The 67,691-nt window shown below is 46.3% G+C and overlaps 2 protein-coding genes across 3 annotated transcripts in view; both read right to left on the bottom strand.

Moving 5' to 3' along the window:
- LOC130295739 (zinc finger protein 850-like) overlaps positions 1–26,434 on the bottom strand; it is a 60,203-nt gene extending 33,769 nt beyond the window's left edge. Inside the window, exons 1-7 of the mRNA XM_056546837.1 lie at positions 26,303–26,434; positions 25,480–25,659; positions 24,127–24,253; positions 23,976–24,043; positions 23,126–23,432; positions 20,842–21,869; positions 8,332–8,505 (exon numbers count right to left, since the gene is read on the bottom strand). Of these exons, the coding sequence (XP_056402812.1) occupies positions 8,332–8,505; positions 20,842–21,869; positions 23,126–23,432; positions 23,976–24,043; positions 24,127–24,253; positions 25,480–25,659; positions 26,303–26,383 (1,965 nt within the window). The 5' untranslated portion in view covers positions 26,384–26,434. The remainder of the gene's footprint in view (positions 1–8,331; positions 8,506–20,841; positions 21,870–23,125; positions 23,433–23,975; positions 24,044–24,126; positions 24,254–25,479; positions 25,660–26,302) is intronic.
- A 12,324-nt stretch (positions 26,435–38,758) lies between these two features.
- LOC130297117 (oocyte zinc finger protein XlCOF7.1-like) lies at positions 38,759–61,157 on the bottom strand. 2 transcript variants are annotated; one of them, XM_056549394.1, is made up of 7 exons: positions 61,122–61,157; positions 60,375–60,514; positions 60,137–60,286; positions 58,622–58,748; positions 58,471–58,538; positions 57,875–57,983; positions 38,759–40,201 (listed from the first exon to the last, which is right to left on the bottom strand). In XM_056549394.1, exons 2-7 carry the CDS (start codon positions 60,450–60,452, stop codon positions 39,291–39,293), a joined length of 1,443 nt encoding a protein of 480 aa, XP_056405369.1. In that variant the 5' UTR covers positions 60,453–60,514; positions 61,122–61,157; the 3' UTR covers positions 38,759–39,290. The 2 variants fall into 2 exon arrangements, with proteins under 2 accessions (XP_056405369.1, XP_056405375.1); XM_056549400.1 differs by having other exon boundaries at positions 57,887–57,983.
- Positions 61,158–67,691: the final 6,534 nt, after the last annotated feature.

The following is a 67,691-nucleotide window of genomic DNA, read 5'->3' as shown; positions in this document are numbered from 1 at the left end:
AGACCCCTCCATTACTGTATAATGTCCCAGCATTCCCAGCAGGGTCACCTCTCCAGTCAGCACCAGACCCCTCCATTACTGTATAATGTCCAGCATTCCAGCAGTGTCACCTCTCCAGTCATCACCAGACCCCTCCATTACTGTATAATGTCCCAGCATTCCAGCAGTGTCACCTCTCCAGTCATCACCAGACCCCTCCATTACTGTATAATGTCCCAGCATTCCCAGCAGTGTCACCTCTCCAGTCATCACCAGACCCTCCATTACTGTATAATGTCCCAGCATTCCCAGCAGGGTCACCTCTCCAGTCAGCACCAGACCCCTCCATTACTGTATAATGTCCCAGCATTCCCAGCAGTGTCACCTCTCAGTCATCACCAGACCCCTCCATTACTGTATAATGTCCCAGCAGTGTCAACCTCTCAGTCATCACCAGACCCCTCCATTACTGTATAATGTCCCAGCAGTGTCACCTCTCCAGTTATCACCAGACCCCCTCCATTACTGTATAATGTCCCAGCATTCCCAGCAGTGTCACCTCTCCAGTCATCACCAGACCCCTCCATTACTGTATAATGTCCCAGCAGTGTCACCTCTCCAGTCATCACCAGACCCCTCCATTACTGTATAATGTCCCAGCATTCCCAGCAGGGTCACCTCTACAGTCATCACCAGACCCCTCCATTACTGTATAATGTCCCAGCAGTGTCACCTCTCCAGTCATCACCAGACCCCTCCATTACTGTATAATGTCCCAGCATTCCCAGCAGGGTCACCTCTCCAGTCATCACCAGACCCCTCCATTACTGTATAATGTCCCAGCATTCCAGCAGTGTCACCTCTCCAGTCATCACCAGACCCCTCCATTACTGTATAATGTCCCAGCATTCCCAGCAGTGTCTCCTCTCCAGTCATCACCAGACCCCTCCATTACTGTATAATGTCCAGCATTCCCAGCAGTGTCTCCTCTCCAGTCATCACCAGACCCCTCCATTACTGTATAATGTCCCAGCATTCCCAGCAGGGTCACCTCTCCAGTCATCACCAGACCCCTCCATTACTGTATAATGTCCCAGCATTCCCAGCAGTGTCTCCTCTCCAGTCATCACCAGACCCCTCCATTACTGTATAATGTCCCAGCATTCCCAGCAGTGTCACCTCTCCAGTCATCACCAGACCCCTCCATTACTGTATAATGTCCCAGCATTCCCAGCAGTGTCACCTCTCTAGTCATCACCAGACCCCTCCATTACTGTATAATGTCCCAGCAGTGTCACCTCTCCAGTCATCACCAGACCCCTCCATTACTGTATAATGTCCCAGCATTCCCAGCAGTGTCACCTCTCCAGTCATCACCAGACCCCTCCATTACTGTATAATATCCCAGCATTCCCAGCAGTGTCACCTCTCCAGTCATCACCAGATCCCTCCATTACTGTATAATGTCCCAGCATTCCCAGCAGTGTCACCTCTCCAGTCATCACCAGACCCCTCCATTACTGTATAATGTCCCAGCAGTGTCACCTCTCCAGTCATCACCAGACCCCTCCATTACTGTATAATGTCCCAGCAGTGTCACCTCTCCAGTCATCACCAGACCCCTCCATTACTGTATAATGTCCCAGCATTCCCAGCAGTGTCACCTCTCCAGTCATCACCAGATCCCTCCATTACTGTATAATGTCCCAGCATTCCAGCAGGGTCACCTCTCCAGTCATCATCAGACCCCTCCATTACTGTATAATGTCCCAGCATTCCCAGCAGTGTCTCCTCTCCAGTCATCACCAGACCCCTCCATTACTGTATAATGTCCCAGCATTCCCAGCAGGGTCACCTCTCCAGTCATCACCAGACCCCTCCATTACTGTATAATGTCCCAGCATTCCCAGCAGTGTCACCTCTCCAGTCATCACCAGACCCCTTCATTACTGTATAATGTCCCAGCAGTGTCACCTCTCCAGTCATCACCAGACCCCTCCATTACTGTATAATGTCCCAGCATTCCCAGCAGTGTCACCTCTCCAGTCATCACCAGACCCCTCCATTACTGTATAATGTCCCAGCATTCCCAGCAGTGTCACCTCTCTAGTCATCACCAGACCCCTCCATTACTGTATAATGTCCCAGCAGTGTCACCTCTCCAGTCATCACCAGACCCCTCCATTACTGTATAATGTCCCAGCATTCCCAGCAGTGTCACCTCTCCAGTCATCACCAGACCCCTCCATTACTGTATAATGTCCCCAGCATTCCCAGCAGGGTCACCTCTCCAGTCATCACCAGACCCCTCCATTACTGTATAATGTCCCAGCAGTGTCACCTCTCCAGTCATCACCAGACCCCTCCATTACTGTATAATGTCCCAGCATTCCCAGCAGTGTCACCTCTCCAGTCATCACCAGACCCCTCCATTACTGTATATCCCAGCATTCCCAGCAGTGTCACCTCTCCAGTCATCACCAGACCCCTCCATTACTGTATAATGTCCCAGCATTCCCAGCAGTGTCACCTCTCCAGTCATCACCAGACCCCTCCATTACTGTATAATGTCCCAGCATTCCCAGCAGTGTCACCTCTCCAGTCATCACCAGACCCCTCCATTACTGTATAATGTCCCAGCAGTGTCACCTCTCCAGTCAGCACCAGACCCCTCCATTACTGTATAATGTCCCAGCATTCCCAGCAGTGTCACCTCTCCAGTCATCACCAGACCCCTCCATTACTGTATAATGTCCCAGCATTCCCAGCAGTGTCACCTCTCCAGTCATCACCAGACGCCTCCATTACTGTATAATGTCCCAGCATTCCCAGCAGTGTCACCTCTCCAGTCATCACCAGACCCCTCCATTACTGTATAATGTCCCAGCAGTGTCACCTCTCCAGTCATCACCAGACCCCTCCATTACTGTATAATGTCCCAGCAGTGTCACCTCTCCAGTCATCACCAGACCCCTCCATTACTGTATAATGTCCCAGCATTCCCAGCAGTGTCACCTCTCCAGTCATCACCAGACCCCTCCATTACTGTATAATGTCCCAGCAGTGTCACCTCTCCAGTCATCACCAGACCCCTCCATTACTGTATAATGTCCCAGCATTCCCAGCAGTGTCACCTCTCCAGTCATCACCAGACCCCTCCATTACTGTATAATGTCACCAGCAGTGTCACCTCTCCAGTCATCACCAGACCCCTCCATTACTGTATAATGTCCCAGCATTCCCAGCAGTGTCTCCTCTCCAGTCATCACCAGACCCCTCCATTACTGTATAATGTCCCAGCATTCCAGCAGTGTCTCCTCTCCAGTCATCACCAGACCCCTCCATTACTGTATAATGTCCCAGCATTCCCAGCAGTGTCACCTCTCCAGTCATCACCAGACCCCTCCATTACTGTATAATGTCCCAGCATTCCCAGCAGTGTCACCTCTCCAGTCATCACCAGACCCCTCCATTACTGTATAATGTCCCAGCAGTGTCACCTCTCAGTCATCACCAGACCCCTCCATTACTGTATAATGTCCCAGAATTCCAGCAGGGTCACCTCTCCAGTCATCACCAGACCCCTCCATTACTGTATAATGTCCCAGCAGTGTCACCTCTCCAGTCATCACCAGACCCCTCCATTACTGTATAATGTCCCAGCATTCCCAGCAGTGTCACCTCTCCAGTCATCACCAGACCCCTCCATTACTGTATAATATCCCAGCATTCCCAGCCGTGTCACCTCTCCAGTCATCACCAGACCCCTCCATTACTGTATAATGTCCCAGCATTCCCAGCAGGGTCACCTCTCCAGTCAGCAGCAGACCCCTCCATTACTGTATAATGTCCCAGCAGTGTCTCCTCTCCAGTCAGCACCAGACCCCTCCATTACTGTATAATGTCCCAGCATTCCCAGCAGTGTCACCTCTCCAGTCATCACCAGACCCCTCCATTACTGTATAATGTCCCAGCATTCCCAGCAGTGTCACCTCTCCAGTCATCACCAGACCCCTCCATTACTGTATAATGTCCCAGCATTCCCAGCAGTGTCACCTCTCCAGTCATCACCAGACCCCTCCATTACTGTATAATGTCCCAGCATTCCCAGCAGTGTCACCTCTCCAGTCATCACCAGATCCCTCCATTACTGTATAATGTCCCAGCATTCCCAGCAGGGTCACCTCTCCAGTCATCACCAGACCCCTCCATTACTGTATAATGTCCCAGCATTCCCAGCAGTGTCTCCTCTCCAGTCATCACCAGACCCCTCCATTACTGTATAATGTCCCAGCAGTGTCACCTCTCCAGTCATCACCAGACCCCTCCATTACTGTATAATGTCCCAGCATTCCCAGCAGTGTCACCTCTCCAGTCATCACCAGACCCCTCCATTACTGTATAATGTCCCAGCATTCCCAGCAGTGTCACCTCTCCAGTCATCACCAGACCCCTCCATTACTGTATAATGTCCCAGCATTCCCAGCAGTGTCACCTCTCCAGTCATCACCAGACCCCTCCATTACTGTATAATGTCCCAGCAGTGTCACCTCTCCAGTCATCACCAGACCCCTCCATTACTGTATAATGTCCCAGCAGTGTCACCTCTCCAGTCATCACCAGACCCCTCCATTACTGTATAATGTCCCAGCATTCCCAGCAGTGTCACCTCTCCAGTCATCACCAGACCCCTCCATTACTGTATAATGTCCCAGCATTCCCAGCAGGGTCACCTCTCCAGTCATCACCAGACCCCTCCATTACTGTATAATGTCCCAGCATTCCCAGCAGGGTCACCTTTCCAGTCATCACCAGACCCCCCATTACTGTATAATGTCCCAGCATTCCCAGCAGGGTCACCTTTCCAGTCATCACCAGACCCCTCCATTACTGTATAATGTCCCAGCATTCCCAGCAGTGTCACCTCTCCAGTCATCACCAGACCCCTCCATTACTGTATAATGTCCCAGCATTCCCAGCAGTGTCACCTCTCCAGTCATCACCAGACCCCTCCATTACTGTATAATGTCCCAGCATTCCCAGCAGTGTCACCTCTCCAGTCATCACCAGACCCCTCCATTACTGTATAATGTCCCAGCAGTGTCACCTCTCCAGTCATCACCAGACCCCTCCATTACTGTATAATGTCCCAGCATTCCCAGCAGTGTCACCTCTCCAGTCATCACCAGACCCCTCCATTACTGTATAATGTCCCAGCAGTGTCACCTCTCCAGTCATCACCAGACCCCTCCATTACTGTATAATGTCCCAGCAGTGTCACCTCTCCAGTCATCACCAGACCCCTCCATTACTGTATAATGTCCCAGCATTCCCAGCAGTGTCACCTCTCCAGTCATCACCAGACCCCTCCATTACTGTATAATGTCCCAGCATTCCCAGCAGTGTCACCTCTCCAGTCATCACCACACCCCTCCATTACTGTATAATGTCCCAGCATTCCCAGCAGTGTCACCTCTCCAGTCATCACCAGACCCTCCATTACTGTATAATGTCCCAGCATTCCCAGCAGTGTCACCTCTCCAGTCATCACCAGACCCCTCCATTACTGTATAATGTCCCAGCATTCCCAGCAGTGTCACCTCTCCAGTCATCACCAGACCCCTCCATTACTGTATAATGTCCCAGCATTCCCAGCAGTGTCACCTCTCCAGTCATCACCAGACCCCTCCATTACTGTATAATGTCCCAGCATTCCCAGCAGTGTCACCTCTCCAGTCATCACCAGACCCCTCCATTACTGTATAATGTCCCAGCAGTGTCACCTCTCCAGTCATCACCAGACCCCTCCATTACTGTATAATGTCCCAGCATTCCCAGCAGTGTCACCTCTCCAGTCATCACCAGACCCCTCCATTACTGTATAATGTCCCAGCATTCCCAGCAGTGTCACCTCTCCAGTCATCACCAGACCCCTCCATTACTGTATAATGTCCCAGCATTCCCAGCAGTGTCACCTCTCCAGTCATCACCAGACCCCTCCATTACTGTATAATGTCCCAGCATTCCCAGCAGTGTCACCTCTCTAGTCATCACCAGACCCCTCCATTACTGTATAATGTCCCAGCAGTGTCACCTCTCCAGTCATCACCAGACCCCTCCATTACTGTATAATGTCCCAGCATTCCCAGCAGGGTCACCTCTCCAGTCAGCACCAGACCCCTCCATTACTGTATAATGTCCCAGCATTCCCAGCAGTGTCACCTCTCCAGTCATCACCAGACCCCTCCATTACTGTATAATGTCCCAGCATTCCCAGCAGTGTCACCTCTCCAGTCATCACCAGACCCCTCCATTACTGTATAATGTCCCAGCAGTGTCACCTCTCCAGTCATCACCAGACCCCTCCATTACTGTATAATGTCCCAGCATTCCCAGTAGTGTCACCTCTCCAGTCATCACCAGACCCTCCATTACTGTATAATGTCCCAGCATTCCCAGCAGTGTCACCTCTCCAGTCATCACCAGACCCCTCCATTACTGTATAATGTCCCAGCAGTGTCACCTCTCCAGTCATCACCAGACCCCTCCATTACTGTATAATGTCCCATCATTCCCAGCAGTGTCACCTCTCCAGTCATCACCAGACCCCTCCATTACTGTATAATGTCCCAGCATTCCCAGCAGTGTCACCTCTCCAGTCATCACCAGATCCCTCCATTACTGTATAATGTCCCAGCATTCCCAGCAGGGTCACCTCTCCAGTCATCACCAGACCCCTCCATTACTGTATAATGTCCCAGCATTCCCAGCAGTGTCTCCTCTCCAGTCATCACCAGACCCCTCCATTACTGTATAATGTCCCAGCAGTGTAACCTCTCCAGTCATCACCAGACCCCTCCATTACTGTATAATGTCCCAGCATTCCCAGCAGTGTCACCTCTCCAGTCATCACCAGACCCTCCATTACTGTATAATGTCCCAGCATTCCCAGCAGTGTCACCTCTCCAGTCATCACCAGACCCCTCCATTACTGTATAATGTCCCAGCATTCCCAGCAGTGTCACCTCTCCAGTCATCACCAGACCCCTCCATTACTGTATAATGTCCCAGCATTCCCAGCAGGGTCACCTCTCCAGTCATCACCAGACCCCTCCATTACTGTATAATGTCCCAGCATTCCCAGCAGTGTCACCTCTCCAGTCATCACCAGACCCCTCCATTACTGTATAATGTCCCAGCATTCCCAGCAGTGTCACCTCTCCAGTCATCACCAGACCCCTCCATTACTGTATAATGTCCCAGCATTCCCAGCAGTGTCACCTCTCCAGTCATCACCAGACCCCTCCATTACTGTATAATGTCCCAGCAGTGTCACCTCTCCAGTCATCACCAGACCCCTCCATTACTGTATAATGTCCCAGCAGTGTCACCTCTCCAGTCATCACCAGACCCCTCCATTACTGTATAATGTCCCAGCAGTGTCACCTCTCCAGTCATCACCAGACCCCTCCATTACTGTATAATGTCCCAGCATTCCCAGCAGTGTCACCTCTCCAGTCATCACCAGACCCCTCCATTACTGTATAATGTCCCAGCAGTGTCACCTCTCCAGTCATCACCAGACCCCTCCATTACTGTATAATGTCCCAGCATTCCCAGCAGTGTCACCTCTCCAGTCATCACCAGACCCCTCCATTACTGTATAATGTCCCAGCATTCCCAGCAGTGTCACCTCTCCAGTCATCACCAGACCCCTCCATTACTGTATAATGTCCCAGCAGTGTCACCTCTCCAGTCATCACCAGACCCCTCCATTACTGTATAATGTCCCAGCAGGGTCACCTCTACAGTCATCACCAGACCCCTCCATTACTGTATAATGTCCCAGCAGTGTCACCTCTCCAGTCATCACCAGACCCCTCCATTACTGTATAATGTCCCAGCATTCCCAGCAGTGTCACCTCTCCAGTCATCACCAGACCCCTCCATTACTGTATAATGTCCCAGCATTCCCAGCAGTGTCACCTCTCCAGTCATCACCAGACCCCTCCATTACTGTATAATGTCCCAGCATTCCCAGCAGGGTCACCTCTCCAGTCATCACCAGACCCCTCCATTACTGTATAATGTCCCAGCATTCCCAGCAGTGTCACCTCTCCAGTCATCACCAGACCCCTCCATTACTGTATAATGTCCCAGCATTCCCAGCAGTGTCACCTCTCCAGTCATCACCAGACCCCTCCATTACTGTATAATGTCCCAGCATTCCCAGCAGTGTCACCTCTCCAGTCATCACCAGACTCCTCCATTACTGTATAATGTCCCAGCAGTGTCACCTCTCCAGTCATCACCAGACCCCTCCATTACTGTATAATGTCCCAGCATTCCCACCTCTCCAGTCAGCAGCTCCATCATCTTGTTGATCAGTTCTAGGATCTTCTGTTCATCCATTTCCTCATGTATCAGGGGGTGAGGTGGGGGCCCCGGGATTGGGCTCAGGGTTCTTCCCCATCCTTCACACACAGGGGCCCGACAGCGCCCACTAGAGGACTTCTTCACTACTGTGTAATCCTGTGTATGGAGAGACACATTAATATCACTACATACATTCCCAGAATCCCTCACCTCTCCAGTCATATCCATCTGTTATTACATAGATAACAATGAGGTCATGTGACATCTCTCCCAGAATCCCTCACCTCTCCAGTCATATCCATCTGTTATTACATAGATAAGAATGAGGTCATGTGACATCACTCCCAGAATCCCTCACCTCTCCAGTCATATCCATCTGTTATTACATAGATAAGAATGAGGTCATGTGACATCACTCCCAGAATCCCTCACCTCTCCAGTCATATCCATCTGTTATTACATAGATAAGAATAAGGTCATGTGACATCACTCCCAGAATCCCTCACCTCTCCAGTCATATCCATCTGTTATTACATAGATAAGAATGAGGTCATGTGACATCACTCCCAGAATCCCTCACCTCTCCAGTCATATCCATCTGTAATTACATAGATAAGAATGAGGTCATGTGACATCACTCCCAGAATCCCTCACCTCTCCAGTCATATCCATCTATTACATAGATAAGAATGAGGTCATGTGACATCACTCCCAGAATCCCTCACCTCTCCAGTCATATCCATCTGTTATTACATAGATAAGAATGAGGTCATGTGACATCACTCCCAGAATCCCTCACCTCTCCAGTCATATCCATCTGTAATTACATAGATAAGAATGAGGTCATGTGACATCACTCCCAGAATCCCTCACCTCTCCAGTCATATCCATCTATTACATAGATAAGAATGAGGTCATGTGACATCACTCCCAGAATCCCTCACCTCTCCAGTCATATCCATCTATTACATAGATAAGAATGAGGTCATGTGACATCACTCCCAGAATCCCTCACCTCTCCAGTAAGCCGGAAGAGTATCTGTAGGGTGAGGTCTATTATCCTGTCGGCCATCTTGTTCCTGTCTCTCTCCATGGTTGATCAGGAAACTTCTCTTATATAGAAGATGTCAGCAGAGGATCCTGGGTTGGAGAAACCTGAAGGGAAGAAGAGGAGACAAAACAAAGAAGATAAAAGATATGAAAGAGTTCTGGGTCATGTGATGGTCAATGGAGAAATAAAGAGCAGGTCCTGAATGGGTTAATGGTGCTGTCCCCTCCCCCACCCCTCCTGATGACCACACACACATACCTCCACCTGCAGACTGTACAGAGCCGTGTACTTACCCTGTGCTTACACCACCTGCCATGATGTCACAGTCATGTGATCAGTCACATGGAGAAAGAGGAGGAGGAGTCACATGATCAGGGGCTGCTGCTCTAGGCTCATCTGCTCAGTGTATGCAGGACTCTGCTGTGCTGGTTGTGATCGCTGCTGGATGAGCTGAAGTTATGTGTATGCAGCAGAGCTGTGTGTGTGTGATGTGCGTGGTGCAGAGCTGTGTATGTGTGTGTTATATATGTCTGCAGCAGAGCTGTGTGTAATGTGCATGTAGCTGAGCTGTATGTGTACACAGTAGAGCTGTATATGTGTAATGTACATGTAGCTGAGCTGTATGTGTACACAGTAGAGCTGTATACGTGTAATGTGCATGTAGCTGAGCTGTGTGTACACAGTAGAGCTGTATATGTGTAATGTGCATGTAGCTGAGCTGTATGTGTACACAGTAGAGCTGTATATGTGTAATGTGCATGTAGCTGAGCTGTATGTGTACACAGTAGAGCTGTATATGTGTAATGTGCATGTAGCTGAGCTGTATGTGTACACAGTAGAGCTGTATACGTGTAATGTGCATGTAGCTGAGCTGTGTGTACACAGTAGAGCTGTATACGTGTAATGTGCATGTAGCTGAGCTGTGTGTACACAGTAGAGCTGTATACGTGTAATGTACATGTAGCTGAGCTGTATGTGTACACAGTAGAGCTGTATATGTGTAATGTACATGTAGCTGAGCTGTGTGTACACAGTAGAGCTGTATATGTGTAATGTACATGTAGCTGAGCTGTGTGTACACAGTAGAGCTGTATATGTGTAATGTACATGTAGCTGAGCTGTGTGTACACAGTAGAGCTGTATATGTGTAATGTACATGTAGCTGAGCTGTATATGTGTAATGTGCATGTAGCTGAGCTGTATGTGTACACAGTAGAGCTGTATATGTGTAATGTGCATGTAGCTGAGCTGTATGTGTACACAGTAGTGCTGTATATGTGTAATGTACATGTAGCTGAGCTGTATGTGTACACAGTAGAGCTGTATATGTGTAATGTACATGTAGCTGAGCTGTATGTGTACACAGTAGAGCTGTATATGTGTAATGTACATGTAGCTGAGCTGTATGTGTACACAGTAGAGCTGTATATGTGTAATGTACATGTAGCTGAGCTGTATGTGTACACAGTAGAGCTGTATATGTGTAATGTACATGTAGCTGAGCTGTATGTGTACACAGTAGAGCTGTATATGTGTAATGTACATGTAGCTGAGCTGTATGTGTACACAGTAGAGCTGTATATGTGTAATGTACATGTAGCTGAGCTGTATGTGTACACAGTAGAGCTGTATATGTGTAATGTACATGTAGCTGAGCTGTATGTGTACACAGTAGAGCTGTATATGTGTAATGTACATGTAGCTGAGCTGTATGTGTACACAGTAGAGCTGTATATGTGTAATGTACATGTAGCTGAGCTGTATGTGTACACAGTAGAGCTGTATATGTGTAATGTACATGTAGCTGAGCTGTATGTGTACACAGTAGAGCTGTATATGTGTAATGTACATGTAGCTGAGCTGTATGTGTACACAGTAGAGCTGTATATGTGTAATGTACATGTAGCTGAGCTGTATGTGTACACAGTAGAGCTGTATATGTGTAATGTACATGTAGCTGAGCTGTATGTGTACACAGTAGAGCTGTATATGTGTAATGTACATGTAGCTGAGCTGTATGTGTACACAGTAGAGCTGTATATGTGTAATGTACATGTAGCTGAGCTGTATGTGTACACAGTAGAGCTGTATATGTGTAATGTACATGTAGCTGAGCTGTATGTGTACACAGTAGAGCTGTATATGTGTAATGTACATGTAGCTGAGCTGTATGTGTACACAGTAGAGCTGTATATGTGTAATGTGCATGTAGCTGAGCTGTATGTGTACACAGTAGAGCTGTATATGTGTAATGTGCATGTAGCTGAGCTGTATGTGTACACAGTAGAGCTGTATATGTGTAATGTGCATGTAGCTGAGCTGTATGTGTACACAGTAGAGCTGTATATGTGTAATGTGCATGTAGCTGAGCTGTATGTGTACACAGTAGAGCTGTATATGTGTAATGTGCATGTAGCTGAGCTGTATGTGTACACAGTAGAGCTGTATATGTGTAATGTGCATGTAGCTGAGCTGTATGTGTACACAGTAGAGCTGTATGTGTAATGTACATGTAGCTGAGCTGTATGTGTACACAGTAGAGCTGTATATGTGTAATGTACATGTAGCTGAGCTGTATGTGTACACAGTAGAGCTGTATATGTGTAATGTACATGTAGCTGAGCTGTATGTGTACACAGTAGAGCTGTATATGTGTAATGTACATGTAGCTGAGCTGTATGTGTACACAGTAGAGCTGTATGTGTAATGTACATGTAGCTGAGCTGTATGTGTACACAGTAGAGCTGTATATGTGTAATGTACATGTAGCTGAGCTGTATGTGTACACAGTAGAGCTGTATATGTGTAATGTACATGTAGCTGAGCTGTATGTGTACACAGTAGAGCTGTATATGTGTAATGTGCATGTAGCTGAGCTGTATGTGTACACAGTAGAGCTGTATATGTGTAATGTGCATGTAGCTGAGCTGTATGTGTACACAGTAGAGCTGTATATGTGTAATGGACATGTAGCTGAGCTGTATGTGTACACAGTAGAGCTGTATATGTGTAATGGACATGTAGCTGAGCTGTATGGGTACACAGTAGAGCTGTATATGTGTAATGGACATGTAGCTGAGCTGTATGTGTACACAGTAGAGCTGTATATGTGTAATGTACATGTAGCTGAGCTGTATGTGTACACAGTAGAGCTGTATATGTGTAATGTACATGTAGCTGAGCTGTATGTGTACACAGTAGAGATGGTGAGGGGTGTGATGAGGGCAGATTGAATTACCCTAGGGGCAGATGGTATTAACCCCTTGTGTTCGTGATGCCAGGGCGTAGCTTTACCTCTACACCACTGGAAGGTATGCCGCTGAATCCCTGCTAGGCGCGGGGGCAAATAATAACTGACGCCAAGTTACGGAACAGCGGCTGCTTTACTGAGTCAGACAGATGTAACAGTCTATACAGCTTGTCTAGGCCCAAGGAGGTGACCAGTGACTTCAGAGACCACAAGGCTTGCTGGGACTTATGGTGGACTTTGACAATTTGATGCAGGGCTAAACTGACTGTGACAGACTTCACCCCGTTTGTAGCTTATCATGTTGTGATCTGTTCATACCTGCGTCTGGTATCCTGCACTGGTTTGCTGTTAGGTTTTACTATTACATTTATTGCTATATTTTTGCTCTGTAGCATAGCCAGTCCACTCTGTGTATAAACTATAGGGCAGTATTACTTTGCTTTGATGTAGGGATCGACCGATATAGATTTTTTTTTTAGGACCAATACCGATAATCTGTGAACTATGAGGCCGATAGCCGATAATTTATACCGATATTCCGGTATGTTATTGGCTAAACACCCCAAACCCCCCCGGCCCCACAGAAGCCGCTGTTGGTCAATGATTTAAAGTGGGTGGCTTTTGCAGGGCCAGAGACCACCGCTGCCTCCCGCTTCTCTCCCCCTTTCTGTCCTGGGGTCCTCCCTAGTCCAACCACCACTGATGCTGCCTATCCTCTGGCCAGAGACCGCCGCCAGCTTCTCTCCCCCTGCCGGTCCCGAGTCCAACCACCGCCGCTGCCCCATTGCCTCTCCCATCCCCATTATATAATTACCTGTTCCCGGGGTCCCAGCTACTTCTGGCTCCGGCGGCGTCCTGAGCTGTCACTGTGTGCACTGACGGTGAGGTCGCGTTGAGGACTTCACTCGTCATTGCGCTGCGCACAGCAATAGCGCAGGACGCCGCAGGAGCCAGAAGTAGCGCGGACCCCAAGAACGGGTAATTATAAAATCGGGGATGGGGGAGGCAATGGGGCAGCGGCGGTATCTGGCCGGGGGGGGGTGCATTATCGGCATATCGGCAAGGTAATTGCCGATACCGATAATGTCCAAAATCGTGAATATCGGCCAAACCGATAATCAGTTGATCCCTGCTTTGATGTTATATAGAGATGAGCGAACTTACAGTAAATTCGATTCGTCACGAACTTCTCGGCTCGGCAGTTGATGACTTTTCCTGCATAAATTAGTTCAGCTTTCAGGTGCTCCGGTGGGCTGGAAAAGGTGGATACAGTCCTAGGAGACTCTTTCCTAGTAATGTATCCACCCACCGGAGCACCTGAAGGCTGAACTAATTTACGCAGGAAAAGTCATCAACTGCCGAGCCGAGAAGTTCGTGACGAATCGAATTTACTGTAAGTTCGCTCATCTCTAATGTTATACTGTATCATTTGATTCTATACACTAGGTATTGTTTTTTTTACTGCCACATATATGGTTTACACGTGTTGGGGTTTTGGACTGCCTACTATTTATATACATGTGCCCCTCTTCAGGGTGGATCTATCCTTCCCTCATGTTTTTGTAGGTCGCTCTGGTTAGAGCAATTGTTATTGTTTTTAATCGCATAGGGGGAGATTCATCAAAACCTGTCCAGAGGAAAAGTTGCTGAGTTGCCCATAGCAACCAATCAGATCGCTGCTTTCATTTTCCAGAGGCCTTGTTAAAAATGAAAGCAGTGATCTGATTGGTTGCTATGGGCAACTGGGCAACTTTTCCTCTGGACAGGTTTTGATAAATCTCCCCCATTGTCTTTTTGTATATTTTTTTTTTGCTAATAAAGATTAATATTTTATACAGAATATTGTTGTGCACTGCATTTTAGTATATCAGCTTTTTTTCTCCTTTTGTTTTAAATACGCAGTGTTTTTATGCTATATGTGACCCCCCCCCCCCCCCCCTCACCCTTAAAGGGGTTGTACAAGAAGCAGAAGAGTTCAGACCTCAGTGGTCTCAAACTGTGGCCCTCCAGATGTTGCAAAACTTCAACTCCCAGCATGCCCGGACAGCCAACGGCTGTCCGGGCATGCTGGGAGTTGAAGTTTTGCAAAGTGGAGTACCGGGAAACGGAAGAGGTAGGTCCTTTTCTGCCCACTGGACAGCCTTTTAACCCCTTAATGACAATGGATGTAAATGGACGTCATGGTGACGTGGTACTTAACGCACCATGACGTACATTTACGCGCCGCCATGATTGTGAGTAGAGATGAGCGAATTTACAGTAAATTCGATTCGTCACGAACTTCTCGGCTCGGCAGTTGATGGCTTATCCTGCATAAATGAGTTCAGCTTTAAGGTGCTCCGGTGGGCTGGAAAAGGTGGATACAGTCCTAGGAAAGAGTCTCTTAGGACTGTATCCACCTTTTCCAGCCCACGGGAGCACCGGAAAGCTGAACTAATTTATGCAGGATAAGTCATCAACTGCCAAGCCGAGAAGTTCGTGAGCTGAGGCAGTGAAACATGTCGAGGGGGGCTATGTTAAATTGTTTTTAACTTTGAGTTCCTTGTCCTACATAGCGATGAATGTTGGTGTTCTGCAGGCACCTCGTCTTCGCTTCAGAGTGTATTCATTCCAATAGACCGGATGGTCAATCTATATACATATATATAAGTAGGACTATATGGTGCTCCAAATTTTAAAACACTATTGTTAAGTGCGGACCTAATATAATAAAGATTGCACTTTTAATTTCACACTTTTTTGATATATGGGAAGAAAGGGTCTTTTTGGGCTGCCTATTGGTAGCCTATGAGTTAGTGGTCAAATCCCACCCTCCATATATTGGTCTCAATTAGATATGTGAAATATTTTAGGCACCTGGATGCCTATATATATATATATATATATATATATATATATATATATATATATATATATAAAATATATTTTTTTAATTTAATATGGAAGTGACTGCAGCACACCAGAGTAGCAAAAATGTAGTTTTATTCCAGCTAAAAAATTTACAATGACTTGAAAATGGTGGTGTGAGACCACAGAAACAAAGGGCAAGTGATCCAAAGAAGTTTAAGTAGACAATAGTCATGTGATCAGATCATTAGCATATATAATATTCAATTAAAGTGACCAGTGCATAATAATATAAAAAAACACATAAATAAGGGAAACAATAGGGGACACGGTACAAGTATCCGACAGTGGTAAATAGTGAAAAATAAGTGCAAAGTGACAGTAATGAAATAAACATTAAAAACATCCGTAATATTTAGAATTTAAACAACTGACAATAATACAGACCTAATACTTTGGGCGGGAAGGAGTCGGGGCATATTCTTCTTACCAGCCTGAGTATGTAAACAAAAACAGCGTGCAGAAGATCCTCTCGGCGCTTCCGTGATTATCCTATACTTTAACCTGATCAATAGTCACATGATCAGAATGACGTATATATAATATCGCGAAGAAAGCCGGTCCCTCTGAACACTGCATTATATATATATATATATATATATATATATATGAGAAGTCACGGTAAAGTCGACATAAAAGGGGTGCTCCGCGTTTGGAACAAACTGTTCCGAATGCAAGAGTCGGGAGCTCGTGACGCCATAGCCATGCCCCCTCATGACGTCACACCCCGCCTCCTCAATGCAAGTCTATGGGAGGGGGGCGTGACAGCATCACCCCCATAGACTTGCATTGAAGGGGCGGGGTTGTGATGTCAGGAGGGGAGGGGCTATGACGTCACGAGCTCCCGGCGCCGCCTCCACCTGTTCGGGAACAGAGTACACCTTTAAGGTGAAAATGGTCTTGGTCCTTAAGGGGTTAATGGCGACTTTACCGTGACTTCTCAGATCTATCATGCATAGGTTGTGGTTCGGTACGAATTCCTGCATTGCCCCAGTATGATTAAGCTTTTTTTTATGCATTGTGATCCTAACATTCACCGAAGATGAATTTGTTCTCGTTTTTCTTTCTCTTCATGGGGTGAAGGAAGGACCAATGGTAAAACCGAACAGCCTGAATATTTTCTATCCGGTAAAATTCTCTTTCCCATGAAGATGGAAACGTTATTTTCCTCACTGGGGCTTCTCATATGCTATTAATAACCTCATTCATTTCCACTGTGTTTCTCAAGTGAGCTGATGAGCTTTTGACTTCATATCCTGTCCTCATATATTGTTGTCATATCCCAACCCCATATCCTGACCTTCTATCCCATCCTCATATCCTGACCTTCTATCCCATCCTCATATGCTGACCTTCTATCCCATCCTCATATCCTGACCTTCTATCCCGTCCTTATATGCTGACCTTCTATCCCGTCCTCATATGCTGACCTTCTATCCCGTCCTCATATCCTGACCTTCTATCCCGTCCTCATATGCTGACCTTCTATCCCGTCCTCATATCCTGACCTTCTATCCCATCCTCATATGCTGACCTTCTATCCCATCCTCATATGCTGACCTTCTATCCCATCCTCATATGCTGACCTTCTATCCCATCCTCATATCCTGACCTTCTATCCCATCCTCATATCCTGACCTTCTATCCCATCCTCATATCCTGACCTTCTATCCCATCCTCATATGCTGACCTTCTATCCCATCCTCATATGCTGACCTTCTATCCCATCCTCATATCCTGACCTTCTATCCCATCCTCATATCCTGACCTTCTATCCCATCCTCATATCCTGACCTTCTATCCCATCCTCATATCCTGACCTTCTATCCCATCCTCATATCCTGACCTTCTATCCCATCCTCATATGCTGACCTTCTATCCCATCCTCATATCCTGACCTTCTATCCCATCCTCATATGCTGACCTTCTATCCCATCCTCATATCCTGACCTTCTATCCCATCCTCATATGCTGACCTTCTATTCCGTCCTCCTATCTCGACCTCCTATGTGCACCTCCTATCCCGCCCTCCTATGTCGACCCCCTATCCCGTCCTCCTATCCCGGCCACCTATCCCGACCTCCTATCCCATCCTGATATCCCGATCTCCTATACCGTCCTCCTATCTCAACCCCCTATCCTGTCCTCCTATCCCAACCTCTTATCCCGTCCTCCCATCCCGTCCTCCCATCCCGTCCTCCCATCCCGTCCTCCCATCCCGTCCTCATATCCCGACCCATAATATGTGTACCAGGTATTGAAATATCTCCAGCCGTACGGAAGTTATGTGGGAACATACATTTCCCATTGATTTGCATGGGACTTTAAACAAAAACCCCGACCCTCACATAGGGGTCGGGGATAGTTAAGTGTTAAATTAACTATCCTATATTTTAAGTGGACATATAAGTAACATGTGACCAAGTATTATCAAAATATCTCCAGCCGTTTGGAAGTTATGCAGTAACATATATTTCCCATAGACTTGTATGGGACTTTAAACATAAGCCCCGCCCCTGGCAAATGGGGGAGAGTAAGGGTTAAATCACCTATCCTATGTTTGTTGTTGACATATAAGTAACATGTGGCCAAGTTTCATGTTTGGACGTGATGCTGGAACATACACACACACATTGAGTTTTATATATATAGATTTTTTTCTTAATATTTGTATTTTATTTGTATTTCTTTGTTACATATTCTTTATTTTACTAGTAATATACTTGTATACTTCTATTGTATGAGTATTTTATTTCCTTTAGTACGTTTCCCACACTATGAATGTCCTCGTGTGTGTGGCACTCCGGCACTCGTGGAGGATCTTCTGCACGCTGTTTTTGTTTACATACTCAGGCTGGTAAGAAGAATATGCCCCGACTCCTTCCCGCCCAAAGTATTAGGTCTGTATTATTGTCAGTTGTTTCAATTCTTTATATTACGGATGTTTTTAATGTTTATTTCATTACTGTCACTTTGCACTTATTTTTCACTATTTACCACTGTCGGATACTTGTACTGTGTCCCCCTATTGTTTCCCTTATTTATGTGGATTTTATATTATTATGCACTGGTCACTTTAATTGATTATATACAGTGATCCCTCAACTTACAATGGCCTCAACATACAATAGTTTCAACATACAATGGTCTTTTCTGGACCACTGTAACTTGAAACCAGACTCCACATACAATGTACAGTCCAGATCTGCGAAACATGTCAATGGCCGGAAGAACTGACCAATCAGGAGGGACAATTTACTGGTAAAACACCTGTATTACTGAAGTGTATGCACTGACTGGTGTCTGGTAGCACACCCTACAGTACAGGGAGGTATTACATGTTCTGTACTACTCTTTACCTGTATTACTGAAGTGTATGCACTGACTGGTGTCTGGTAGCACACCCTACAGTACAGGGAGGTATTACATGTTCTGTACTACTCTTTACCTGTATTACTGAAGTGTATGCACTGACTGGTGTCTGGTAGCGTCCCCTACAGTACAGGGAGGTATTACATGTTCTGTACTATTTACCTGTATTACTAAAGTACATGCACTGACTGGTGTCTGGTAGCGCCCCCTACAGTTCAGGGAGGTATTACATGTTCTGTACTACTCTTTACCTGTATTACTGAAGTGTATGCACTGACTGGTGTCTGGTAGCGCCCCCTACAGTACAGGGAGGTATTACATGTTCTGTACTACTCTTTACCTGTATTACTGAAGTGTATGCACTGACTGGTGTCTGGTAGCGCCCCCTACAGTACAGGGAGGTATTACATGTTCTGTACACTTTACCTGTATTACTGAAGTGTATGCACTGACTGGTGTCTGGTAGCGCCCCCTACAGTACAGGGAGGTATTACATGTTCTGTACTACTCTTTACCTGTATTACTGAAGTGCATGCACTGACTGGTGTCTGGTAGCGCCCCCTACAGTACAGGGAGGTATTACATGTTCTGTACTATTTACCTGTATTACTAAAGTACATGCACTGACTGGTGTCTGGTAGCGCCCCCTACAGTTCAGGGAGGTATTACATGTTCTGTACTACTCTTTACCTGTATTACTGAAGTGCATGCACTGACTGGTTTCTGGTAGCGCCCCCTACAGTACAGGATGGTATTACATGTTCTGTACTCTTTACCTGTATTACTGAAGTGTATACACTGACTGGTGTCTGGTAGTGCCCCCTACAGTACAAGGAGGTATTACATGTTCTGTACTACTCTTTACCTGTATTACTGAAGTGTATGCACTGACTGGTGTCTGGTAGCGCCCCCTACAGTACAGGGAGGTATTACATGTTCTGTACTCTTTACCTGTATTACTGAAGTGTATGCACTGACTGGTGTCTGGTAGCGCCCCCTACAGTACAGGGAGGTATTACATGTTCTGTACACTTTACCTGTACCAGGGTTACCTGTTCCTTTGGACATCAGGTGAGGTCGACTCCATGTAACTTTTTTAGGACATTGCGTGTTCTGTACAGGACCCTGAAGAAGATCCTGCCCTCTACATATACCAGTGCTTCCCAAGCAGGGTGCCCCCAGCTGTTGCAAAACTACAACTCCCAGCATGCCCGGACAGCCTTTGGCTGTCCGGGCATGCTGGGAGTTGTAGTTTTGCAACAGCTGGAGGCTCCCTGCTTGGAAAACACTGACATAGACAGTGATTACAGCTCCCAGCAGATCTTTCTTATATTTATATGTAAGGATTTGCTTTATCTATATCAGTTATCTACTTATTTTTCTTTAATCCTCACTTTTTCCTATTTTCGGATGACATTTTGGGGCTTTAGAACCAATTACCAGGTTTCCATAGAGTTATGGTGTCAACATACAATGGTTTCAACATACAATGGTTGTCCCAGAACCAATTAATATCGTAACATGAGGGACCACTGTATGCTAATGATCACATGACTACGTCTATTTAAACTGCTTTGGATCACCTGTACTTTGACTTGAAAATGATGGTGTGAGACCAAGGAAACGTTCATTCTTTAGCCAGAATAAAACTTCCCTTGTGCTACTCTGGTGTGCTGCAGCCGCTTCCATTTACCTCTACATTATTGGACCAGGACCGGGGGTCCCATAGACTAACTCCAGTTTTTTACAGGAGGACTGCTCTGTCTCCTAAACCTGCCTATATAAACATATTGTGACTTTGTAATGATTTTCTTGAGGTATTTTAGAAGATGCAGTTTGAGTAAAACATTTCCCACATTCAGAACACAGCTTCAACCCGTAAAGCTTCTCGCGTAAATGGCTTCTACCTTGTGTGAATTTTCTGATGTACAACAAGATCTGATTTCCAAACAAAACATTTCCCGCACACTGAACATGAAAATGGTCTTTCCCCTGTGTGCGTTTTTTGATGCTGAAGAAGACTTGATTTGGAAAAAAAACTTTTCTCACATTCTGTGCACGAAAATGGCTTCTCCCCTGTGTGAATTCTCCGATGTTTTACAAGATCCGATTTCTGAGTACAACATTTCCCACATTCTGGGCATGAAAATGGCTTCTCCCCCGTGTGAATTCTCTGATGTTTAACAAGGTCTGATTTCTGAGTGAAACATTTCCCACAGTCTTGGCACGAAAATGGCTTCTCTCCTGTGTGGGTTCTCTGATGTTCAACAAGGTTTGATTTCGCAATAAAACACTTTCCACATTCTGGGCATGAAAATGGCTTTTCCCCTGTGTGAGTTTTTTGATGTTTAGTAAGTAGTTTTTTTGAAGTAAAACATTTCCCACATTCTGAACATGAAAATGGCTTCTCTCCTGTGTGAGTTCTCTGATGTACAACAAGGTCTGATTTACGAATAAAACATTTCCCACATTCTGCACATGAAAATGGCTTCTCTCCTGTGTGAGTTTTTTGATGTTCAACAAGGTGCGATTTCAGGGTAAAACATTTCCCACATTCTGAACATGGAAATGGTTTCTTTTCTGTATGATATTTCTGATGTTGAAGAAGATATGATTTTGAAATAAAACATTTCCCACAGCTTGAACATGAAAACGGCTTCTCTCCTGTGTGAGTTCTCAGATGTTCAACATACTTTGATTTCTGAGTAAAACATTTCCCACATTCTGAGCATGACAGTGGCTTCTTCACTGTATGAATTCTTTCACGTTCAACGACCATCTGTATAACAGGATGAGATGACAGATCTTGTCTGTGAAGGGCTGAGGGTGTATCTGGGATAATGGAATGTTCTTCATATGTATCTTGTGTGATATCATCATCTGCTTTATAATCTGAATATGTGAAATGTCCCTCTGAGCTCCCAGTACAGTCATCTGCCAAGGATAAGACAGTTTTATTATTTCTGAGTAAAATAACTTTAAAGGGCTACTCTAACATAAGGTAAAGAACAAGAAAAAAAAAACACACACAGAAATACTGCAGAAGTATATAGCATTGCTTAGTTGTCTGCACAATTTGTAAACCATCAAAATCTATTTGTTAGTCCTGTACTTCCTGGTTGAGCAGTTACTCAGTACTACAATTTCCAGAATGCATTGCTTTCCCTCGGCTCGACATCATAGTCCTCCTACCCTGCCTATGTCCTCCCTTCACAGCACTCCACAGCATCCGTCCATAGCTGCTGAGTATAGCATTATCAGTGAAGTTGCAGCACCTGCCATTCATTTCCTGTCTACTCCTCTGCCTGTGGCATTTTTCAGCACAAGACAGAATGCTATAAACACACATTAGTCTTTCCTAGATATCCCAAAAAACATATACAGTGGTCCCTCAACATACGATGGGAATCCGTTCCAAATGAACCATCGTTTGTTGAAACCATTGTATGTTGAGGGATCCGTGCAAGTATAGGACAGTGGTCTACAACCTGCGGACCTCCAGATGTTGCAAAACTACAACACCCAGCATGCCCGGACAGCCGTTGGCTGTCCGGGCATGCTGGGTGATGTAGTTTTGCAACATCTGGAGGTCCGCAGGTTGTAGACCACTATTAGAGGAAGTTGTACTCAGCTGTCCCCGCCACTCCGGACCGTCACCACTCGTCACCGCTGCCCTGGATGTCGCCGTCCATCGCTGTCGCCGCGTCCCCGACGCTCCGGCAAGGCCTCTGCTTCCCCGGCATCCTCGCTCTCCGTCGCCGCCATCACGTCGCTACGCACGCCGCTCCTATTGGATGACGGGACGGTGTGCGCAGATACGTGATGACGACGATGGAGAGCGCCGACGATGCAGGGGATCCCGAAGAGGACGCGCCGGAGCCCCGAGGACAGGTAAGTGATCCTCAGCGGACCACACGGGGCACCGTAAACGGCTATCCGGTGGCAGCTGAAGCAGTCTGTGCTGCCGGATAGCCGTTTATGCGATGGCCCCGACATACAAAAGCATCGTATGTTGATGCTGCCTTCAATATGACCTCTGAGAGACCATCGTATGCTGAAATTATCGTATGTCGGGGCCATCGTAGGTTGAGGGGGGTCACTGTATATATATTCTTTCCCAACAAAATTGTTACAGTTGGTGACTGAGTAGAATCTCTGCCTCTTCTCTGCATTTAGTGGCTACTTCTTACCTGGGTGGTTACCTGTAAGAATGTCCTCCTTATACTGCTCATCACCGCTCACATCTGTCTCTTCTTCTTTTACCTTTATGTTGATAGCATTAATATAATTTAGATATGTCCCCGTAGGAGTGTCCTCTTTATACTGATCATCACCGCTCACATCTGTCTCTTCTTCTTTTACCTTTATGTTTATAGCGTTAATATACATCGGATCTTTCCCTGTAGGAATGTACTCCTTATACTGCTCATTACAGCTCACATCTGTCTCTTCTTCTTCCTTTAGGTCTATAGCATTAATACAGATCAGATCTTCTGCCTGATTCATAAGATGTGAAAGAAAGAGAGTTAAAGTATCAGATGGAAGTAGAAGTCACCTGGAATGTTTTATATGAGCAGAAAGAATAATAAATTATCACGAGGAACAAAAATGAAAGGCAGAGTTATCTGAGCCCCCATAGCTGAAGGTCTCCTAGAAGCCGGACATAGATATTAGATGATGGATCAATAACCTCAGGACCCTCATACACATGTATATCCCCCATGGCTAGACAGGCTTCAGGTTGTGTCAGTGGAGGAGATCAGCTCCTGCCAGACACCTCTGGGGTTTGTCTCGGGGGAAATAAAGGATCAGATGGGTATAAATCCAACCTGTTGGTTCCTTATTCCAACCAGCAGTCTCCATAGCCAGAAAACTGTGAGAAGATCCAGACAACATGTAATGTCTATGGTCGGCTTTATCCTGTCATCTCCACCTTTCTCATTCCACAAGTATAAAGCATATAATACTGTAGGATAAAACAAGACTGAACACAAGAGCTTCACAGCCCTTCTACAGATCATAGGGAATATCTCCATCTACCTGATCCTGATCCTGTGGAAGAAGAGGACGGGGACACCTCTCTGCTGCTGTTCTCTTACTGGATCTGACTGTAGGGAACACATACAGAGACTGAATTCATTCTTTACATACAAATAATGAGAGGACGTGTGTATATAGTCATGTCTATTACCTGCTGATGTGAGGGGCTGCTGATCCTCCATCATCACCTGATCCTTGTACTGATCCTTGTGTCCTTCTACATACTCCCACTCCTCCATGGAGAAATACACCGCCACGTCCTGACACCTTATAGGAACCTGACACACAATGATACAGTCATCACCCCGACCCCTCCAGTGGTGTTACTGTATAATGTCCCAGCATTCCCAGCAGTGTCACCTCTCCAGTCATCACCAGACCCCTCCATTACTGTATAATGTCCCAGCATTCCCAGCAGTGTCACCTCTCCAGTCATCACCAGACCCCTCCATTACTGTATAATGTCCCAGCATTCCCAGCAGTGTCACCTCTCCAGTCATCACCAGACCCCTCCATTACTGTATAATGTCCCAGCATTCCCAGCAGTGTCACCTCTCCAGTCATCACCAGACCCCTCCATTACTGTATAATGTCCCAGCATTCCCAGCAGTGTCACCTCTCCAGTCATCACCAGACCCCTCCATTACTGTATAATGTCCCAGCATTCCCAGCAGTGTCACCTCTCCAGTCATCACCAGACCCCTCCATTACTGTATAATGTCCCAGCATTTCCGGCAGTGTCACCTCTCCAGTCATCACCAGACCCCTCCATTACTGTATAATGTCCCAGCATTCCCAGCAGTGTCACCTCTCCAGTCATCACCAGACCCCTCCATTACTGTATAATGTCCCAGCATTCCCAGCAGTGTCACCTCTCCAGTCATCACCAGACCCCTCCATTACTGTATAATGTCCCAGCAGGGTCACCTCTCCAGTCATCACCAGACCCCTCCATTACTGTATAATGTCCCAGCAGTGTCACCTCTCCAGTCATCACCAGACCCCTCCATTACTGTATAATGTCCCAGCAGTGTCACCTCTCCAGTCATCACCAGACCCCTCCATTACTGTATAATGTCCCAGCAGTGTCACCTCTCCAGTCATCACCAGACCCCTCCATTACTGTATAATGTCCCAGCATTCCCAGCAGTGTCACCTCTCCAGTCATCACCAGACCCCTCCATTACTGTATAATGTCCCAGCATTCCCAGCAGTGTCACCTCTCCAGTCATCACCAGACCCCTCCATTACTGTATAATGTCCCAGCAGTGTCACCTCTCCAGTCATCACCAGACCCCCCCATTACTGTATAATGTCCCAGCAGTGTCACCTCTCCAGTCATCACCAGACCCCTCCATTACTGTATAATGTCCCAGCAGTGTCACCTCTCCAGTCATCACCAGACCCCTCCATTACTGTATAATGTCCCAGCAGTGTCACCTCTCCAGTCATCACCAGACCCCTCCATTACTGTATAATGTCCCAGCATTCCCAGCAGGGTCACCTCTCCAGTCAGCAGCTCCATCATCTTGTTGATAAGTTCTAGGATCTTCTGTTCCTCCATTTCCTCATGTATCAGGGGGTGAGGTGGGGGCCCCAGGATTGGGCTCAGGGTTCTTCCCCATCCTTCACACACAGGGGCCCGACAGCGCCCACTAGAGGACTTCTTCACTACTGTGTAATCCTGTGTATAGAGAGACACATTAATATCACTACATACACTCCCAGAATCCCTCACCTCTCCAGTCATATCCATCGGTTATTACATAGATAAGAATGAGGTCATGTGACATCACTCCCAGAATCCCTCACCTCTCCAGTCATATCCATCTATTACATAGATAAGAATGAGGTCATGTGACATCACTCCCAGAATCCCTCACCTCTCCAGTCATATCCATCTGTTATTACATAGATAAGAATGAGGTCATGTGACATCACTCCCAGAATCCCTCACCTCTCCAGTCATATCCATCTGTTATTATAGAAATAAGAATGAGGTCATGTGACATCACTCCCAGAATCCCTCACCTGTCCAGTCATATCCATCTGTTATTAAATAGATAAGAATGAGGTCATGTGACATCACTCCCAGAATCCCTCACCTCTCCAGTCATATCCATCTGTTATTACATAGATAAGAATGAGGTCATGTGACATCACTCCCAGAATCCCTCACCTGTCCAGTCATATCCATCTGTTATTAAATAGATAAGAATGAGGTGATGTGACATCACTCCCAGAATCCCTCACCTCTCCAGTCATATCCATCTGTTATTAAATAGATAAGAATGAGGTCATGTGACATCACTCCCAGAATCCCTCACCTCTCCAGTAAGCCGGAAGAGTATCTGTAGGGTGAGGTTTATGATCCTGTCGGCCATCTTGTCTCTGTCTCTCTCCATCATTGATCGGTCAGTCAGGATAGTTATTTACAGATGATTCTGTACTGTAGGAACCTGAATGAAAGGAATTACAGTATATAATAAGAGGAAACATTTGAGGAGATATTAAAGGGGTATTCCAGGAAAAAACGTTTTTTTTTATATATCAACTGGCTCCAGAAAGTTAAACAGATTTGTAAATTACTTCTATTAAAAAATCTTAATCCTTTCAGTACTTATGAGCTTCTGAAGTTAAGGTTGTTCTTCTATGTCTAAGTGCTCTCTGATGACACGTGTCTCTGTAACCGCCCAGTTTAGAAGAGGTTTGCTATCGGGATTTGCTTCTAAACTGTGCGTTTCCCGAGACAGGTGTCATCAGAGAGCACTGAGGGTGCGTTCCCACAGGGCGTATACGCAGCGTATTTGACGCTGCGCAAATTTTACGGCAGCAGCGGGAAATACGCTGCGTATTCCTTGCTCTCTGCCGGCAGCCCTATGTGTGTAGTGAGTTTTGGAGGTGGGGCCCGTGTGCCGGCGTGTCTGTGACGCGCGGCTCCGCCTCCAAAACTCACTGCACACATAGGGCTGCCTGGCAGAAAGTCCTGTGTGTATAGAGAGCAAGGAATACGCAGCGTATTTCCCGCTGCTGCCATAAATTTTGCGCAGCGTCAAATACGCTGCGTATACGCCCTGTGGGAACGTACCCTTAGACAGAAAAGAACAACCTTAACTTCAGAAGCTCATAAGTACTGAAAGGATTAAGATTTTTAAATGGAAGTAATTTACAAATCTGTTTAACTTTCTGGAGCCAGTTGATGTATATAGAAAAAAGTTTTTTCCATGATAACCTCTTTAACCTCTTAATGACTGTTATTTTGCCTTTTTATGGTGCTCGGTGGTCATTGTACATAAAGCTCAGGAGCTCTCCAGTCAGGAGATTTATCAAAACCTGTCCAGAGGAAAAGTTGCTCAGTTACCCATAGCAACCAATCAGATCGCTTCTTTCATTTTTAACAAGGCCTCTGCAAAATGAAAGAAGTGATCTGATTGGTTGCTATGGGCAACTGGGCAACTTTTCCTTTGCAAAGGTTTTGATAAATCTCCCCCTATATGTGGTAGGTCCTGACTGGATCCTACTGTACCGATCGGTGATCATGGAAGCCAGAGACCTTCTGAAGGCCACCATGGCTGCCATTGCAGATCTGCTACTAAAAGATGACAGACTTCACAGTTTACTGCCATAGAGTAGTATGGTATATAGTATACAGTAGTATGGGTAATAGTATACAGAAGTATGGTATACAGTATACAGTAGTATGGTATATAGTATACAGTAGTATGGGTAATAGTATACAGTAGTATGGGTAATAGTATACAGTAGTATGGGTAATAGTATACAGCATTGTGGTATTTAGTATACGCAGTATGGTATGTAGTATGGTACATAGTATACAGTAGTATGGTTAATAGTATACAGTACAGCAGTATGGTATCAAGCAATATGGTATACAGTAAAAAGTAGTATGGTACATAGTATACAGCAGTATGGTTAATAGTATACAGTAATATGGTACATAGTATACAGTAGTATGGTTAATAGTATACAGTAGTATGATATACAGTATACAGTAGTATGGTATACAGTATACAGTAGCATGGTATACAGTATACAGAAGTATGGTATATAGTATAGAGTAGTATGTTAATAGTATACAGTAGCATGGTATATAGTATACAGTAGTATGGTATATAGTATACAGTAGTATGGTATATAGTATACAGTAGTATGATTTATAGTATACAGTAGTATGTTAATAGTATACAGTAGTATGGTATATAGTATACAGTAATATGGTATATAGTATACAGTAGTATGGTATATAGTAGTATGGTATATAGTATACAGTAGTATGGTATATAGTATACAGTAGTATGGTATATAGTATACAGTAGTATGTTAATAGTATACAGTAGTATGGTATATAGTATACAGTAGCATGGTATATAGAAGTATGGTATAGTACAGTAGTATGTTAATAGTATACAGTAGTATGGTATATAGTAGTATGGTATATAGTAGTATGGTATATAGTATACAGTAGTATGTTAATAGTATACAGTAGTATGGTATATAGAAGTATGGTATACAGTATACAGCAGTATGGTATACAGTATACAGTAATATGGTATACAGTATACAGTAGTATTGTATATAGTAGTATGGTATACAGTATACAGTAGTATGGTATATAGTATACAGAAGTATGGTATATAGTATACAGTAGTATGTTAATAGTATACAGTAGTATGGTATATAGTATACAGTAGCATGGTATATAGAAGTATGGTATAGTATACAGTAGTATGTTAATAGTATACAGTAGTATGGTATACAGTATACAGTAGTATGGTATACAGTAGTATGGTATACAGTATACAGTAGTATGGTATACAGTATACAGTAGTATGGTATACAGTAGTATGGTATACAGTATACAGTAGTATGGTATACAGTATACAGTATGGTATATAGTAGTATGGTATACAGTATACAGTAGTATGGTATATAGTATACAGAAGTATGGTATATAGTATACAGAAGTATGGTATACAGTAGTATGGTATATAGTATACAGTAGTATGTTAATAGTATACAGTAGTATGGTATATAGTATACAGTAGCATGGTATATAGAAGTATGGTATAGTACAGTAGTATGTTAATAGTATACAGTAGTATGGTATATAGTAGTATGGTATACAGTATACAGTAGTATGGTATACAGTATACAGTAATATGGTATACAGTATACAGTAGTATGGTATACAGTAGTATGGTATACAGTATACAGTAGTATGGTATACAGTATACAGTAATATGGTATACAGTATACAGTAGTATTGTATATAGTAGTATGGTATACAGTATACAGTAGTATGGTATATAGTAAACAGAAGTATGGTATATAGTATACAGTAGTATGTTAATAGTATACAGTAGTATGGTATATAGTATACAGTAGCATGGTATATAGAAGTATGGTATAGTATACAGTAGTATGTTAATAGTATACAGTAGTATGGTATACAGTATACAGTAGTATGGTATACAGTAGTATGGTATACAGTATACAGTAGTATGGTATATAGTAGTATGGTATACAGTATACAGTAGTATGGTATATAGTATACAGAAGTATGGTATATAGTATACAGAAGTATGGTATATAGTATACAGAAGTATGGTATACAGTATACAGTAGTATGTTAATAGTATACAGTAGTATGGTATATAGAAGTATGGTATACAGTAGTATGGTATACAGTAGTATGGTATACAGTATACAGTAGTATGGTATATAGTATACAGTTGTATGGTATATAGTATACAGTAGCATGGTATACAGTATACAGTAGCATGGTATACAGTATACAGTAGCATGGTATACAGTAGTAGATATACCAGGGCACCGTTAGCCTATACACGGTCTGAGGTGGAGAAAGCTTCTCCTGGGCCAGGCACGGGGCAATGAAAACCTCAGGTTACGGACAACTGTCTTTTACTGAGGCAGGTATAGATGGTACAACACTCACAGTACGGAGCAGAGTAGAAGGGATGCAGTGTAACCGTCCGGAGCCCTGTTGCTTTGCTGGGACTTATGGTGCTTTCTGCCCACTTGAATTAAATAGACTTGAGACTTACAGTGGGGCCAAAAAATATTTAGTCAGCCCCCAATTGTGCAAGTTCTCCCACTTATAAAGATGAGAGAGGCTGTAATTTCCATCATAGGTTATAACCTCAACTATGAGAGACAGAATGAGAAAAAAAATCCATAAAATCACATTGTCTGATTTTTAGAGAATTTATTTGCTAATTATGGTGGGAAATAAGTATTTGGTCAATAACAAAAGTTCATCTCAATACTTTGTTATTTACCCTTTGTTGGCAATGACAGAGGTCAAACTTTTTCTATAAGTCTTCACAAGGTTTTCACACACTGTTGCTGGTATTGTGGCCCATTCCTTCATACAGATCTCCTCTAGAGCAGTGATGTTTTGGGGCTGTCACTGGGCAACACGGACTTTCAACTCACTCCAAAGGTTTTCTATGGGGTTGAGATCTGGAGACTGGCTAGGCCACTCTAGGACCTTGAAATGCTTCTTACGAAGCCACTCTTTCGTTGCCAGGGCGGTGTGTTTGGGATCATTGTCATGCTGAAAGACCCAGCCATGTTTCATCTTCAATGCCCTTGCTGATAGAGGAGGTTTCAATCAAAACCTCACGATACATGGCCCCATTCATTCTTTCCTTTACACGGATCAGTCATCCTGGTCCCTTTGCTGAAAAACAGCCCCAAAGCATGATGTTTCCACCCCCCATGCTTCACAGTAGGTATGGTGTTCTTTGGATGCAACTCAGCATTCTTTCTCCTCAACGAACACGACGAGTTGAGTTTTTACCAAAAAGTTCTACTTTGGTTTCATCTGACCATATGACATTCTCCCAATCCTCTTCTGGATCATCCAAGTGCTCTCTAGCAAACTTCAGATGGGCCCAGACATGTACTGGCTTAAAGGGTTACTCTGCTCCCCAGCGTCCGGAACATTGAGTTCCTGAATGCTGTGTGCGGGCTTCCGTGTTCACGCTCACCCCCTCGTTAAGTCACGTCTCGTCATGTGACGTAACGTCCCGCCCCCTCAATGCAAGTCTATGGGAGGGGGCGTGACGGCCATCGCGCCCTATTCCCATAGACTTTCATTGATGGGGCAGGCCGTAAGCTGACGAGGGGGCAGGCCTGAACACGGAAGCCCGCACACAGCGTCAAGGAACTCAATGTTCCGGTGTGAGGTGGAATTTTGCGGACACTGGGGAGCGGAGTAACCCTTTAAGCAGGGGGACACGTCTGGCACTGCATGATTTGAGTCCCTGGCAGAGTAGTGTGTTACTGATGGTAACCTTTGTTACTCTGGTCCCAGCTCTCTGCAGGTCATTCACTAGGTCCCCCGTGTGGTTCTGGGACTTTTGCTCACAATTCTTGCGATCATTTTGACACCACGGGGTGAGATCTTGCGTGGAGCTCCAGATCGAGGGAGGTTATCAGTGGTCTTGTATGTCTTCCATTTTCTAATAATTGCTCCCACAGTTGATTTCTTCACACCAAGCTGCTGGCCTATTGCAGATTCAGTCTTCCCAGCCTGGTGCTGGTCTACAATTTTGTTTCTGGTGTCCTTCGACAGCTCTTTGGTCTTGGCCATAGTGGAGTTTTGAGTGTGACTGTTTGAGGTTGTGGACAGGTGTCTTTTATACTGATAACAAGTTCAAACAGGAGCCATTAATACAGTTAACAAGTGGGGGACAGAGGAGACTCTTAATGAAGTTGTTACAGGTCTGTGAGAGTCAGAAACCTTACTTGTTTGTAGGCGACAAAATACTTATTTTCCACCATAATTTGCAAAAAAATTATTTAAAAATCAGACAATGTGATTCTATGGATATTTTTTTTTCTCATTATGTCTCTCATAGTTGAGGTATACCTATGATGGAAATGACAGGCCTTTCTCATCTGACTAAATACTTTTTTGCCCCACTGTAGATCCCATGCTGAATAGGGTTCTGCTAAGGTCCAATTTCACTGACACTGCCAGGGTATGACCCACCAACTCCTGGACGGGGAATACTTGCAGAACGGCGGGGCTGACTTGATTAAGAGCTTTTCCTTAGGCTTCCCTCAGTATCACCTCACACTTCTTCCACCTCCTTTCCACAATGCAGCTCACATAGAACTCTGCACGCAGCACTGACTAAACTCACTCAACTGAACTGAAACTAAACGGGGGCAACGCCTAAAGCCCCCCCCCCCCCCTTACACTATATACAGGACAATTTGGGGATTCCGTTGGATAACAGGTTCACCTGATTACTCTGCAGCTCTCTTCTTAAAGGGAACCAATCATCAGATTTTACCCTATATAATGCTTGGCATAGGGTTATATAGTGTAAAATCTTCATCCTCACCATCCCCGGGGGACGCTCCTGCCCCCAGGAATGGTGAAGATATGAACTTATAAACTAGTCACCGCTGCGCCTGTAAGTAGTCACCTGGGCGGGGAGCTCTTCTCACCTAGTCCCGTTACTTCGGCCGGCAGCGACGCCCCCTCCGCTTGATTGACGGGCCGCGTCATCGCTCTGCTCACTGAACAGACGGAACCAGGGGTGTGGAAATTATTATTTTTTTTTTAAATACTTGTCCACGGGACTAAAACGGAGCAAAATCTACTTGTCCCTCATGACGATCCACTTGTCCGGCCAATTTTCGCTTTTACACTCTCTTGTTTTTTCCTCCTCGCCCTATAATAGCCATAAAAACTACTATAATAATACCTTTTAATTGTTCCATAACATATGCTCCAAAACTAAAAAATATATATATAATCGGTGAAGTGAAATTGAAATAGTAAAAGATAATTTTGCAGATTTGGTGGTTTTCTTTTCTGCGCCATTTACCTTGTGGTTGAGCTAACATGTTATTTTGATACTTTAGACTAGGGATCGACCGATATTGATTTTTTAGAGTCGATAACGATACTGATAACTTATACCGATATTCCGTGCGTTTTAATTAATGCGTGTGTATGTGTGGGTATACCCTGATAAACTGTCTCTGGCCCCACAGAAACCGCTGCAGATCAATGATTTAAAGCGGGCGCTTTAAATCAATGAACTGCAGCGGCATTTGTGGGGCCAGAGACCGCCGCCGCCACCCGCTTCTCTCCCCCTGCCTGTCCTGAGTCCAACCACCACCGCTGCCAGAGACCGCAGCCGCCACCCGCTTCTCCCCCCTTGCCTGTCCCGAGTCCAACCACCACCCCCGCCAGAGGCCGCCACAGTCACCTGCTTCTCTCCCCCTGCCTGTCCTGAGTCCAACCACCACCGCTGCCAGAGGCCGCCACAGTCACCTGCTTCTCTCCCCCTGCCTGTCCTGAGTCCAACCACCACCGCTGCCAGAGACCGCAGCCGCCACCCGCTTCTCCCCCCTTGCCTGTCCCAAGTCCAACCACCACCCCCGCCAGAGGCCGCCACAGTCACCTGCTTCTCTTCCCCTGCCTGTCCTGAGTCCAACCACCACCGCCGCCAGAGACCGCCACAGTCACCTGCTTCTCCCCCCTTGCCTGTCCTGAGTCCAACCACCACCGCCGCCAGAGACCGCCGCCGCCACCCGCTTCTCTCCCCCTGCCTGTCCTGAGTCCAACCACCACCGCTGCCAGAGACCGCAGCAGCCACCCGCTTCTCCCCCTTGCCTGTCCTGAGTCCAACCACCACCGCTGCCAGAGACAGCCGCCGCCAACCGCTTCTCTCCCCCTGCCTGTCCTGAGTCCAACCACCACCGCCGCCAGAGACTGCCGCCGCCGCCACCCGCTTCTCTCCCCCTGCCTGTCCTGAGTCCAACCACCACCGCTGCCAGAGACCGCAGCCGTCACCCGCTTCTCCCCCTTGCCTGTCCTGAGTCCAACCACCACCGCTGCCAGAGACAGCCGCCGCCAACCGCTTCTCTCCCCCTGCCTGTCCTGGGGTCCTGAGTCCAACCACCGCCAGTGCCCCATTGCCTCCCTGGTTTTATAATTACCTGTTCCCGGGGTCTGCACTACTTCTGGCTCTGGCGGCGTCCTGAGCTGTCACTGTGCAGGGGGAGAGATGCGGGTGCCGGCGTCAGTCTCTGGCAGCGTCGGTGGTGGTTGGACTCAGGACCCCAGGACAGGCAGGGGGAAAGAAGCGGGTGGCGGCGGCAGTCTCTGGCAGCGGCGGTGGCTGGACTCAGGACTGGCAGGGGGAGAGAACCGGGCAGCGGTCTCTGGCCCCGCAAAAGCAGCTGCAATTCATTGATTTAAAGTGCCCGCATTATCGCCATGGTAATTGCCGATACTGATAACTTAGAAAGCGAAAACGAGAAGGATGTCCAGCGCAGATAAGAGGAACGAATTCTATATTGAATAACAGCTTCAATACACGGAAGACATGACAAAGTGACGCGTTTTGGCCCTAGCGCCGGGCCTTAGTCATGTCCACGCCAATCCAGGCGCTACGGGCTTGGGAGTGAGCTGGACTTCCAAGCCGATAATCGGTCGATCCCTACTTTAGACCGGCCTGATTACAACAATACCAAATTTGTATAGTTTCCATTATGTTTTACTAATTTTAAAAAAATTCTGAACTTTTTTTGAATTCTTTTTAATTGCCTTTTTCTGACCTCTGTAGCTTATTTTTTCTCGCATACCAGGCTGTATGAGGGCTCATTTTTTGCGCCATAATTGTTTTTTTGTATCGGTACCATTTTGGTATTGATCTGACTTTTTAGGGTCTATTCACACGTACAGTATTCAGCGCAGATTTGATGCGCAGGATTTTCTGCTGCAGATCTCAATGTAAACTGAATGACTTGAAATTCTGTGCATGAAATCTGCGCAGAATACTGTACGTGTAGATAGATCCTTAATCACTTTTTTTTATGGGATATTATAAAAATTGCTATTCTGTGGTTTGGTATTTTTTTATTTTACATTTACGTCATTTACCGTACAGGATACATAATGTTATATTATAATAGTTTGTACAGTTACGCACACAGCGATACTAAATATGTTTACATGTTTTTATAAAAGGAAAAGGGGGTGATCTGAACTTTTAATATTGAAGGGAATAATGTGTTTTTTAAACCTTTATTTAAACCTTTTATTTTTTACACTTTATTAGACTTTTAGGAGGAATTATTAGATTCCTCATACAGATCACTTGATCAGTGTGCTCTGCGATCCATAGATAGAGCCTGGTCCAGCCAGGATCTATCAATGACATAGCCACTATCCCACCAGGGAGCATTCACATGTCCCTTTAGATGCCACTGTCAGCTTTGACAGCGGCAATCTAAAGGGTTAATAGCCAGCCGTGGTGATCGCTGCATGCTGGCTAATAGCAGCGGACCCCGGGGGCTGCAGAGTACGGAGTGGGCACGAGTTCGGAGCCGCTCCATACACCCCTCTGAGCGCCGTTGTGGTTGTCGGGGGCTTTTAGCAGCAGGGCTAATAGCCTGAAAAATTCACCTGCCCGGCGCCCCGAACTGCATGTTCCGGGAATCGGGCGATAGGAATTCCACATCCCTGGGAACAGAGATGACGCAGCCCATCAATCAAGCGGAGGGGGCGTCGCTCCCGGCCGATGAACGGGAGTAGATGAGAAGAGCTCCCCGTCCAGGGAACTACTTACAGGCGCAGCAGTGACTAGTTTATAAGTTCATATCTTCACCATCCCTGGGGGCAGGAGTGTCCCCCGGGGATGGTGAGGATAAAGATTTTACCCTATATAACCCTATGCCAAGCGTTATATAGGGTAACATCTGATGATTGGTTCCCTATAAGGATACAGTACACATATAATGACATAATACAGTCAGTACAGCAATGTGCACAAACACAGTAAACAAGAGAACAGAGGAGCCAGGAGCAGACGTGCCAGAGGAGATCCGCAGCCCACAGCACACCACAAAAACATCCAGCAGACGACATAGAGAGCGAGCACATACTCATATACAGTCCACTCATACTCACCTCATACTCATATACAGTCCACTCATACTCACCTCATACTCATATACAGTCCACTCATACTCACCTCATACTCATATACAGTCCACTCATACTCACCTCATACTCATATACAGTCCACTCATACTCACCTCATACTCACCTCATACTCATATACAGTCCACTCATACTCATATACAGTCCACTCATACTCACCTCATACTCATATACAGTCCACTCATACTCACCTCATACTCATATACAGTCCACTCATACTCACCTCATACTCATATACAGTCCACTCATACTCACCTCATACTCATATACAGTCCACTCATACTCACCTCATATACAGTCCACTCATACTCACCTCATACTCATATACAGTCCACTCATACTCATATACAGTCCACTCATACTCATATACAGTCCACTCATACTCACCTCATACTCATATACAGTCCACTCATACTCACCTCATATACAGTCCACTCATACTCACCTCATACTCATATACAGTCCACTCATACTCATATACAGTCCACTCATACTCATATACAGTCCACTCATACTCATATACAGTCCACTCATACTCATATACAGTCCACTCATACTCACCTCACTCATATACCGTCCACTCATACTCATATACAGTCCACTCATACTCCCCTCATACACAGTCCACTCATACTCATATACAGTCCACTCATACTCACCGACAGCCGCCACAGTAAGGAGGACCTGTGGTTATTAAGGGGTTAATGCTGATCAGTAAGTTCTGTGTCAGAGACCAATATAAATCCTCTGCAATAACCTGATCTCATCCAGAGACTGAAAGTTATTAACAAAACACTTCTGGTGAGAAAAACACAACTGCCCGCTCCTGAAGGGGTTAATAATGCTGTCCCCTCCCCCACCCCTCCTGATGACCGCACACATACCTCCACCTGCAGACTGTACAGAGCCGTGTACTTACCCTGTGCTTACACCACCTGCCATGATGTCACAGTCATGTGATCAGTCACATGGAGAAAGAGGAGGAGGAGTCACATGATCAGGGGCTGCTGCTCTAGGCTCATCTGCTCAGTGTATGCAGGACTCTGCTGTGCTGGTTGTGATCGCTGCTGGATGAGCTGAAGTTATGTGTATGCAGCAGAGCTGTGTGTGTGTGATGTGCGTGGTGCAGAGCTGTGTACGTGTGTGTTATATATGTCTGCAGCAGAGCTGTGTGTAATGTGCATGTAGCTGAGCTGTATGTGTACACAGTAGAGCTGTATATGTGTAATGTACATGTAGCTGAGCTGTATGTGTACACAGTAGAGCTGTATATGTGTAATGTACATGTAGCTGAGCTGTATGTGTACACAGTAGAGCTGTATATGGGTAATGTACATGTAGCTGAGCTGTATGTGTACACAGTAGAGCTGTATATGTGTAATGTACATGTAGCTGAGCTGTATGTGTACACAGTAGTGCTGTATATGTGTAATGTACATGTAGCTGAGCTGTATGTGTACACAGTAGAGCTGTATATGTGTAATGTGCATGTAGCTGAGCTGTATGTGTACACAGTAGAGCTGTATATGTGTAATGTACATGTAGCTGAGCTGTATGTGTACACAGTAGAGCTGTATATGTGTAATGTGCATGTAGCTGAGCTGTATATGTGTAATGTACATGTAGCTGAGCTGTATGTGTACACAGTAGAGCTGTATATGTGTAATGTACATGTAGCTGAGCTGTATGTGTACACAGTAGAGCTGTATATGTGTAATGTACATGTAGCTGAGCTGTATGTACACAGTAGAGCTGTATATGTGTAATGTGCATGTAGCTGAGCTGTATGTGTACACAGTAGAGCTGTATATGTGTAATGTGCATGTAGCTGAGCTGTATGTGTACACAGTAGAGCTGTATATGTGTAATGTGCATGTAGCTGAGCTGTATGTGTACACAGTAGAGCTGTATGTGTAATGTGCATGTAGCTGAGCTGTATGTGTACACAGTAGAGCTGTATATGTGTAATGTACATGTAGCTGAGCTGTATGTGTACACAGTAGGGCTGTATATGTGTAATGTACATGTAGCTGAGCTGTATGTGTACACAGTAGAGCTGTACATGTGTAATGTGATTGTAGCTGTACTGTATGTGTACACAGTAGAGCTGTATATGTGTAATGTGATTGTAGCTGTACTGTATGTGTACACAGTAGAGCTGTATATGTGTAATGTGCATGTAGCTGAGCTGTATGTGTACACAGTAGAGCTGTATATGTGTAATGTAAATGTAGCTGAGCTGTATGTGTACACAGTAGTGCTGTATATGTGTAATGTACATGTAGCTGAGCTGTATGTGTACACAGTAGTGCTGTATATGTGTAATGTGCATGTAGCTGAGCTGTATGTGTACACAATAGAGCTGTGTGTAATGTGCATGTAGCTGAGCTGTATGTGTAATGTACATGTAAGTAAGTAATGTGCCCTTAGATCTGTATGCATAATAATATGCATGTGTTAATATGTAAAATACCTTCTGATCTATGTATATCTGATCAGTCTTCTGAATTCTCTCAGAGGCTGGGGGTGTTTCCCCTGGAGCATGATAAGCTCCTCCCCCTCCACTGTCATGAGGACTGCACAAACATTTTTACATTTGCAAGGCATATTGGCTGAATGCATACTCTATTTAACTCTAATGCAGCCATGATTGTTCTATATAACTCTAATGCAGCCATGTGAAACTATATGGTGCACGGACAGAAGTAAAACTTTTTAAAAAAAATTAAGATTTTTACATTTTCACTGCTTTGTAACTAAAGCTGCCATGTAGAACCTATGTGAGGCAAATACACAAGACATAAGTTCATAAAATGACCAAATAGAAACCATTTTGCATATAAATAATAGTTTAGCACCTTGTATTGTGTGTAACTGTGCATGTGAATGCTTCTCTTCTTAAAGACTGCAGGCCCCTGATAGATTTTGGTCCTTTTTAAAAAAAAAAGGACCAAAAAGGCTAAATTTTCTGGATTCATTTGCAAAATTTAAAGACTGAGACCCCTAGTGGCCATTTTTTAAAACCTGTTTTTCAAATCTTTAGCAATCAAATTTTTTAATGAAGTATATTAGGAAAATACTTAGTTTTTATGGAAGTATTAAATGGAAAAAAGTTGTTTCTAACAACAGTAACGTTTTAATAGTTTTCCACTTTTCTTGTGACTTTGACTGTAAGGGTTGTGTTTTTTGTAAAATAAGTTAAAAAAAAAATAAAAAATAAATAAAAGGAAATTGCTAAATCACCATATGAATTATTTGGTCTTTTGTAATTTGTAGGTAGCGCCTTTCCCACATTCCGGTCATGTAAAAGATTTTCCTGTGTGAGTTCTCTGGTGTGCAGTCAGAGCTGACTTTTGGTTAAAAGATTTTCCACACACAGTACATGAAAATGGCTTCTCCCCTGTGTGAGTTCTCTGATGTATAATAAGAGTTGAGTTTTGGTTAAAAGACTTTCCACATATGCTACATGAAAACGGCTTCTCCCCTGTGTGAGTTTTTTCGTGTCTACCAAGATGTGATTTAGAAATAAAACGTTTCCCACATTCTGAACACGAGAACGGCTTCTCTCCCGTGTGTATTCTTTCGTGTTCGACAAGATGCGTTTTATAGATGAAACATTTCCCACATTCTGAACAGGAAAATGGTCTCACCCCTGTGTGAATTCTCTGATGATCAATGAGATGGGATTTTCTACTAAAACATTTCCCACATTCCGAACATAAAAATGGCTTTTTCCCTGTGTGAATCCTTTCGTGCTCAGTAAGGTATGATTTCCGAGTAAAACATTTCCCACATTCTGAACATAAAAAGGGCTTCTCCCCTGTGTGGATCCTTTGATGTAGACCAAGAAGTAATTTTTCACTATAATGTTTCCCACATTCTGAACATGAATATAGCTTCTTCTGAGTTCCATGTCTTACACTTAATAGCTGAGTACATGTCTCACATTGAGAACACAAATATGGCTTTGCTCCTGTGTCATCTTTTTCATGTTCATAGCCCTTTCTGTAAACTTTATTTTGTATAACAGTCTGTGACGAATGAGAAGATAGGACCTGTATATAAGGATGAGATGAGAGATCTTGTCTGTGAAGGGCTGAGGGTGTATCTGGGATAATGGAATGTTCTTCATATGTATCTTGTGTGATATCATCATCTGCTTTATAATATGAAGATATAAGATTCTCCTCTGATCTCCTGGTACAAGAATCTGCCAAGGATAAAACAGATTAATTTTGAGTCAGTGTAGAACAGAATCTGACATAGAACATTCTCTCATCCTACCATAACATCTGACCCTACATTCTGTCACCCCCAGGAATATTACTACAAAGTCCAGCATATTCCACACACTACACAACAGATCCAGGTATTACTCTGCCTCTTGTCTTGTCATACAAATGTTGCCATGGACATAAGTATTCATACCCTTTGCTGTGACACTTGATATTTAGCTCTGGCTCCTCCCATTCCTCTTGGTCATCTCTGAGGTCATCTCTGGGGTAAATTTAGCTGATTGGACAAGACACAGCTCTGTCTAGATCAGGCAGTGTATTCCAACCAGGGTGCCTCCAGCTGTTGCAAAGCTACAACTCCCAGCATGCCCAGGAAGCATCAGGTCTGGAGGAAACCAGTCACTGCCCATCACCTTCCCAATACCATCCCTACAGTGATCATGGTGGGGGCAGCATCATGTCTGGAGGAAACCAGGCACTGCCCATCACCTGCCCAATACCATCCATACAGTGATCATGGTGGGGGCAGCATCATGTCTGGAGGAAACCAGGTACTGCCCATCACCTGCCCAATACCATCCCTACAGTGATCATGGTGGGGGCAGCATCATGTCTGGAGGAAACCAGGCACTGCCCATCACCTGCCCAATACCATCCCTACAGGGATCATGGTGGGGGCAGCATCATGTCTGGAGGAAACCAGGCACTGCCCATCACCTGCCCAATACCATCCCTACAGTGATCATGGTGGGGACAGCATCATGTCTGGAGGAAACCAGGCACTGCCCATCTCCTGCCCGATACCATCCCTACAGTGATAATGGTGGGGGCAGCTTCATGTCTGGAGGAAACCAGGCACTGCCCATCACCTGCCCAATACCTTCCCTACAGTGATCATGGTGGGGGCAGCATCATGTCTGGAGGAAACCAGGCACTGCCCATCACCTGCCCAATACCTTCCCTACAGTGATCATGGTGGGGGCAGCATAAAGCTGTGAGGACAGGGATAGTGGAGCAAAGTACAGAAATATTCTAAAAGAAAAACATGATCTCTGGACCTCAGACTGGGCTGAGGATTCACCTTCCAACAAGGAGGAGTGGTGCAGTTGCCCATGGAAACCAATCAGATCGCTTCTTTCATTTTTCCCAGGTCTCTTTAACTAGGGATCGACCAATATCGATTTTTCTGTGGAGGTTAAGACCGATAGCCAATAACTTATACCGATATTCCGGTATAAGTTATCGGCTATTTCTCCTACTCCCCCGGGCACTTTAAATCAATGAACCGCCGCCTCCACCACCCGCTTCTCTCCCCCTGCCTGTCCTGGGGTCCTCCTGAGTCCAACCCCCCACTATCCTCTGGCCAGAGACCGCCGCGGCCGGTGATATGCTGACGGCTCTGTGACGTTCTCATCCCCAGGACCACAGCGGAGGGACCATGAGGCCAGTAACGGGGAACATCAGAAGGTGAGTTTAAGCTTATTTAGTTTTTAATTGCAGCCTGGGCACAGAAGAGTACAGTACAGCGCAGGGGCTAATAATTATTTGGAGGGGGGGGGAAAGAGAAGCACGTGACATATGATTAACTCCCCGATGTGGGGACAGCGCAGCGCTGGGATGATAAGCAGAGCAGCGCCCCCGGGCTCTAGAGCGCTCAGAAGAGAAGGAGCGCCATTGGGCTTTTGGAGAGAGAATTTGTTTGGAATGGAAGTCGAAGGCCTTCAAAGCCAGCCAAATTCTCTCTTCAAAAGCCCAATGGCGCTCCTTCTCTTCTGAGCATTGTAGTTCGCCTGCAGAGCACTTTTTTTTTTAAACTCGTTTTATTGAAGTTTGAATAAAGCATTTACAAAAACTCCACACAGTAGTCAATCGTACGACAGAATAATGGTAGATATATAAGGAGAAAAATTAAAATTACCATCTAAGAAGAGCACCAAGAGACATAAATTAGCCTGTGCGGAGTGGCAACAGAAGGTGCTAAAACCCAACCCGAAGGACATAAAACAGAACAAACTAAGCTAAAAGCACTACCACAGAGCTTGGCAGGACATGACCAGAGACCCGTCACAGAGATCAGCAGCTACAAAAACACAGAGGTCGGGGAAGACCTGCTGGTACCACTGCCACCCCACAGCCGTAGAGATTAGAGAAGTAGGGAAGAAGCCATCAAGAAAAGGGGCAAGAAGAGCAAGGCAAAGAAAAAGTTACATGAGAATTAGAAGGGAGATCCAAGAGCACCAGAGGACATTAGAGAAGTGAATGCTGAGGGCGAGTACCTAGTAAGGGGAGAGCCACACCAGGTGTCCTACACCTTGAACTTATCAGGGCATTTCCTATGTTTAAAGACCAACTGCTCTTAAGGGAGAATAGCATAACTAATTTACACCACTGGGAGAGGGAAGGCGGGCGGTGGGGTCCATCCAGCGTAGGGCCACTGCCTTTCTGGCCAAGAACAAGGCCATCCGGAGGAAAATCCTCATGTGATGTTGCCAAGACTGTCACGATTCGGCTGGCAGGAGGTGGATCCTCTGTGCCAGAGAGGGATTGGCATGGACCGTGCTAGTGGACCGGTTCTAAGTTACTACTGGTATTCACCAGAGCCCGCCGCAAAGCGGGATGGTCTTGCAGCGGCGGTAGTAACCAGGTCGTATCCACTAGCAACGGCTCAACCTCTCTGACTGCTGAAGATAGGCGCGGTACAAGGGAGTAGACAAGAGCAAGGTCGGACGTAGCAGAAGGTCGGGGCAGGCAGCAAGGATCGTAGTCAGGGGCAACGGCAGGAGGTCTGGAACACAGGCTAGGAACACACTAGGAAACGCTTTCACTGGCACAATGGCAACAAGATCCGGCGAGGGAGTGCAGGGGAAGTGAGGTATACATAGGGAGTGCACAGGTGAACACACTAATTAGACCAACTGCGCCAATCAGTGGCGCAGTGGCCCTTTAAATCGCAGAGACCCGGCGCGCGTGCGCCCTAGGGAGCGGTATCGCAGCGCACCCGGTCAGTAGATCTGACCGGGGCGCTGCAGTAGCGAGGATGTTGCGAGCGCTCCGGGGAGGAGCGGGGACCCGGAGCGCTCGGCGTAACAGTACCCCCCCCCCCTTGGGTCTCCCCCTCTTCTTGGAGCCTGAGAACCTGAGGACCAGACTTTTGTCTAGGATGTTGTCCTCAGGTTCCCAGGATCTCTCTTCAGGACCACAGCCCTCCCAATCAACCAAAAAAATTTTTTTCCCTCTGACCGTCTTGGAGGCCAGTATCTCCTTCACGGAGAAGATGTCAGAAGAACCGGAAACAGGAGTGGGAGAAACAAGTTTGGGAGAGAAACGGTTGATGATGAGTGGTTTAAGGAGAGAGACATGAAAGGCATTGGGAATACGAAGAGAAGGAGGAAGAAGAAGTTTGTAAGAGACAGGATTAATTTGGCACAAGATTTTGAAAGGACCCAGATAGCGTGGTCCCAGTTTGTAACTGGGGACACGGAAGCGGACATATTTAGCGGAGAGCCATACCTTGTCTCCGGGAGCAAAAATGGGGGAAGCTCTTCTTTTCTTATCGGCAAACTTTTTCATGCGAGATGAAGCCTGTAAAAGAGAATTTTGGGTCTCTTTCCATATGGTGGAAAGATCACGAGTCACTTCATCCACAGCGGGCAAACCAGAGGGCAAGGGAGTAGGGAGGGGGGGAAGAGGGTGACGGCCGTACACCACGAAAAATGGGGATTTAGCAGAAGATTCAGAGACTCTGAAGTTGTACAAGAATTCGGCCCATGGTAGAAGATCTGCCCAGTCGTCCTGGCGGGAGGAAACAAAATGCCGTAAATAGTCACCCAGGACCTGGTTAATTCTTTCTACTTGCCCATTGGATTGAGGATGATAAGCAGAAGAGAAGTTTAATTTAATCTTGAGTTGTTTACAGAGAGCCCTCCAGAATTTTGACACGAATTGGACGCCTCTATCCGAGACGATCTGCGTGGGCAAACCGTGAAGACGAAAAATGTGTACAAAAAATTGTTTTGCCAACTGAGGCGCTGAAGGAAGACCAGGAAGAGGAATAAAATGTGCCATCTTGGAAAATCGATCAACGACCACCCAAACAACAGTGTTGCCACGGGATGGGGGTAAGTCTGTAATAAAGTCCATACCAATCAATCAGAGACCAAGGCTGTTCGGGGACAGGCAGAGAATGAAGGAGACCAGCAGGCTTCTGGCGAGGAGTCTTATCCCGGGCACAGACAGTACAGGCCCGCACAAAATCAACAACATCCGTCTCCAGAGTCGGCCACCAATAGAAACGAGAGATGAGTTGCAAGGACTTTTTGATGCCCGCATGGCCTGCGAGGTGGGAGGAGTGACCCCATTTGAGAATCCCGAGACGTTGGCGTGGAGAAACGAAGGTCTTCCCTGGAGGAGTTTGCCTGATGGAGACTGGAGAAGTGGAGATCAGACAGTCAGGAGGAATGATGTGTTGCGGAGAGACCTCTACTTCCGAGGCATCCGAGGAACGAGAGAGAGCATCGGCCCTAATGTTCTTGTCGGCAGGGCGAAAATGAATTTCAAAGTTAAAACGGGCAAAGAACAACGACCACCTGGCCTGGCGAGGATTCAGCCGTTGGGCAGACTGGAGATAGGAGAGATTCTTGTGATCGGTGTAAATGATAACTGGAAATTTTGATCCCTCCAGCAGATGCCTCCATTCCTCAAGTGCCAATTTAATGGCCAGTAGTTCTCGATCCCCGATGGAGTAGTTCCTCTCCGCCGGAGAGAAGGTCCTAGAAAAAAAACCACAAGGAACAGCATGCCCGGAAGAATTTTTTTGTAGAAGGACCGCTCCAGCTCCCACTGAGGAGGCATCAACCTCCAATAGGAAGGGTTTAGATGGGTCAGGTCTGGAGAGCACGGGAGCAGAAGAAAAGGCAGACTTGAGCCGTTTAAATGCGTCTTCCGCTTGGGGAGACCAGGACTTAGGATTGGCATTCTTCTTGGTTAAAGCCACGATAGGAGCCACAATAGTGGAAAAATGTGGAATAAATTGTCTGTAATAATTGGCGAACCCCAAAAAACGTTGGATAGCACGGAGGCCGGAGGGGCGTGGCCAATCTAAGACGGCAGAGAGTTTATCTGGGTCCATTTGTAGTCCCTGGCCAGAGACCAAGTATCCTAGGAAAGGAAGAGATTGACATTCAAACAGACATTTCTCCATTTTGGCATAAAGTTGATTGTCTCGAAGTCTCTGAAGAACCATGCGGACATGCTGGCGATGTTCTTCTAAGTTGGCAGAAAAAATCAGAATATCGTCCAGATACACAACAACACAGGAATATAAGAGATCACGAAAAATTTCATTAACAAAGTCTTGGAAGACGGCAGGGGCGTTGCAGAGGCCAAAGGGAATGACTAGATTCTCAAAGTGTCCATCTCTGGTGTTAAATGCCGTTTTCCATTCGTCCCCCTCCGTGATGCGGATGAGATTATAAGCACCTCTTAAGTCCAGTTTGGTAAAGATGTGGGCACCTTGAAGGCGATCAAAGAGTTCTGAGATAAGAGGTAGGGGGTAGCGGTTCTTTACCGTGATTTTATTAAGTCCGCGGTAATCAATGCAAGGACGTAGGGAGCCATCTTTTTTGGACACAAAGAAAAATCCAGCTCCGGCAGGAGAGGAGGATTTGCGGATAAACCCCTTTTTTAAATTTTCCTGGATGTATTCAGACATAGCAAGAGTCTCTGGGGCGGACAGAGGATAAATTCTGCCCCGGGGTGGAGTAGTGCCCGGGAGGAGGTCAATAGGACAGTCATAAGGCCTGTGAGGAGGTAAAGTCTCAGCTTGTTTTTTGCAAAATACGTCAGCATAGTCCATATAAGCCTTAGGGAGACCGGTTACAGGGGAACCCACAGGGTCACGGCAGGGAGTACTGGGAACCGGTTTAAGACAGTCCTTGAAACAAGAAGTACCCCAGCTCTTGATCTCTCCTGTGGACCAATCAAGGGTTGGGGAATGGCGTTGAAGCCACGGTAGTCCGAGGAGAATTTCGGAAGTGCAATTGGAGAGGACCAAAAACTCAATTTTTTCGTGATGAGGTCCGATGCACATTAGGAGGGGCTCCGTGCGGTAACGCACGGTACAGTCCAATCTTTCATTGTTAACACAATTGATGTAGAGGGGTCTGGCGAGACTGGTCACCGGGATGTTGAACCTGTTGATGAGAGAGGCCAAAATAAAATTTCCTGCAGATCCGGAATCCAAGAAGGCCATAGTAGAGAAGGAGAAGGTAGAGGCAGATATCCGCACAGGCACAGTAAGGCGTGGAGAAGCAGAGTTGACATCAAGAACTGTCTCACCTTTGTGCGGAGTCAGCGTACGTCTTTCCAGGCGGGGAGGACGGATAGGACAATCCTTCAGGAAGTGTTCGGTACCGGCACAGTACAGGCAAAGATTCTCCATGCGGTGTCGTGTCCTCTCTTGAGGTGTCAAGCGAGACCGGTCAACTTGCATAGCCTCCACGGCGGGAGGCACAGGAACGGATTGCAGAGGACCAGAGGAGAGAGGAGCCGGGGAGAAAAAACGCCACGTGCGAACAAAGTCCATATCCTGGCGGAGCTCCTGACGCCTTTCGGAAAAACGCATGTCAATGCGAGTGGCTAGATGAATGAGTTCATGCAGGTTAGCAGGAATTTCTCGTGCGGCCAGAACATCTTTAATGTTGCTGGATAGGCCTTTTTTAAAGGTCGCGCAGAGGGCCTCATTATTCCAGGATAATTCGGAAGCAAGAGTACGGAATTGGATGGCGTACTCGCCAACGGAAGAATTACCCTGGACCAGGTTCAGCAGGGCAGTCTCAGCAGAAGAGGCTCGGGCAGGTTCCTCAAAGACACTTCGAATTTCCGAGAAGAAGGAGTGTACAGAGGCAGTGTCGGGGTCATTGCGGTCCCAGATCGGTGTGGCCCATGACAGAGCTTTCCCAGACAGAAGGCTGACTACGAAAGCCACCTTAGACCTTTCAGTAGGAAACTGGTCCGACATCATCTCCAAGTGCAGGGAACATTGCGAAAGAAAGCCACGGCAAAACTTAGAGTCCCCATCAAATTTATCCGGCAAGGATAGTCGTAGGCCGGAAGCGGCCACTCGCTGCGGAGGAGGTGCAGGAGCTGGCGGAGGAGATGATTGCTGAAGCTGTGGTAGTAGCTGCTGTAGCATCACGGTCAGTTGAGACAGCTGGTGGCCTTGTTGCGCTCTGTTGCGACTGCTGGGCGACCACCGTGGTGAGGTCGGCGACAACTGGCAGTGGAACTTCAACGGGATCCATGGCCGGATCTACTGTCACGATTCGGCTGGCAGGAGGTGGATCCTCTGTGCCAGAGAGGGATTAGCGTGGACCGTGCTAGTGGACCGGTTCTAAGTTACTACTGGTATTCACCAGAGCCCGCCGCAAAGCGGGATGGTCTTGCAGCGGCGGTAGTAACCAGGTCGTATCCACTAGCAACGGCTCAACCTCTCTGACTGCTGAAGATAGGCGCGGTACAAGGGAGTAGACAAGAGCAAGGTCGGACGTAGCAGAAGGTCGGGGCAGGCAGCAAGGATCGTAGTCAGGGGCAACGGCAGGAGGTCTGGAACACAGGCTAGGAACACACTAGGAAACGCTTTCACTGGCACAATGGCAACAAGATCCGGCGAGGGAGTGCAGGGGAAGTGAGGTATACATAGGGAGTGCACAGGTGAACACACTAATTAGACCAACTGCGCCAATCAGTGGCGCAGTGGCCCTTTAAATCGCAGAGACCCGGCGCGCGCGCGCCCTAGGGAGCGGTATCGCAGCGCACCCGGTCAGTAGATCTGACCGGGGCGCTGCAGTAGCGAGGATGTTGCGAGCGCTCCGGGGAGGAGCGGGGACCCGGAGCGCTCGGCGTAACAAACACTCTTCAGGGAGTAGACCAAACAGGCATATCAGAGGATCCATAGGGATCAGGATAGAGATCGGGATAGAGATAATGATGAGAGATGATATGAAATCAATAATCTAGCGCCAATATGTCTGTAGAAGGGGACATAACCATATCATATGCCAAAAGTCAGCTCTATGTGAATGACATCTGTGGCATGCATCGGAAGACAACTGTCCCATTTTATGTAAACGTATCAGAGTAAGATAACAATGATGGATGAAATACAGTTGAATTAATTTGTTATTAGCAGCAGGGGAGACCGTTAAGTGAGAGGATAAGACCAGTCCTCTGCAGTGAGTGAAGGAATGCATGTCTTCCAATAAGCCTCCGCTGAGTCAGGAGTGTTCGCAATCTTGGACCTAGTGAGATGTGTGTAAAGTATGGAGATGAGACCACGGGGCCCTTGGGACCGGAGAACACCAATGAGAGGGTATGCCGATATGGGAGGTCTCGGGGAGGGGAACTGAGCGTGCAAGGCATGGCGAAATTGTAAGTATCTAAAAAAGGCCTCCCTGGGGATCCCGCAGTAAGTCTGGAGTTGTATAAAGGATTTCAATATGTCCTGTTGATACATGTCACCCACCTGGGCCACTCCGTGCGCCAACCAAAAGGGGGGATCTAAAGCCTCCGTCAAATGGGGAAAAAGAGGGTTATACCAAAGAGGGAAGTCGTCCTTAATGTCAGTAAATGAGGTCAGTGTTTGGGCTTGACGCCATACCTGTAGCGCCAACCTGTGTAGAGGAAGGAGTTTGCGGGTGTGTGGAGGGGCGCCTTCCAAAAAGGAGCGTATGGAAGTGAGCCCCAGGAAGGAAGCAAGATGCAGTTCCGTGCTCGGCTGGGAGTCCACAGAGACCCAGTGCCGAAGATATTGCAGTTGTCCCGCCAAATAGTACTTTCGAAAGTCATGGAGGGCATACCCGCCTAGGTCTTTGGGCCGCTGCAGAGTGGAGAGTTTAAGTTTGGACCTGCCCCAGCCCCAGATAAAAGAGGGGAGTAAAGAATCAAGAGATTTGAAAAAAGACATAGGGACAGGGTTAGAAGAGTGTTCCAGAATATAAAGAAGCTTGGGGAGAACAATCATCTTCACTAAATTTATTCTTCCCGGGACAGCCAGAGGAAGAGCCCCCCAGACCTGAAATTTACCCTTAATGTAACTCAGAAAAGGCAGAACATTAACCCGGAGATCCTGAAGAGGGTCCCTGTGCATGACAATACCCAAATATTTGAAGTCGGACACTACCGGCAATCCACAGACAGAGGAGAGGCCAGGTTGCTCCTGGAGAGGCATATAAGTAGACTTCGTCCAATTAATGCGAAGGTCAGAAAAAGACCCAAATCTATCAATCACAGATATAGCGTGAGGAAGCGTGGTATTGGGCTGGGACATAAAGAGAACCATGTATTCGGCATAGAGGCCGAGACGATTCTCCCTCCCATCAATAGTAATGCCATGGTACAGTGGATCTTGGCGAAGGAGAAGGGCCAAGGGCTCCACCGCCACCGCAAAAAGAAGCAGCGACAGAGGACACCCCAAGGCAAACTGCTTTGAGAGGAGGCCATTAACGAGTACACGAGCCTGGGAAGAGGAATATAAGATGGACACCCATTTGATAAAACGGGGACCAAAGCCAAAGCGGGGCAGAACCTCCGTAAGGTAAACCCACTCTACAGAATCGAATGCCTTGGCTGCATCGGGAGAGGCCAATGCCCAGTCCTCATCCAGAGCCCCTCCAATTTGGATCGCAACCTGAACCCTCCGGATGTTCTACGAGGTAGATTTACAGGGAGTAAAACCCATCTGGTCCTCATGTATAATGGAAAGAATTTTTGTAAGAATCTTATAATCTACATTGACCAAAGAGATGGGTCTATAAGAGCCACACTCGAGGGGGTCCTTGTCAGGTTTCAAAAGGACAACTACATTAGCATCATACAAGGAGGGTGGAAGGCGGCCGACCTCAAAGGCATGGTCATACATGGCCTTCAGGGGCAATTGCAACAAAGAAACGTACTGGGAATAAACCTCCACCGGTAAGCCGTCGGGGCCGGGCGCCTTCCCACACTGCATATCACCAATGGCATCAGATATCTCCTCCACAGTGAGAGGGGACTCCAAGAGGGAGACAGAGTCAGCAGCCAGCACCGGGAACTGAATAGAGTCTAAAAAGGAGGCCAAGTCCTCCGAAGAGTACCGTACCTGAGAGGCATACAGGGTAGAGTAGAATTGAGCACTAACCAGTCTCTGAAGCGATCTTAAGAATCGGGGGGGGCGCCTGGTTCTGTTTAACCAGGTGGGCTAGCAATTTACTGGACTGGTTACCGTGCTCAAAATAGAATTGTTTGGAAAATAATAATTTGCGGTTCATTTTTTCATTAAGATGAAGCATATACTGGCGACCAGTGGTGAGCCAGGCATGTTTATTTTCCTCAGTAGGGACAGCTACATAGGCAGCCTCTAAGTCAGAACAGGTGCGGGCCAGCTCCGTCTCCCTAGCAGCAGACCCTCTTTTAATATAGGAAATAGTCGATTTTAAGCAACCCCGGAGATAAGCTTTAAATGTTTCCCACAGAAGGGCAGCAGACCCCGAGGGTTCATTAATAGTGAGAAATTTTGAAGTTGATCAGGTATGCGATCATGGGGGCCAATTAACTGTAACCAAAAGGGATGAACCTTTCACCTGCGGGCATAAGTCTCCTGGGAAACGATATCTCCACCAATAAAGGAGAATGGTCAGAGATAGCACGAGTCTCAAGAGAGACATGCGTGACCAGAGCATAAAAGGAGGGGTTACAGCACGCCAGGTCAATGCGTGAAAGGGAGTTACTACCAACGGAGAAACATGAATATTGTAAGAGGCGAGGGAATTTACATCTGAACACATCTAACCAACCCACCTCAGATGGGAAGGAGGCCAGAGGAGTAGAAGCGGGAAGCGGAAACAATGGGGGTGTCACATGGAGGCGATCCAACGCAGGGTCCGGAGTTAAATTATAGTCACCCAAGCCTAGCACCCGAGCATGAGGAAAGCCCGCTGCGAAAGTTACCGCCTGATGCAGCACCTCCAATGTGGCCGGAGGGGGATTGTAAATAACTAATAAAACAAAAGGCGTATTATTAATGAAGGCATGCACAAAGACATAACGACCCAAGGGGTCCACCCTAGTCTGATCCACCTCCCAGCGCAAGGACCTATGGACTAATAGGAAAACTCCCCGGGAGTAGGTAGAGTACCATGAGTGCCCCGCCCACTGTATCCACGGTTTGTGAAATACCCGCAGGTTATCGGGGACCATATGGGTCTCCTGGAGACAGACAATATGTGGGTTAAACCTGCGGATATGGGAGAAAACCAGCGATTTCTTTTTAACAGATCCCAGTCCCCTCACATTCCATGACATCAAACGTAAATCAGCCATAATCAGGAAAGAACATAAAAAACACCAAAGGAGAAGTAGAAGCCTGGGGTACAGCAGCATCTAGGTGAGGAATTTGCATAGCGTCCCGAGGAAGTGAGCAAGCCCACAGGTCCCGTAGTGTGTGGCAGTGCAAAACAACAAAACATATAACCCAACAAAAAACAGAGATGTCCATGTAAACAGTCCCGGTGGGAACACAGTACCATCCTACCATTAAGGCTCACTATACCCCTTGTTATGTTCCGTGAGGGGTATAGTTTCCAAAATGGGGTCACATGAGGGTGTTTTCCTTTTTGCGTTTATGTCAGAACCGCTATAAAATCAGCCACCCCTGTGCAAATCACCAATTTAGGCCTCAAATGTACATAGTGCGCTCTCACTCCTGAGCCTTGTTGTGCGCCCGCAGAGCATTTTACGCCCAAATATGGGGTATTTCCGTACTCAGGAGAAATTGTGTTACAAATTATAATTTTTTTATTCCTTTTACCGCTTGTGAAAATGAAAAGTATGGGGCAACACCAGCATGTTAGCGTAACATAGTGTGCATGTTTTAGGGGGCAGAAGAGGGTGCACAAAAACCTCTCCAGCTGTTGCAAAACAACAACTCCCAGCATGTACGGTCTGTCAGTGCATGCTGGGAGTTGTAGTTTGCAACAGCTGGAGACACACTGGTGGGGAGACACTGAGTTAGGTTCTACAGTATGGCAACAAGAGTAAAGCTGGCACCATTTATCCACAATTCTGACCCCCTCAGACAGCGTACAGCCACCAGATTCCTATATGTACAGCACAGCTAATGAAGCTCCCAGCGTACCTTATGTGTGGTGCTCAGTCCACTTGCATGTATAAGTAATAATCCATTGAGGTAGGAATGAATAGACGGCACTCATGTTCTGCAATTCAACACGGACGCTTTATTCTTTGAGGAGCAGCAGGATTTCAGCAGTTACAAGTAAGGCAAGCAACACGTTTCACGCTACATGCGCTTCTTCATAGCTTGATACACATCTACTCGTTGTGCTGCGTTTAAATGCCATTGGAGCAAGAGCTCAGGTGTGTGCTGACATCATCAGGTAACTAAGCAACCCTTGATGCTAAGTCCATTTGCTGGGTGGGTGGGAGCTACCTGGTCATAGTACAATATTTAACTCTTTATTAGCCCAGGCTGCTGCGGGAAGAAGCACCGATTACCTTCATGTAGCAAATACAATCGCACTACATCTGCACTGCTCCTATTGGTATAAAACAGTTACAATACCGATCACCTACGTGATACATAATACAAACACCAAAATACAAAACCTAAAATAGTGTAACATAAAACGCAAGACTAACGAAAAAACAAGGAGATAGTTACAAGAAAACACTCATATCATTTTTTTTCATTAAGTCCCAAAGGTCCTACTGCGTCGGTTTTCATTATCCATCTGGCTTCTCGCTGCATCAGCAGTCTATTCCGGTCCCTGCCGTTTTGCGGGACTTTCTGTTTTTCCAATCCTGTAAATTTGGTGAGATTGCTTCGAAAAAACCTCTCATCTCATATCGAAGAAACCGCACCATAGCGAAAACACCTTAGGTCCCAACCAATATCGCGATAAGAAAAAAACAAGTTGGTTAGATAGAGATAGAGCCGTTCCCATGGGCAACCATCGTTGTGGAAATTGTAGCCAGTGTCCCGTCAACTCAGAGGCGAAGTGCATTAATGTAGGGGGGGTGTTACCTGGCAGATAAAAGACTGTATTACATGTAGAACCAAATATGTAGTATACACGATGGTTTGCCCATGTGGACGCTTCTACATAGGTAAAGCTATTCGCTGCCTTTTCGAACGTATTCATGAACATAAAAGATCAATTATAACAAAGTCAGGATGTTCTAGGTTTATTGAGCATATTCCAGAAGTACATGCAGGTGATTTTAATGTAATAAAATTTACAGGATTGGAAACACAGAAAGTCCCGCAAAACGTCGGGGACCGGAATAGACTGCTGATGCAGCGAGAAGCCAGATGGATAATTAAAACCGACGCAGTAGGACCTTTGGGACTTAAAGGGGTACTCCGCCCCTGGCATCTTATCCCCTATCCAAAGGATAGGGTATAAGATGTTAGATCGCCGCGGTCCCGCTGCTGGGGACCCCGGGGATCGCCGCTGCGGCACCCCGCCATCATTACTGCACAGAGCGAGTTCGCTCTGTGCGTAATGACGGGCGATACAGGGGCCAGAGCAGCGTGACGTCATGGCCCCGCCCCTCAAGACATCACGGCCCGTCCCCTTAATGCAAGTCTATGGCAGGGGGCGTGGCGACCACCACGCCCCCTCCCATAGACTTGTATTGACGGGGGCGGGCCCCTGTATCGCCCGTCATTACGTGCAGAGCGATCTCGCTCTGTGCAGTAATGATAGCGGGGTGCTGCAGCAGCGATCCCCGGGGTTCCCAGCATCTGACATCTTATCCCCTATCCTTTGGATAAGATGTCTAGGGGCGGAGTACCCCTTTAATGAAAAAAATGATATGAGTGTTTCCTTGTAACTATCTCCTTGTTTTTTCGTTAGTCTTGCGTTTTATGTTACGCTATTTTAGGTTTTGTATTTTGGTGTTTGTATTATGTATCACGTAGGTGATCGGTATTGTAACTGTTTTATACCAATAGGAGCAGTGCAGATGTGGTGCGATTATTGTATTTGCTACATGGAGGTGATCGGTGCGTCTTCCTGCAGCAGCCTGGTCTAATAAAGAGTTAAATATTGTACTATGACCAGGTAGCTCCCACCCACCCAGCAAATGGACTTAGCATCAAGGGTTGCTTAGTTACCTGATGATGTCAGCACACACCTGAACTCTTGCTCCAATGGTATTTAAACGCAGCACAACGAGTAGATGTGTATCAAGCTATGAAGAAGCGCATGTAGCGTGAAACGTGTTGCTTGCCTTACTTGTAACTGCTGAAATCCTGCTGCTCCTCAAAGAATAAAGCGTCCGTGTTGAATTGCAGAACGTGAGTGCCGTATACTCATTCCTACCTCAATGGATTATTACTGAATTAGGTTCTGTTAACCTAACTCTGTGTTTCCCCACCAGTGTGCCTCCAGCTGTGGCAAAGCTACAACTCCCAGCATGCTCTGATAGCCAAAGGGCATGCTGGGAGTTATGCAACAGCTTCAGGCACACAACTACAACTCCCAGCATGCCGAGACAGCAGTTTGCTGTTCGTGCATGCAGGGATTTGTAGTTATGCAACATCTGGAGGGCCACAGTTTAGAGACCACTGCACAGTGATCTCCAAACTGTGGCCTTCCAGATGTTGCAAAACTACAAATTCCAGCATGCCAAGACAGCAAATGGCTGTGTGGGCATGCTGGAAGTTGTAGTTTTTCAAGATCTGAAGGCCCACAGTTTAGAGATTCTAAACTGTGGTCCTCCAGATCTCCCGGCCACTTACCCAGATCGCCACCGCTGTGCCGCCGCCGGATGAAGTCATTTCCCTTACTGGATCTGGTGAGCTTCACCGTTCCACGGCTCTGCCCGAACACCCATGGGTAGGCAGGCTGGGGGAACTGACCTTTAACTACCCCCCCCCCACCCACTTTCTGCGATTGGTCGGTCGCTTCTGACCAATCGCAGGGATAGGAGGGGTGGCACCTCTGCCAACTCACGCCTATTCCTTCAGGGGAACCGGAATCCATGACCCGGAATCGCCGCAAATCGCTGGTCTGAGTTGACAAGCGATTTGCGCCGATCATTGATATGGGGGGTGGGGACCCCCCTGGTGATATCACGGGATGCCTGCTGAATGATTTCAGCAAGCATCCCAGTCTGGTTCCCAACCGGCGAGCGACGGGGACTGGAATTCCCACTGGCATACAGATACGCCCTGGGTCCTTAAAGGGGTATTCCAGGAATTTATTTTATTTGACTATGCTACAGGGGCTGTAAAGTTAGTGTAGTCCATAATATAGTGTCTGTACCTGTGTGTGACGGTTTTCTCACAATTCTTATGTGATTTTTCACCCCAATATTTATTTTTACCAGCATACAAAATGACTGTTGTCTCAGATTTTTCCCAGGTTGCAATGCGGCCGAGATCTGACATCACTAGTCAGCTGATGACAGGGAGCCTGTCTGCTTCAATGGGTGGAGGGATCAATCTGCAACTAATGCAACAGCTGTAGGCACCCTGATTGAAAACCACAGGTCTTTTCAATGGATGCAGATAATTTATGTTTCAATGGGTGGGGGTGGCTGATGTGTGGGAGGGAGGGAAATGGAATTATGGGATTTGTAGTAAAAAAAAAAAGAAAACTCAAACAGGAAATACCAGTTCACAAAAAGCAGAGCCACAGTGTTATGGTAATCTCACAACATAGCCATTTAGCCCCAAGACAAGCGCAGATCCTTCCTAAGCATGTCCATTACTGTCTGCCAGGTACCTACTAAAATCACCTTATGCTGGATAACCCCTTTAAGGATCGGGGATGCCGGGCGTATGCATACAACCTGCATCCCCAAGAGGTTAAAAATTATATAAGCAATCTGATTGGTTGCTATGGGCAACTGCACCATTCTTCCTCAGTACAGGTTTTAATAAATCTTCTCCTATGACCCTAAGCAAACAACCAGGACAATACAGGAGCATCTTAGGGACAACTCTGTAAGTGGCCCAGCCAGTGCTCTGATTTAAATACAATGAAACATCATTAAAGACAACTGAAAGTGGCTTCCACCGACGGTCCCCATCCAACCTGACAGAGATTAAGAGGATTTGCAGAGAAGAATGGCAAAAGTTCCCCAAATTCAGGTGTGTAAACGTTGTGGCCTCATCCCCGAAAAGACTGGATCCCCTTCAAGAAATAGGTCTCGTTCACACAGGTTTATTTCATGTTCACATTCCAGCTGTATTTATACATCCATATTATAAATGCCGTCATGAATCTGAGACTCTTCTCTGCGTTTACCGTATTTTTCGCCATATAAGACGCTCCGGCACATAAGACGCACCTAATTTTATAGGATAAAAATCTAGAAAATAAAGATTCTGAACCAAATACAATGTAAAGTATAGGACAGTGATCTTCAACCTGCGGACCTTCAGATGTTGCAAAACTACAACTCCCAGCATGCCCGGACAGCCGTTGGCTGTCCGGGCATGCTGGGAGGTGTAGTTTTGCAACATCTGGAGGTCCGCAGGTTGAAGACCACTGGTATTGGAGGTTATACTCACGTGTCCCCGCCGCTCCGGACCGTCACCGCTCGTCACCCTCCATCGCTATCGCCGCGTTCCCGGGGTGTCCCCGTCGCTCCGGAACGTTTCTGCTGCCCGGTATCCTCACTCTCCGTCGCCGCCATCACGTCGCTACTAGAGATGAGCGAACTTACAGTAAATTGGATTCGTCACGAACTTCTCGGCTCGGCAGTTGATGACTTTTCCTGCGTAAATTAGTTCAGCTTTCAGGTGCTCCGGTGGGCTTGAAAAGGTGGATACAGTCCTAGGAAAGAGTCTCCTAGGACTGTATCCACCTTTTCCAGCCCACGGGAGCACCGGAAAGCTGAACTAATTTATGCAGGAAAAGTCATCAACTGCCGAGCCGAGAAGTTCGTGACGAATCGAATTTACTGTAAGTTCGCTCATCTCTAGTCGCTACGCACACCGCTCCTATTGGATGACGGGACGACGTGATGACGACGAAGGAGAGCGCCGGCCATGCAGGGGATCCCGGCACGGAGCAGACACCGAGGAGGCAGGTAAGGTCCCTCCCGGTGTCTTGTAAGCTGTTCGGGACGCCGCAATTTCACCGCGGCGGTCCCGAACAGCCCGACTGAACAGCCGGGTTAGTGTCACTTTCCCTTGAGACGCGGCGGTCAGCTTTGATCGCCGCGTCTGAAGGGTTAATACAGGGCATCACCGCGATCGGTGATGTCCTGTATTAGCCGCAGGTCCCGGCCATTGATGGCCGTAGGGACCGCCGCGATAGGACAGGTATAAGACGCACCAACTTTTCCTCCCCCCCCAGTTTTGGGGAAGAAAAATATGGTAGTTGTCTGGAATACAATACCCCAAACCCTCCTTTATGTAACCTCCCCTATTTAAAAACACATGGCTGGACCACTGTATGACTATACCACGTTTTGCCTTTTGTCTCATGTCTGTAAGCTCTCACGAGCAGGGTCCTCACTCCTCTAATCTGAATATTTAGCGTGTATTATTATAATGTTCAATACTTGTATCCTCAAGATTATAAAGTGCTGAGGAATATGTTGGTGCCCTATAAATATCATTAATATAAATTACTCACCAGGATGGTTACCTGTAGGAATGTCCTCCTTATACTGCTCATCACCGCTCACATCTGTCTCTTCTTCTTCCTTTATGTCTGTAGCATTAATATAGATCAGATCTTTTTCCTGATTCACAGAAAGAAATATTGTGAAAGTCATCAGGCAGTAGGAGAAGCTACCTGGAATGAAAGATCATTTATTATCATGATGGTCAAAAATGGCATCACAGGAGGAGATCTACTAGAAGCTGAATCATTGACAACCTCAGGACTCTCATACACATGTATATCCCCCACGGCTAGACAGGCTTCAGGTTGTGTCAGTGGAGGAGATCAGCTCCTGCCAGACACCTCTGGGGTTTGTCTCGGGGGAAATAAAGGATCAGATGGGTATAAATCCAACCTGTTGGTTCCTTATTCCAACCAGCAGTCTCCATAGCCAGAAAATTGTGAGAAGATCCAGACAACATGTAATGTCTATGGTCGGCTTTATCCTGTCATCTCCACCTTTCTCATTCCACAAGTATAAAGCTTATAATACTGTAGGATAAAACAAGACTGAACACAAGAGCTTCACAGCCCTTCTACAGATCATAGGGAATATCTCCATCTACCTGATCCTGATCCTGTGGAAGAAGAGGACGGGGACACCTCTCTGCTGCTGTTCTCTTACTGGATCTGACTGTAGGGAACACATACAGAGACTGAATTCATTCTTTACATACAAATAATGAGAGGACGTGTGTATATAGTCATGTCTATTACCTGCTGATGTGAGGGGCTGCTGATCCTCCATCATCACCTGATCCTTGTACTGATCCTTGTGTCCTTCTACATACTCCCACTCCTCCATGGAGAAATAGACCGCCACGTCCTGACACCTTATAGGAACCTGACACATAATGATACAGTCATCACCCCGACCCCTCCAGTGGTGTTACTGTATAATGTCCCAGCATTCCCAGCAGTGTCACCTCTCCAGTCATCACCAGACCCCTCCATTACTGTATAATGTCCCAGCATTCCCAGCAGTGTCACCTCTCCAGTCATCACCAGACCCCTCCATTACTGTATAATGTCCCAGCATTCCCAGCAGTGTCACCTCTCCAGTCATCACCAGACCCCTCCATTACTGTATAATGTCCCAGCATTTCCAGCAGTGTCACCTCTCCAGTCATCACCAGACCCCTCCATTACTGTATAATGTCCCAGCAGTGTCACCTCTCCAGTCATCACCAGACCCCTCCATTACTGTATAATGTCCCAGCATTCCCAGCAGTGTCACCTCTCCAGTCATCACCAGACCCCTCCATTACTGTATAATGTCCCAGCATTCCCAGCAGTGTCACCTCTCCAGTCATCACCAGACCCCTCCATTACTGTATAATGTCCCAGCATTCCCAGCAGTGTCACCTCTCCAGTCATCACCAGACCCCCCCATTACTGTATAATGTTCCAGCATTCCCAGCAGTGTCACCTCTCCAGTCATCACCAGACCCCTCCATTACTGTATAATGTCCCAGCATTCCCAGCAGTGTCACCTCTCCAGTCATCACCAGACCCCTCCATTAATGTATAATGTCCCAGCATTCCCAGCAGTGTCACCTCTCCAGTCATCACCAGACCCCTCCATTACTGTATAATGTCCCAGCATTCCCAGCAGTGTCACCTCTCCAGTCATCACCAGACCCCTCCATTACTGTATAATGTCCCAGCATTCCCAGCAGTGTCACCTCTCCAGTCATCACCCGACCCCTCCATTACTTATAATGTCCCAGCAGTGTCACCTCTCCAGTCATCACCAGACCCCTCCATTACTGTATAATGTCCCAGCAGTGTCACCTCTCCAGTCATCACCAGACCCCCCCATTACTGTATAATGTTCCAGCATTCCCAGCAGTGTCACCTCTCCAGTCATCACCAGACCCCTCCATTACTGTATAATGTCCCAGCATTCCCAGCAGTGTCACCTCTCCAGTCATCACCAGACCCCTCCATTACTGTATAATGTCCCAGCATTCCCAGCAGTGTCACCTCTCCAGTCATCACCAGACCCCTCCATTACTGTATAATGTCCCAGCATTCCCAGCAGTGTCACCTCTCCAGTCATCACCAGACCCCTCCATTACTGTATAATGTCCCAGCATTCCCAGCAGTGTCACCTCTCCAGTCATCACCAGACCCTCCATTACTGTATAATGTCCCAGCATTCCCAGCAGTGTCACCTCTCCAGTCATCACCAGACCCCTCCATTACTGTATAATGTCCCAGCAGTGTCACCTCTCCAGTCAGCAGCTCCATCATCTTGTTGATGAGTTCTAGGATCTTCTGTTCCTCCATTTCCGGGAGCGGGCTCACGGTTCTTCCCCATTCTTTACCCACAGTGGCCTGACAGCGCCTACTAGAGGATGTCTTTAGTACTGTGTAATCCTGTGTATGGAGACATGGTAACATCACTACATCTGTAATTACAGAGATAAGAATGAGGTCATGTGACATCACTCCCAGAATCCCTCACCTCTCCAGTAAGCCGGAAGAGTATCTCTAGGGTGAGGTCTATTATCCTGTCGGCCATCTTGTTCCTGTCTCTCTCCATGGTTGATCAGGAAACTTCTCTTATACAGAAGATATCAGCAGAGGATCCTGGGATGGAGAAACCTGAAGGGAAGAAGAGGAGTACAACAACAAAAGTACAACAAGTCCCAGAAAGAAGATAAAAGACATGAAAGAGTTCTGGGTCATGTGATGGTCAATGGGGAAATAAAGAATCTTCTTCTTTAGAGCCGGTGTAGTAAAGAAAACTGTGCCCTGTAGTGGAATGTGACACAGTGTTCTGCCTTATAGCCGGCCCCCCTCACTCCATGCCCACTACTCCTCCCAGCCAGAGGAGCTCTTCACAGCCTTCCTCCCACCCGCCTGTGGTGAATATCTACCATCACCAGCTACATGTTGCAGAACTACAACTCCTCCCTGATGCCCATACAGTGAGGACATGCTGAGGGTTGTAGTTTTAGAACAGCCAGCGAGCGAATGGTGGATGTGAGAGAAAGGCTGGGAGATGTGCGGAGAAACTTTGTTCCCATCCCCCTGAGAGAGGGGAGAAGGAATGGAGAGAAGGGGAGCCGGCTGTAAAGCAGAAAACTGTGTCCTGTGCGGAGGGTCACATTCTGCTACAGGGACACAGTTTTCGTCATTACATCCTCCCCCACCCCTCCTGACCACACACATACCTCCACCTGCAGACTGTACAGAGCCGTGTACTTACCCTGTGCTTACACCACCTGCCATGATGTCACAGTCATGTGATCAGTCACATGGAGAAAAAGGAAGTGTCACATGATCCTCATCACAGGTCCTTCATCCGCATTCTTGTCTGTCCTGCTAAGTTCCGCCCCCACATGTATGGGTCACATGATTGTGACATCATCACAGGTCCTACACCTCCAGGATGTAACAGATACATGGCAGGTCCTGGTCGGGCAGTCACTGCTGTTGTGTTGTGTGTGGAGATCTCTGCTCCTCAGTGTGTGATCCCAGTAGTAAGGAGATTACATGAGGAGGAGGTTTGTTACAGTGTGTTATCAGTGTGTGACCCCAGTAGTAAGGAGATTACATGAGGAGGAGGTTTGTTACAGTGTGTTATCAGTGTGTGATCCCAGTAGTAAGAAGATTACATGAGGAGGAGGTTTGTTACAGTGTGTTATCAGTGTGTGATCCCAGTAGTAAGGAGATTACATGAGGAGGAGGTTTGTTACAGTGTGTTATCAGTGTGTGACCCCAGTAGTAAGGAGATTACATGAGGAGGAGGTTTGTTACAGTGTGTGACCCCAGTAGTAAGGAGATTACATGAGGAGGAGGTTTGTTACAGTGTGTTATCAGTGTGTGATCCCAGTAGTAAGGAGATTACATGAGGAGGAGGTTTGTTACAGTGTGTTATCAGTGTGTGACCCCAGTAGTAAGGAGATTACATGAGGAGGAGGTTTGTTACAGTGTGTTATCAGTGTGTGATCCCAGTAGTAAGGAGATTACATGAGGAGGAGGTTTGTTACAGTGTGTTATCCCAGTAGTAAGGAGATTACATGAGGAGGAGGTTTGTTACAGTGTGTGTTATCAGTGTGTGACCCCAGTAGTAAGGAGATTACATGAGGAGGAGGTTTGTTACAGTGTGTTATCAGTGTGTGATCCCAGTAGTAAGGAGATTACATGAGGAGGAGGTTTGTTACAGTGTGTTATCAGTGTGTGATCCCAGTAGTAAGGAGATTACATGAGGAGGAGGTTTGTTACAGTGTGTTATCAGTGTGTGATCCCAGTAGTAAGAAGATTACATGAGGAGGAGGTTTGTTACAGTGTGTGATCCCAGTAGTAAGGAGATTACATGAGGAGGTGGTTTGTTACAGTGTGTTATCAGTGTGTGATCCCAGTAGTAAGGAGATTACATGAGGAGGAGGTTTGTTACAGTGTGTTATCAGTGTGTGATCCCAGTAGTAAGGAGATTACATGAGGAGGAGGTTTGTTACAGTGTGTTATCAGTGTGTGATCCCAGTAGTAAGGAGATTACATGAGGAGGAGGTTTGTTACAGTGTGTTATCAGTGTGTGATCCCAGTTGTAAGGAGATTACATGAGGAGGAGGTTTGTTACAGTGTGTTATCAGTGTTTGATCCCAGTAGTAAGGAGATTACATGAGGAGGAGGTTTGTTACAGTGTATTATCAGTGTGTGATCCCAGTAGTAAGGAGATTACATGAGGAGGAGGTTTGTTACAGTGTGTTATCAGTGTGTGACCCCAGTAGTAAGGAGATTACATGAGGAGGAGGTTTGACACTGCCTCGATTCCAGCTGTGACATTTCAGATGACAGGGTTAAAATTCCCTCCTGCCTTGTATCAGGTTCAGGCTGGTGGTGTAATGGTGGTGGTGGGGGGGGGGGGGGGGGGGGGGTACATTTTCTGGGTACACTCTGGGCCCCTTTGTACCAATTGATTAGTCTACCTGAGTATTGTTACTGACCATGTCCATCCCTCAGTCCACAGTGTCCCCTTTATTTTATGGTACTTCCAGCAGGATAATGCCCCATGTCACATGACATCATCTCATACAGGACAATGAGGTCACATGACTCCAATGGCCTCCACAGTCACCAGATCTCATCCAATAGATCACCGCTGGGATATAGTGAAACAGGAGATTCTCATCATGTATGTACAGCCGACAAATCTGCAGCAACTTTCACTTTCATTTCATAGGAAATCTGTCATCAGTTTTACCTACAGACAGGTAGTGCAGATGACACTGATGACAACGAAACTTACCTGGTCTCATTCCGCGTTTGGTTCTTTCGCCGTATCCTCCGTTCAGGGGCTGATTTGACGTCACCATAGATCTGCCCATGCTCTTCTAAGTGGTAGCAAATGGAAATAGAATCCTTAATCCATCTGGATAAAGCAGCTTAGATACTTTAAATGCGCGCTGTCAGATACAAAAACTTCTGATATGTTGTAAAGAATGTATAACCAATAGGTTTTGCAATGGCTTTCATTAGAAAATTTTCAGTATTCATACAGAAAAATCCAGTCAAACAACTGCTCCCCCTGCCTGCTGGACACATACTAGTCCTGCTGTGTCCATGCATCATCACCTACGTCATGGACACTCTTCCTTGATTGACAGCAGTGAGCGCAGGCCTGGAGGAAAAATCCTCCCACTGTCAGCTTGTGTCCCGCTACTGTCAGTGAGGACAAGCTGGGAGTTGTAGTCTTGCTAATGCTAGGGGAGATGTGAGCAGACAGCATACTGAGGGAGGGGGCGGAGACCTGTACAGTGAGGCCACGCCCCCTCCCTTTGAGAGGAATTCAGACTAGGGAGCTAAATTAAAAGTGTAATAAAATAAATAAATAATGGTGCTAGACACATAAAAATGAGATGTACAAAAATGTTTTGTTTTTTTTGTTGGATCTGACAAGTACGCGTTAAAAAAGAAATTTGGCAAACATTAACTTATCCCCTATCCACAGGATAGGGGCTAAGTAGCTCATCGTGGGGGGTCCAACTGCTGTGATCTCTGGAGCGAGCAGGCAGTAACGCTCCATTAATTACTATGGGAGGCCAAAATGACCTGAGTACAGCACTCATCGGCGCTCCCATAGAAACGAATTGAGAGAGTTGGGCTCGGACCTCCTGCGATCAGCGACTCATCCCCTATCCTGTGTATAGGGGATCAGGTCATTTTCAATGGAGTTCTCCAATTAACACCTTACGCAAAATCAGGTACATGTACGTGGCGATTATGGATGACTTCTCGTACCTGATGGAAATAAAGTGTCACAGTGCCGCCGGACGCTGTGACAGTTTATAGAGCTCAGCTGTGCTGCACAGCCGAGCCTCCCTGAAGCCGGCCAGGGACCAATCGAAGCGGTCCCCGGCTACGCTCCGATCCTGAGTTAACCCTGTAGACACCGCGGTCACTGACACTCCAGTGTCTATTAGGGTTACAGAGGGAGGGAGCTGCAAAGTGAAAGCAGAGCGCCGATGGTTGCCACGGCAACCAGAGGCCTGACACTGGCCTCCGTTGTCATGGCAACACGAGTGATCACTCCCTAACTGATCTATCCTATGCCTGTCAGTACTGACAGACATAGGCATAGTGCAATGGGATACAGATGTGTACTCCATTGAATTATGTCTATAATAGTAGAAAAAAAAAGTAAAAAATTTAAGAATTAAAAAAAATATATATATAATAAATTATTTATGTATACCGTATTTTTCGCCCTATAGGACGCATCGGGGTATAAGACGCACCCAATTTATAGGTGCAAAATAAAAAAAAATAAAGATTTTGAACCCAATAGTGGTCTTCAACCTGCGGACCTCCAGATGTTGAAAAACTACAACTCCCAGCATGCCCGGACAGCCAACGGCTGTCCGGGCATGCTGGGAGTTGTAGTTTTGCAACATCTGGAGGTCCGCAGATTGAAGACCACTGCATAGGAGGTAATACTCACGTGTCCCCGCCGCACCGGACCCGTCACCACTGCCCTGGATGTCGCTCCATCGCTGTCGCCGCGTCCCCGTCGCTCCGGAACGTCTCTGCTGCCGGCCGGGTATCCTCGCTCTCCGTCGCCGTCATCACGTCGTTACGCACGCCGACGCACGTACGTGATGACGAGGAAGGAGAGCGCCGGCCATACAGGGGATCCCTGAACGGAGAAGACACCGAGGAGGCAGGTAAGGTCCCCCCCGGTGTCCTGTAAGCACTAACCCGGCTATTCAGTCGGGCTGTTCGGGACCGCCGCGGTGAAATCGCGGCGGTCCCGAACAGCCCGACTGAACAGCCGGGTTAGTGTCCCTTTCCCTTCAGACGCGGCGGTCAGCTTTGATCGCCGCGTCTGAAGGGTTAATACAGGGCATCACCACGATCGGTGATGTCCTGTATTAGCCGCGGGTCCCGCCCGTTGATGGCCACATGGACCGCCACGATAGGGGTGTATTCGCCGTATAAGACGCACCGACTTTTTTCCCCCAGTTTTGGGGAAGGAAAAAGTGCGTCTTATACGGCGAAAAATACGGTATAATACACCCCCAAAAATTGGCCCCCACATGTCATGCAAAAAAAAGAGTTCTCACACAATTGCGTCAGTGAAAAAAAATCAGAGTTACAGCTCACAGAATACGGCGATTTACAAACATGAAAAAAGTTTTTTTTGCCATAAATGAAATAAAATATAAAAAAAAGTATATACATTTGATATCGCCGTAATCGTATTAACCTGCAGTGTAACGTTAACATGTCACTTATACCGCATGACGAACGACCTAAAAAAAATAAAATACAACCGCAGAATATTTATGTATACCACCTCATAAAAAATAAAAACCGGTCAGAGTGTCACATGTACCCCAGAACTTGTTTTTGTATTTTTGTACCCCAAAGCCTCTGTAATTTTAGATGATGCCAAGAAAATATCCTAAACTAAAAGGACGCCCCAAAATCCACACAGCATGTCTTCATGTCCGAGGCCTGTGTGAGAGAGATATTTCTATGTACCTCAGAATTTGGGGAATAAATCTTGAGTTTTATATCTTTGTCAACACCTACTGTGTTACAGAAAAGAATGGATTAAAATGAAAAATCTGTAAAAAAAAAAAATATAAAATTTAAAAATTCCACCTCCAGATTGCTTTTATTTCTGTGACACGCCTAACGGGTTAATAAACTTCTTTAATGTCATTCTGACTACTTTAAGGGGTGCAGTTTATAAAATGGGGTGATTTATGGGGGTATCTAACATACAGGCCCCTCAATTCCACTTCCGAACTGAACTGGTCCCTGAAAAATCTGATTTTGAAATTTTCTTGAAAATCTGGAAAATTGCTGCTAAACTTATAAACTTTATAGCATTCTAAAAAAAAGTTCATTTTCAAAGAATGTTCATCAAATGATGGGAACATAAAGTAGACATATTGTAGATGTGAATTAATCATTCATTTGGTGCGGCATGACTATTTATTGTGCAAGGAGAAAATGCAATTTTTTTTTTTTTTTTTGCCAAATTTTTTTTTTTTTTACAAAAAACGCTAAATATATCGATCAAAATGTACAACTAATGTAAAGTGCAATATGTCACGAAAAACAATCTCAGAATCGCTTTCATAAGTGAAAGCGTTCCAAAGTTATGTGGATGCATGTCAGATTTAGAAAATTGGCCTTGGTCATTAAAGGGGTACTCCGCTGCTCAGCGTTTGGAACAAACTGTTCCGAACGCTGGAGCCGGGAGCTTATGATGTCATAGCCCTGCCCCCTTACGACGTCACGCCTCTCCCCCTCAATGCAAGTCTATGGGAGGGGGCGTGACATCATGAGGGGGCGGGGCTATGGCGTCACTAGCTCCCGACTCCAGCGTTCGGAACAGTTTGTTCCAAATGCTGAGCAGCGAAGTACCCCTTTAAGGTCAAAACAGGCTATTGAGTAAAGTGGTTAAGACTCTTGATCTCTTAAGAGAACGAAGGGGCTCTGAATTTGCCTCTTTGGTGCCTCCATATAAATGTTTATGGCTCTTTAGTAAAGAGATCAAGACAGAATCCCACTAATTCAATCTGGTGATTTAGGTTTTTGGAGTAGGCACCTTAGAAGTGAATCAGGTTTAAGTTCTCAAGAGAATACGGTCTTTAATAAAAATGAGGGAAGTAACAGAGCAGTGTTTCTCAAATGCGTCCCTCAAGACCCCCCCCCCCCCCCCCCCCAACAGGTCATGTTTTCTGGATTTCCTTAGTCTTTCACTGGTGATATAACTGTGGTGATTAGAGATGAGCGAACTTACAGTAAATTCGATTCGTCACGAACTTCTCGGCTCGGCAATTGATGTCTTTTCCTGCATAAATGAGTTCAGCTTTCCGATGCTCCCGTGGGCTGGAAAAGGTGGATACAGTCCCAGAAGTCTCTTTCCTATGACTGTATCCACCTTTTCCAGCCCACCGGAGCACCGGAAAGCTGAACTAATTTACGCAGGATAAGTCATCAACTGCCGAGCCGAGAGGTTCGTGACGAATCGAATTTACTGTAAGTTCGCTCATCTCTAATGGTGATGTCTGATTCACTGACCATAAAAATATTACCTGTGAAAGACTAAGGAAATCTCAAAAACATGACCTATTGGGAGGGTCTTAAAGACAGTGCTTGAGAATATAGGAATAAAAGAAAACACTAACTGGAGATAACTTTCCTAATCCACTGTTTTGTGACAGAATGTTAATAACAGCTGGAGGGACATAGGTATACCACTGAAATGGCGAAAAAAGATCTGTCAAGGTTTGGTCTGGCTGAGGCCAGTTTAAAATGA

The sequence above is a fragment of the Hyla sarda genome, chromosome 1 (genome assembly GCF_029499605.1).
Source record: "Hyla sarda isolate aHylSar1 chromosome 1, aHylSar1.hap1, whole genome shotgun sequence".
Classification (NCBI taxonomy): domain Eukaryota; kingdom Metazoa; phylum Chordata; class Amphibia; order Anura; family Hylidae; genus Hyla; species Hyla sarda.
Note: the sequence above shows the minus strand (reverse complement) of the source record. Positions and strands in the feature narration are given on the sequence as shown.

What these genes read in the sequence shown, in the direction of transcription:
- LOC130297117 (XM_056549394.1), bottom strand. Translation starts at nt 60,452, where the DNA reads ATGGAGAGAGACAGGAACAAGATGGCCGACAGGATAATAGACCTCACC. An exon ending in TTCCACAGGATCAGGATCAG is followed by an intron (nt 57,984 to 58,470) that starts GTAGATGGAGAT and finishes TCTGTGAATCAG; the next exon opens with GAAAAAGATCTGATCTATAT. An exon ending in TCCTACAGGTAACCATCCTG is followed by an intron (nt 40,202 to 57,874) that starts GTGAGTAATTTA and finishes TATCCTTGGCAG; the next exon opens with ATTCTTGTACCAGGAGATCA.